At 35.4% G+C, this 57,555-nt stretch overlaps 2 protein-coding genes and 1 pseudogene across 13 annotated transcripts; 1 reads left to right on the top strand and 2 right to left on the bottom strand.

Annotated features, from left to right (window-relative positions):
* Positions 1-708: 708 nt before the first annotated feature.
* Positions 709-13,668, bottom strand: LOC147519960 (alpha-mannosidase-like). Of its 4 annotated transcripts, XM_086591470.1 has the most exons (29): positions 13,346-13,668; positions 13,160-13,243; positions 12,803-12,891; positions 12,321-12,495; positions 11,674-11,793; positions 11,503-11,595; positions 11,338-11,409; positions 11,133-11,246; positions 10,874-10,974; positions 10,697-10,790; positions 10,111-10,278; positions 9,919-10,008; positions 8,719-8,784; positions 8,575-8,631; positions 8,247-8,466; positions 7,322-7,458; positions 6,797-6,862; positions 6,633-6,692; positions 5,959-6,030; positions 4,579-4,626; positions 4,351-4,470; positions 3,684-3,749; positions 2,404-2,516; positions 2,206-2,290; positions 1,847-1,957; positions 1,666-1,761; positions 1,526-1,573; positions 1,312-1,380; positions 709-1,155 (listed from the first exon to the last, which is right to left on the bottom strand). In XM_086591470.1, the coding sequence occupies exons 1-29, from the start codon at positions 13,544-13,546 to the stop codon at positions 967-969; spliced, it is 3,024 nt and encodes a 1,007-aa protein (XP_086447596.1). In that variant the 5' UTR covers positions 13,547-13,668; the 3' UTR covers positions 709-966. The 4 variants fall into 4 exon arrangements, with proteins under 4 accessions (XP_086447596.1, XP_086447597.1, XP_086447598.1 ...); XM_086591471.1 differs by lacking the exon at positions 10,111-10,278 and having other exon boundaries at positions 13,346-13,665; XM_086591472.1 differs by lacking the exon at positions 13,346-13,668 and having other exon boundaries at positions 12,841-12,891; positions 13,160-13,229.
* Positions 13,669-18,083: 4,415 nt separating this feature from the next.
* Positions 18,084-29,471, bottom strand: LOC147519961 (alpha-mannosidase-like). 9 transcript variants are annotated; one of them, XR_015212385.1, is made up of 29 exons: positions 28,998-29,471; positions 28,852-28,935; positions 28,702-28,790; positions 28,444-28,618; positions 28,171-28,290; positions 28,014-28,097; positions 27,859-27,933; positions 27,632-27,745; positions 27,273-27,373; positions 27,095-27,188; positions 26,103-26,282; positions 25,944-26,033; positions 25,451-25,516; positions 25,311-25,367; positions 24,877-25,096; positions 24,360-24,496; positions 22,776-22,841; positions 22,633-22,692; positions 22,427-22,498; positions 22,143-22,190; positions 21,884-22,003; positions 20,959-21,024; positions 20,037-20,149; positions 19,852-19,936; positions 19,511-19,630; positions 19,335-19,430; positions 19,189-19,236; positions 18,445-18,513; positions 18,084-18,314 (listed from the first exon to the last, which is right to left on the bottom strand). XR_015212385.1 is itself a non-coding variant. In XM_086591480.1 (29 exons), exons 1-29 carry the CDS (start codon positions 29,205-29,207, stop codon positions 18,126-18,128), a joined length of 2,871 nt encoding a protein of 956 aa, XP_086447606.1. In that variant the 5' UTR covers positions 29,208-29,442; the 3' UTR covers positions 18,084-18,125. The 9 variants fall into 9 exon arrangements, 8 of the variants coding, with proteins under 8 accessions (XP_086447606.1, XP_086447601.1, XP_086447603.1 ...); XM_086591480.1 differs by having other exon boundaries at positions 19,520-19,630; positions 24,360-24,492; positions 25,041-25,096; positions 28,998-29,442; XM_086591475.1 differs by having other exon boundaries at positions 19,520-19,630; positions 28,998-29,426.
* A 2,240-nt stretch (positions 29,472-31,711) lies between these two features.
* LOC147519962 (protein FAR1-RELATED SEQUENCE 6 pseudogene) lies at positions 31,712-32,455 on the top strand (annotated as a pseudogene).
* The last annotated feature ends 25,100 nt before the right edge of the window (positions 32,456-57,555 follow it).

Here is a 57,555-nt window from a genome sequence, read left to right on the forward strand (position 1 = left end):
ATTTTGATTAACCCACTACTCTTTTGGTAACTGATTTAGTTCGTATTATTTAGTTGGGACTAATAAAAGAGGTCAAAATTGTAAAAGTAAGTATGAAATTTGAGTCAGATGTCAAATTTCAATTTTTATATAGGAAAAACAAAAAACAAGTTTGTTATTTCCTCTAAACTGACGAAATTTTCAGATGTGTACCTATACCCAATTTTCTGAATCTCAAACCCACAGCGAGAATGTCTCAAACCGCCGATAATCTCCTGTTACTTGTTAATTACCTCCAAATTAAAAAAATAATAATAATAAAAAAAATAAAAAATAAAAAATTACCTCCACTCTTCCTTTCAAATCCCTCATAATTTACACAACCCTAAACTTCTTAACAACTATTTTAAACATGGAAGTATCAAAGAAGCGGAATTTACACAACCCTAAACTTCTTAACAACTATTTTAAACATGGAAGTATCAAAGAAGCGGAAAATATGTTTGCAGAAATTCCAGAACCAAATATTGTTACTTGGTCAATCATGATATTTGGTTACGCAATGGGTATCCTAAAAAATCAGGAACTATGCTTGCAGGACTTGGTGTTCGGACAATCTGTTCATGATCTAACTATTAGGTTGGGATTGGTGTCTGATACTGTTAGTTGGAACTGCAAGAACTGCAATATTAATTATTAAACATAAATGCGAAATGCGGCAATGTCATGGATTCGGATAAACATGTAATGTCTTTGATTTGTGATAGTCGTTTAGTCAGTGGACTAAAAATACAACGATTATCAAAGGGAACGAGAAGATGAAGCCACCTAGCACAATGACTAAACCAAAGCACAGTCCGCCTGGTAACTAAGAGAAACTTTCAAACTAAAATACTACAACCATTTGAACTTTTTCTGTTGAAGTGAAACAACGCAGACTTATGAGAAGCGGAGGATGCACTGAAACAATTAGAACATGCTGCATTTCTAAAATTTCAACAGGAAAGTGCGAATTTCCATAGGACCAAGCTCAACAATGAGAGTAGAACTATCAACTGGGCCACCTCTAACGGGAACAGGCTGCTCTGCTCCTTCCCCTTCGATTTTCCATGTCATGTTCTTTATCTCTGACTTATGTTGGTTTGATGATAAGCTTGTTTCATTCACTTCGCTAATCTGCAGAATCAATCAGTCAGCCAAATTTAGCTCTCTCTCTCTCTCTCTCTCATAATTGCAAACACTACAATCCTAGGTAAACAAAATCAAAGCAATTGCAGAGTTCATAGTGTTGGCAGGCCATTTTGAATGACCACATTTAGCACGTTTACATACCGTGCTTCTGGCAAACATTTTCTTGAGTTCCACTTTGGCCATAGCTGAAAACTCGGCATCTTCACCAGCCTTCAGTTTCCGGGCCAAACAAAGGCAAAAGAAGCAATTAGAGAAATTAATATATCTTTCTAGAACATGCCACAAGAATTAATCTATTGATTTACTCTTTTTAACACTTTACAGAGGATACAGAAATACATGAGATGGGCTTTACCTCATAAAGATGTGCCAATCTAAGGAGAACAGAACCATCATCCAATTCCTGTATAACCAAATTCAGTATACAGTTAACAAAAAACATGTACAGATAACAGCTACACCACTTTCTCATCTTATATTCCTAAGACAATTCACCTCAAGAGTTATGAGAGCAACATTGGGCGGCAAACTGTAATAAGGATCCATTGTGGTTGCATTTGTCACATAAGAAGCTGTCCAATTGTCCATTTTCTATAAGATCAAATTTCCACTAAGCAGATTCAGTATAGAGATGGAAGAAATTATTTCACGATTTAACCACGTATTAAAGGTATACCTCATGAGCAAAAGCTAAAAGAAGGGGAGAATACACTTGTTGACCAGTCGTCCGTCGCCAGCGTGACCCATTGCCGAGCTGGTCAATGCTCATATAATAGTTGCCTCGAACCTCAAGATCAAAGATAGAGAAGAATGTCAAAAGTCAAAACAATATGCTAGTCCTGTGCCAAACTTGCACATGGCGCATTTCACTTCACGGAGTTTAAGCATCTTGGATCTAAACAAACAAATACTAAGTGCCAAAAGGATGCTAAGAATTAGAATACAAACAATAAGGCCCCATTGTTGGATAAACAATGTGTTCTAATTTTGTATGTTATACTATGTCACTCAAAATACACATATTTAGAAACTTACTGTAAGTCCTTCACAAGTATTCTCCACACAGACGCTCTCATCAAGGGGTTCGCCTACACCTTTAGAGTCATCAAATAATATGCGCCTTTGAATGAAAGGGAAAGTAAATTAAAATCAGTATGATCAAACAGAGTCACGATGAAGAACAGATCAGAAACTAGGAGAAATGAATGCTCGATAATAGAATGAAAGTTTTACCTATGAAGCATTATTTCTAATTCTCCGTCTTCAATGCTACCAGCCCCAGAGGCGCGATCGACCAAAACTGAGAACTCAGATTTCTTGTCTGATGCATATATTCCAAGGTTGAGCTGAAAATTAACAGTCAAAATTTGTAAGCATTAGTAGAAAAGTCTTTGAGTTTCATGTTTAAGGTTAGTTAACAAGTAAAGAATTTTGTAAGAATATCTCACACACCTCTATGTTTTTATATTTTTTACTCCAAGTTGTTTTTATCTAATAACCATAAACAGGATATGTTAATGTGTCAAACAACAAAGCAATGTTTATTTTGAGGAATCCTCTACTGACGATTCCTGCTTAAGCTAGAAGTCTATTCTCACTTTCCATATGCAGAGCTTACTATGTGGTTAGGAATTTAGAGCTTAGACTGACTCATAGGTTCACAGCAGATACTTGCAATTCTATTAGTGCAAAACTGAAGTAGACAAGAACACAATTGAGTGTAAACACTAATTACTTTCAGCACACAATTATCCCAACTGCTTTAGATTCATCATGAATGGAGTAATACAAAAGATGATTTAGTCTTACACCCAGGGTACTTGGTCAACCAAAGGTCTAGTCAGCTAAAAGAATACTATATAAGATGCATCTCTTAAAAGACCAGTCATGACCAGATATTCCTCATATCTCTTGGATATATTTCTCCCCTATTAAATGGCAGGAACCTCTCCAGTGCCTGTGCTCGAGACACCTAGTCAGTTAGAGATGTGTTTGTGCAACAGATCTTAAAGGGGATTGGTTATATAAACTCCACCTTAGACTCCAAATGAACTCCACTACTAAAAATGGACTTACAAGATGAATTGAGGGTTTTGGTGACAGTAGTCCTCCCATAATGGAGAACCTCCCCACAAAAAAATCAGCTCAATTGAATATGTTTAGCTTTGTCAAAATGTGTTTCGAAATTAAAAAAAAATCTGTGCCGTTGCATAAATTAATAACATTCTAAACAAATTTTGATAAGGGTAGACATCTTCAAATGAGCTGTTCTATTGATAAGATGATCTTTATTGTGGGGAGAACATCTCCACCAAAAATCAGCCTCTAATTCACTGTTTTTTTTATTTTTTATGGTGGAATTTATTTGGAGCTCATAAAGGTGGAGTTCATATAACCCTTCCCGATCATAAATTCCTCTGAAATGATATCCTTATAATGAGATATAGATACGTTTACAGATGTCTATAGCATTATCAACCCCAAACACAGCCTTCCTAATAAAATAGACTTACTGGATAATAGTTTCCTGCAACAGGTTGATTAACTGTAAGAGACCAATCTGCTCTGTAATCTCGGACCTATGAAATTCAAGCACATATAATTTACTCAGGATTAATTCAAAAACCAGGTGGTGTAAATCTACACAAAATAAACAATAGTAGCATAAGATTTTAAGCTCAATATTTTACGGGTGTGCATATTAGAAAAGAAGAGATGCAGCGGCAGTAACAGATCACACTAATCAGTTCCAAGTTTCCAACAATTTCAAGTTTTGTTTTCAACCATTTAGGGATGTTAATGATCTATAATTAGGGAAGCTTGCACAAGGTTTAGAGAGCCAAAAACAGAGAACACATTCTGATTCAAACCAGTTTGATGAAAGATCTGTATGTAAGACAGGCTGCATCTAGTGACAGTCACGAACATTAATTTGGATAGCTTCTAGATGAAGCCACATGCTGGAAAACACTAAATGTTGCGTAGAGCATGCCAGAAAGTCACAACTATTTTGTAATCATTGTTTAATCTCTTTTCCAATTTTCCTTCTATTATGTCCTACTTCTCTTTGTCATTAATACTTTTGAAACCATGACCGACACAGCTCATTCTGTGACCTCCGGAAAATCAGAAGACAAAAGAATATGCATATCCAATTTAGACCAATCAAGAAAAATGTACCCGCTTGAGAAAATCCCTCCCGTTAGAATCTGTATAAAATGTCTTCTCTGTTGCCATATTCGCCGTCATACGCGTAATGACCTCCTTTCCAATCCCATCCTCTGTAGGTATTGGGCCAACCTTCATTCCAGAATACAATAAATGAGATCATTAAACTGAATAGAACATTTTGTCTGTTTTGGATCATGGCTCATAGATATGGAAAGCTCAACAAGTAAAGGTACTCACAGTAAATTCAACTTCAGCATGTTCTTTGTCTTTGTAAAGTCTAGTCACCTGAACAATATTAACTAAAGTTGAGTATTATTTCCCAAGAAATGCTTACCAAAGATGAGTATCACTCCCAAGTCAAAGAAACTCATAAGATTTAATTGATAACTAGAACAAGTTAGAACTAGGTTAAGTGACACACTATGAATTACTAGGAAGCACGGATACCGATACGCGACACGGATACGCGGACACGGCATTTTTCAAAAATATAGGACACGGATACGTCATGGACACGTTTGAATAATATATATATATATAAATATTATATAATTGAGCATTTTTCACCAAATTCAAATTAAAATGGCAATTCTACTTCATAAAATGACCAATTCAAACACATTAAGCAACAACTTACATGTATAACTTGGATTCACTTCATCTTTCTTCTTTTGCATCTCTTCTTAACTTGGATTTTATTTCACTTGTTTTTTTTTTGTTGAAGTTCCAAAAAAATTTCTTGTATGTGTGAGATTACTGTCCCCCGCGTATCCCCCCGCATGTCGGAAATTAAAAAATTAATTATAAAATCGGATACTCCAAATCGCGTATCCGACACGTATCGGGGTGTATCCGTGTCGGACACGGATACTTCACCCTTAGGGACGTATCGGTGCTTCATAGATGAATTACGGCAGAAGAAATAATATACCTTTATATAGTAACAAGATATAAGGAAATTTACAACCCATGACATTATTTAGGTTGTGACAGAGGGTACTGTACCACTCTTTAACAGGTAGCACCATGGCAGCTTTTGATTGCTTTGAAAGAGACATCCTTTTGAAATGAAATTTACTTGTATAGCTTCATGGTAACTTTTTGGTTACTGACCTACTTTTATATAACTTTTGGTCGTAGCATTACCACGTTGCACTTGGCAAACAATGCAGAACGTCAAAAGGACAGGATTAAGCAAACTATTGGAGTGCGTGCTGGGATCAAAGGCAGAGAGAGCACAAAAAAGTTTATAAAGGTGTAAAACCCAAAACAAACTTAGTCAATATTTAGCTTACATAACTAATTTAAACTGTAGCCTTTAGTAACTGCCTAATTGGTGGTTTTTCCCAAAATATTACCCTAGGCTGTACCCCGAGGCCCCGAGTCATACAACCTTTGCATCCACACTTGGAAGAAACACATTTATGTAATTGCAAGCCATTGATCCCAACAAGGAAAAAATTGACAGATAGCCAATCAACCCAGAAAGGAAGTAAAAAAACAATAAAACATGTATGTCATGTGGGCCAAGGATGGATGACATCGTCTGGTGTGTGGACCTCACATCATATTTCTACAATTTGAAAGACCAAATCGATTTACAGTAAAAATATTCACCTGATATATCCATGAGCTGAATTGTTGATGAATCTCATCAACAAGTGGTCCACGCACAATCTTCAGGGGTACCTGTACTTAAGAAATTAACAAATCATATGTTATAAAAGATAGATAGAATATAATCACAGTAAATCTTGTTTTGCGCGGCATCATAAGTATAGGGAGCCGGTCAGTCATACCATCTTCCATAATCATTTTTCTTGGCAAGTGTGGTATTATTTTGTTCATCAATCTGGGGTTGTTTGGGTAGTTGCCCAGTCCATCAAGGAAATATTAGTATCTTGGGTTTTGATAATTCATTCCCCTGAGGATAGCAGGCTTTAAAATATTCTCTCTTTTGGAATTAGGTGGCGCCTCTGGTTGGAGAAGAACAGGAGATACTTTGAGGGCAGCTCGCTAGCTATGGAGAAGGTGGGATTATCTTGATCAAAGGGATAATTTTCCTTCGTTCAAAGCTCTGTGGAATGAAAGGGTACTAATTGGCAGCCTTTTCTTCAGATGGAATGTATTGTTCGGTAAGTGGTAGCTTGATCTAATGAGGCATATTTCTACATATTGTTGTTTCTTTCCCTTTTTTCTTGATAGGATCAATGATTCTACAATTTTCTCTTTGATCACAATATTATAATACTTCTCCCATCTTAACGATAAAAGATAGGCAAACAGCTCACCGATCTTGAAATAGGAACTGGAGGAGAACCATTAGGCCGGAATATATATGCACCCGAAGCCTACGAGAACGATCATATAGATATTAACATGCTAACAAATACATACGACATCGGTATAAACAAATATAATGCTCTCAGTAAACCTACACAAAGATTGTACGTACTTGTGAGTCCATGTCACCACTGCTTGAGCCATACCAAAGATAGCTTTGCTGGATTGGTATATCAACCTGATGTAAATCATTGCAAGATTATATCACCGTTTTGTAAAAAAAATTGCCAAAAGTTAAGGCATGTAAAACAAAATGAAATAGCTGCCATAAAATCTGTAAAAAGATTTTTATTTTATTTTTCCTGAAAGATAATATTGGGAATTCTGGATTCCAGCATCCGACCCACAATATATATTTGATACAGATTACGTGTATCCAAGACTTGGTGGCATGAATATACGATGACAATCACCCACTTTACTTGACATCACATCAGATGCAAATTGAGAGGGGAGAAAAGAAGATATACGAAAAGAGTCAAAAAACTTTACTGAAGTATTTAAAGAAAGAGGAGGAAAAGAGTTTCAGACATGCTAAGAATTTTCTCTATCAGTGCATGTTCTTGCATTTTTCAATTAGCAGCTGGTGTAGCTCAAATGCTCAACTTCTAAATTTGGTAGTGTGAAACCTACTCACCCCTGTCCTAATATTAACCATCCTTGTGAGTTGTCCAGACGTTGATGAGAAATGCATCTTCAAATCTCCTGGTCCAACTTCAATCGTCTCATTTTGTGAAGCAGCCTTTATAGAGTGAAATCCCATTCTCCTTCTTCCTACATTATTTAAAGTATAGCATCAGAGTTGCAATTACACAAAGTTGGATGCATGAACAAAGACAAGCCCACAAATGATCAGTGTTGTTTGTGTTTATATGGACAACATTTTCTTTGATTGAGGTTAAGGTGAAGCTTAGGGCATCTCCAATTGGGGGTGTAAAATTACACCTCCACATAGGCTCCACCTAGGTGCCATTAGGATTTAACAACTCTACTTACACACTAATTTATAGATTGCATATATCCACTCTATGGCTCCCAATGGAGAGATGTAAAAATATATAGATTTTAAACTCGGACGTCACTTGGAGTGACGTTTGAGTTTAACTTAAAGAGGGATGCCACTCCAAGTGACGTCCGAGTTTAAAAATTAGAAATCAACACATTAGAACTAAAAAGGGATGTCACTCAGAGTGACGTCCGGACATACTTTAAATTCGCATGTCACTTGGAGTGACACCCGATATTTTTAATAGCTTGTATCCAGGTGGGGAATTCCCCACTTGCTCTATTTGCTATTAGCTTATTAACTACGGTTTACAAGCCCCATTGGAAGGGGTTTTTTGAATTTAGGAGTGTAAACTTTACACTTTATACTGTTTACACCCCTCATTGGAGATGCTCTTATGCAGAGGCTTGACCAAATGGAGCTAAACCATATAAGGATCTCTCTCGTTAATCATTATTACCCAGAACTTAAGCATACTAATATATGACCTTTTCCATTTTTATTTTTATTTTTTTAAAACTTATTAAAAGGAGTAGATGATAATAATACTAATTACCTCTCCCACCAGCTTTAGAAATGAAATAAGTGTTCCATCCTAGAGGTGGCACAGATGCTTGAAATAAAAGCCAGTACTTGGGGGGCTGTCCCGTTGATTGCCCCAGGTAAGCCTTCGTATAAAAGCTTCTTAAATTACTTGTAGCATTATCCATGTCCAAATATTGTACCTCGACTAGGATGCCCTTTGAATCTTGTACCACAAGATTGCCGTCATTAACCTAATATAAAAAACACCATCAGGTTAACCCATAAATATTAAACAAGATAATAAAAATAAATAAAGCAAGAGGATATAAGAACTGCAATACAACAAAGTCTGTACTCACTGGAATCCTAATTATGTCAGTGCGGGTCCATCCAAGAGAATTGTATGCCACTACTACCTGAAAGGGCAAGAATTTCAGTAATTAGAAATTGAAATATGACACGCCAGAAGATGTGAAAATTGTAATAGCAATGGTAAGACATACCAAACTTTTCCCATCCAAGATCTCTTCCTCCGTTGGTGGGCAATAGCTGATATTAAGCAACTGACACTGTTAATGTAAATAAAACAAACCATGAAAAAAAAAACATTAGGCTTCAGTTGCAAACCCATTTCTTAGTCATTGGTGAACTTAAAGAAATTATCTGTAGCTGATAAAAAAAAAAAAACCATTTCAGCCCCCTTTTCCCTTATTTTTCCTTATTTTTTTTAATAAAACATCACATGTCGGTCGTCATGAACTCATGATCCACGACTGATGATACATGGAATTTTCTAAGAAACACCAAATGATGATAGATCATGTTGACACTTCAAACACATGTCATGCACAAATACAGGGCTTCGCACACATTCCTTTCACAGAAGTTTTTGGTGCACCTTCCTACAAGCTCGGGTGTTTGGAGCAAGAGCCTCTCAACATGGTATCAGAGTGGCTAGTTCCTAGGAGGCTGGAGGTTCAAGTCTGCTTAGCATTATCTTTAGAAAATATATATAAATAGCGAAGAAACTATTTAGCAGTACCGTAAGGAGGAGGAGAACTTGAGATTTCGAACTTAGGAGTCAGATATGCTTACAGACTGAAATAATATAAAGTACGTGGTTTATTCAGAACAGAGGTGTATTTATTACATGACATTATTCCTTTATGTAAACAAGGACTAAGCATTAAATGCCTACTTGATCAAGGGGAAATTATAACTCTTAACAATAATGACCATTTTTCCTTCAAATAATAGCAACGATGCATTACCTAACAGTTGTTTTAAGTTTCATTATCTTTTTAAGGTAATTTGATAACATGTGTTCTTCTGAAATCTTACACTTTGGGAAAGGGAAGCAGATGATTTCAAGCTTAATTAAGATTACTTTGATTGATAGTAACTAATGTTAGCATAAAACTAATGACTATTCTAAATGTTGTTCAGTTCCCAGTTGTTTAAAAATAATGGTAAAGCTCAGGTTCCCTTCAAATCATGATCCACACTAGGAGTGTTGAGACAATATCAAAATTATTTTACCCAACAAACAGGTGTTGATATGCCGACACACAAGGATGACAAACTGCATTTACATCATTCGAAGAATGACAAACCTAACTCAAACACTCTTTTTAGCAATAGTTACCCAGATGTCTTTATTAATACTAAAACAAACAAACTAAACACATGTGAGTACATCTTACCTGGCGAAATTTCACTGCAGGAGCTGCACACGGTTTGCTTGAACTTGAATTAATTAGGCATGAAAGAGCTAAGTCAACAATAGTTTCTGCCTTTTGGAAAAAGAACACAAATTAGGTACATTGAAAACTGGGGACAAATTTAGAAGAAGAAAAAAAATCAACTTGTTACATGATCAGGAGTAATATATCAACCTCAGAAGCCCCTCGAGCAAGACGTTTAGCATAGTCATTTGTTGTATGTTGTTTGGCAGTTCCAGTGACAGCATCATGGTGTTGTGCAATTCCTAAAGCATCTCCTAAACTAAAGGTGGTAGGACCAAAGGGCCTCCTTCCCACTAGAAACTCAAGTTGCCTTGCTGCCTAATTTAAACAATTTTACAATTCTTTCAGGTGTATTTTTGGTATAACTCATTTTAATCAGGATATAACAACCGAAAATGCTCATAATGGAACAAGAGGAACGAAGAAGCCATTCTCCATGCACACTTTCACATCTTGCGGTCCTGACCAGCCATGTGATGACATGATGTGTGAGGTACTAGGGACAAGAGTTGATCAATAGATTATGGCTTTTTTTTTAACCGTTTAGCAGATTCATCCGTCTGTCCACAGATCATAAGCAGAAGTTGACTGGCTCTAGCATAGCTTTGCCTAAAGGGGGGAGAGCCTTGATTATATTTACTATGTAGATGAGATGCAAGGAGAACAGCCACTTCATCCATACATGATTTCAGATATCAATATGATTATATTCAAGAAACTTATATACATGTCTTACCAAATAATATCCACTAAGCATACGGATATAACGCTTGAGAGCTGGGCGACTTGTGAAATAGCCGGTCCAATATGCATTTGCGCTGTCTGCATATCTGTACATAGTAAAAATTAGAAGAAGCGAACTTCTGCATCACACGGTAAGTCAGAAAAGAAACCGGTGAATGCTGGTACTCACGGAAAGTAGTCATCAGTTTTCAGAGGCCATGATTCATTTGCTGCATTTTTTGCATCAGTGTAGATTGATGGAGTAGAATACAACGCATTCACTCGACCGTCCTGCAGACTAAACTCAATCAAAATGTGGATTAAAGCTGATCACATCACTTTGATGTTAAACAACAGAGTCGAACAGAGGGAAGAAAAACGAACTCATGAAGCTGACCCTGCAGATGTAATAAACTAATAACACAGATACAGCAACGGTCATAAGATACCTTGTTAACATAGTGAATCAACTTGTCCATTTGCTTGAACCAAGATTCGGCATACTGGTACTTGAAATCATCACCCATGGTCCACATGATATGATTTGTGCGAGTAATGTTTGCCTGTTTATTAAGAGTAATAGCAGTAATAAGCCCATGAACTTAATGCCTAGTTTAGCTTAATAAAGGGAATCATTAGGAACTATAGTCTTACTTGAGTCATAGCAGCATCAAGGAAATCATTTACACGTTGTTCAACATTGTAGTCATAAAGAAGAGAGTTATCCTGCAATTCTAACATGTATAGCAATATTGTCAGACTGATGGTAATAAAGCAGCACCAAGAACCTAATTCAGATGCTTTCTTGAAAGTTTGCACCTGGACAGGTGAAGAATCAACTGAATCATCATTCACTTCAAAATGGAAGCCATTTGGAGGACTGTAATGACTGGGGAAAGCATTGGTAAATATCTGCACAGGGATCCAAACTCATCAGTAAAGATAAAGCATTTGAAAGAATGTGGGACGGGGAATGTTGAATTTTCTAACCTGAGAAGAGGATCCAAAAGTATCGGACCCACGCCATATAACTTCAAGAGATTTATCCACTTTACGTTTTTCTCGGTCCTGATAATCAATTCTTGCAAAATGCAGGGACTCGAAGCCAAGCTACACAAAGAAAAAATTTGTTGCAGCATCACTCCATAGTCCAGTAACAATACATGTAATGAAAAGATTTCATTTAGTAAGTTTGAGTGGACGGCCACAACATACTTCATTAAACAAATACCATGGGAAGTATACTTGTTTCAGCCAACAGCATAGTTTATATGCTGCTATGTTTTTCATGTAAAACAGCTTATCTACTAGAAACTTCGTAGTTAATAACTCAATACAATGTATATCTGATCGACATCTAACTGAATAAACTTTATGGGTTGTGTCTGACGCTTATAAACATATCACACAGAGACACACTTCTATGTCTTATTTCCAATAAAATCAAAATGAAAAAAAAGGCAAATCTTATAAATTTCATAATTTACTAGTATTGTGTTTTCTCAAAGATATAATAGAGGCATAGAGCCAGGAAAAAAAAAGGAACATACTGTGGTTGTTCACTCAAATCTCAAGACATGGTTAAGGGAATACCATGGCCCCCCTCTTTATAAAAGGTCACATAAAATATGCATCACCTCAGCACCAAGTAGGTAAGCTTGCACGGCAGAGTGTCCAAAGGGATCAATCTGCCATCCAGCACGAGGTACTTTGTTGAACTGCTGCTTTATCACGCGATGACCCAGTGTTGTTTGGTCAATCATATCTATGTAATGGGTTGCTGCTTCATCATGCATACACCATCCACCATTTCTGAGAAGCGATGAACAAATAAATGTTATGCCATCATAGTCTGAACCATAGTACACAGGCTTTCTCTTAATCGAACATGTCCGTAGACAGACATGTTCGTCGGAAGCTTAATAGTGTCTTCATAAGCTTATACAGTGTCGTCCATTAAACAAGTTAATAAGCCGTAAACTAAAAGGTTTTGGGACGACAGTGTATAAGCTTATGAAGACACTATATAAGCTTTCGACGAACATGTCCGTCAACAGACATGTCCGTTTAAGAGAAAGCCTGCCATAGTATAAGAATATCTAAGTCATAGGAAGCTTACACAAACTCTAATTGACCCGAATTTACAAGTTTCCTCACCACTTCTTGTGTTCCGACATTCTGCTCTGCCCACCATCTTTGGAAAAAAGCCTAGTAGATAGACTTCAATGTTAGCACATCTGTAACAATCCCGCATTTACACGAAACAAACTATACTACATTTCGTGTCAGGCACATCTTTTTGTTAATTAACTTCAATTATACTGTTAACAACTATTTCAATGTAAATAATTATGTAATACGAATAATAGTTCAGTACTCCATTGCCTAAAAACCGAATTCAAGTTCTAGTTATCAGCATCAAGAACCAGTAACATAAACAAGAATCAAATCAAAGAAAAGCATTACTTAAATTCACCTGTTCTACAAAAATAAACCTCCTATTAGGATCACGAACCAACGAATCCACCAAAGAATCCAATGTATTCCTAACACAAGCACCCTACACAGAAAACACAAAACCAAAATTAAAAAAATTCATGTAACAAATCTCCACAATGTACCTATTTTACCAACCGTGACAAAAGAGTTAAGTAATTAGAACCTGAATACTGTTATTAGATCCAACATAATACTGATCAACAGTTTTTAACCAACCAACATCATCATGTGAATGAGGAACTAAATGCACATTCAATTTCCCTTGTACAGTCCCAGCTGATGTATTATACTTGACAAAAGCAGCATCAACACCACAAACCACAACAAAAACAAACAGAAAAGCAAAAACTGCTGCTCTCCCCATGTTTGAAACCCAACCTTATCTCTAAACTGTTAAAGACTATTTATACTTGTAGTGTTTTTAATGAATGAATTAATTTAGTAATAAAGACAAATGTGTCTTGTTTTCTCCTTTCAATTCCATCTGCCGGCTTAAAATTAGATTTTATTACTAATGATTTTAGTGAAGTAGTAGTTTTAGTGAGAATCTCCATTAATGCCAAGTGTTGCGGTGGACCCACAGTTATCTTGCTTTATAAAAAGTGATTAGTAGTGGTGAACTGGTGATGCTGAGAAGACGGTTTGCTTTCATCGGATATTTATAAGATTGTACAACTGACAGCTAAGCAACCCATTTTAATTTTAAGCGTTGTGTGTACGCGACCACTGGATAATTACTTGATTGTTAATAATTGTGTGTACCGTGGGCCCGTGATTATATTATGGTCCACCCATGCACTGGCTTCACGTTTTTGTTCCTCCTTATTTCACCGTCAGTCTATCTATAATTAGGGGTCGACTTGGATCGGATAAAAGGTTTTTGGAAAAAATTTCAATTATTTTCGGATGGCAATATTCTTTTCAATTTTTTTTTTTCGGATGACAATTTTTTTTTTGAATTAGGAAAGTTTGGAATTTTTTTGAAAATTTCTTAATTCGTAAAATACGGAAGTAAATTGGAAATTTGAATTAGATAATCGGATTCTCTTGTAGGATAACCATTTTTTATCCAGTTAATACATTCATTTAGGGTGTGTTTGTTAACTGGCAAATGGGGGTGGCTAATTGTATTTTCCCATAGAAATACTATTTGCCGGTGTTTGGGTGTATTTAAGGGCCCAAACACTATTTGGAAAATTTTAAATTACCCCAAAGTTGAATTAATTTTCGTTATTTTCCATATAGTGGGAAAATATAAACAACTCTCCCTCTCAATCTCTCTTCTTTCACTGCCTTTCATCAACTCGCTCTCTTTTCAGTGTTCTCTTGTTCTCTCATCTCTTATCTCTTTTTTTCTTTCTCTCTCTCTTTCTCTCAAATGATATTTCAATCATTTTTTTCACTTTGTTTATTTTTTTGGTTTTCAAACTTCATTTATTTGCATTAACAGACACAAAATAAAGAAAACCAAAATACTCACGTTTCAAAATTAAAAAACTCAAAATTTAATACAATGGTGTGTGTGGTAGTGTGTGTACTGTGCAATTTGGTGTGGTGGGTGTGGTGGATGGTGGTGGTGTGATGTCTTCTCAAACAACTATAAAATAAAGTGAAAATGCAATGAACCATTCATTTTCATTTATTTCTCAGTTCCCACCAAAAATGAGATCACATGGGTATAAAATGTCATTATGCCTGTAAAAAAGATTCTATTTTCTAGTGTCAAGTTTCCCATCGTTTAGAAAAGATTCCGTGAAATATTCCACTGATCCCAAAATATCATTGGACCATTTGTCATTTGATCTCTACACCCTTCCTTTTGGAAAAGTCTGATTTCGTTATTCGAGTCTTCCTTTTTAACTTGGAAACCATTTAAACCATCTCCAGTGGATTCAGACCACATGAAATGAGTCACCAACATGTCTCTATTACCACGAAATGAATGTTCTTTGTTGGTTCATTAAAAAAAATCATACTTCTTTGGAAAAGGATCTCAATATCTTTTGCTCATTATTGAATAAAGGTAACTTCGTCTTCACCAAAAAATATTTATAATAAATTTGATTGGATTGCACTTCCTCATTTTCATTCTCATTGTTTTTTGATATTATTGCAGTCCCTCTTTAGTAAATTTATAGTGTGGATTGCATTATTTGTCACTGGCGGCTTGGCGCTTCTGCTAGTGTGCTGCAATTGTGTTTGTGTGTTGTGTGAGTGGTGTGAGTGTGTGTGATCGTGATTTGTGTCCATTTGCATGTCCATTTGCATGCCATATCTAATTAATAAGCATACAAGTCGAGTTAATATACATAAAACAATTCCTAGTTAAGAAAGTGCATCAAGATAATTAATAAAACAAAGATAATTGATACTCGATACACCATAAGATTCTCTGTATAAATCATGATCGTTTATTTAATTACATTTGAAGGCCAAATGTGGATTCAGACAACATACACACACTAAATCAGCACACACCACAGTAGCACACACACTACTCACGCATCACACACACTCACACCACTCACACAGCACACAAACACAATAAAATGCAGCACACTAGCAGCAGCGCCAAGCCGCCAATGACAAATAATTGCAATCCACACTATAAATTTACTAAAGAGGGACTGCAATACACACACAAATTACCTTAACACCAGTGCACCACATCAAATTGAGGCACCAGTGCAATCCACATCAAATTTATTATAAATATTTTTTTGGTGAAGACGAAGTTACCTTTATTCAATAATGAGCAAAAGATGGTGAGATCCTTTTCCAAAGAAGTATGATTTTGTTTTAATGAACCAACAAAGAACATTCATTTCGTGGTAATAGAGACATGTTGGTGACTCATTTCATGTGGTCTGAATCCACTGGAGATGGCCTTAAATGGTTTTCAAGAGCTAAAGAAGGAAGACTCGAATAACGAAATCAGACTTTTCCAAAAGGAAGGGTGTAGAGATCAAATGACAAATGGTCCAGTGCGTCTATTTAGTGTGGGTGGTAGTGGAATATTTCATTTATTTTCCCCCTTTTCTTTTCTAAAACGATAATTTCCAACTTGACACTAGATCATGCTAATCTCATTTCTTACACTCTGCGCTGGGCTTATGCATTACTTACTACCCATGTTGATCTCATTTTTCTTAGTGGGAAGTGAGAAATGAATGAAAATGAACACGGGAAAACAGTGATTGCTATATATACCTGTAACCTGTGCACACACACACTAAATCAGCACCACAGAACCAGCAACACCAGCACCAGCACAGCAACCCAGCAGCACCAGCAGTAGCACACCACCACCACTCCACCACACCACCTAATTGCACACACTACACACACTACCACACACACCATTTAGTAGTAAAGTTTTGAGTTTTGATTAGTATATACATACATAAAACGTGAGTATTTTGGTCTTCTTTATTTTGGTGTCTGTTAATGCAAATAAATAAAAGTGATGAAATGCCAAAAAAGAAACAGTGAAAAAATGTGAGACAGATAGATTGAAAGAAAGAGAGACCGAGAGTTTGAGAGAGAAAGAGAGATTGAGATAAAGAGAGAAGAGAAAAAAAGAGATAAGAGATGAGAGATGAGAGTGAGAGAGAATACCTGAAAAGAGAGTGAGTTGATGAGAGGCGGCAGTGAGAAAAAAGAAGAGAGATCGAGAGGGAGAGTTGTTTCTATTTTCCTACCATAGTGGAAAAATAACGGGTGACTAATTCAACTTTGGGGAGAGGTGTTTTCTATTTTCCCACTTCTAGTGGGATAATTTGATTTGCCGGCTAATTCCAAATAGTGTTTGTCAGGGCCCTTAAATACACCCAAACATTGGCAAATAGTTCTTCTAGTGGGAAAATACAATTAGCCTCCCCCATTTGCCAGTTAACAAACACACCCTTAGCAATCATTTTGAAATGTATTAATTCAGTAAACAAGTTAGACCTTTTAACACGTTCATTCAGCAAGTTTTTTATTTATATTAATGCATTAATTCAGTAAATAGTAAAATGGGAGAAATTGAAACATGTACTATAATGACAATATTGATATTTTGAAATTGTGTGAGAGACAATGTTCTATTTCTTTAGGGTTTTTATTTGTTTTGTAAACTTTAATTTAGTAACTATATGAAATAGATCACTATATGTTAAAAATTTATACATTAATCGGAAAATTGGATCGAATCGGATTTTGAAAACACATTCATTCCGATCTAATTATTTTTCAGAAAAATTAGATATCGAAATTTCAAATATCAAAACACAAATATCATGACCAAATTTGAAAAAATATCATATCGGAATTCGAAAAAATTGGATTTTCGGAAAAAAAAAAAAAAGGTTAGAGGTGCCTCTTTTTTCCGAAAATCTAATTTTTTATGAGGAACACCTCTATTATTGTTTCAACAGTTAATGGTTGCACCTACATTTTATAGCTATAGCCTTAATGTTGTATGTTGTCATTTATACAGGGTTGTCAATGGATTTCAATAACTCCATAACCGATCCGAACCAAATCGATAAAAAATAACTTGGGTTTTGATAATTTGATTTGCCTTTTACCGACTAAAAACCGGAACCGATAAGATATTAATTTGGTTTTGGATTTGCCTTTCAACGAACCAATATAAACCCAAACCGATAAAATGACATTTTAATAATATTTATAATTAATTTTGTATATGTTTATCAATTGCTTGACTGAAATTAATTGATTTAATTTTAGATTTAATTGATTTTATAGTTTTCGATTCGGTTTCGGTTGGTAATATATCTTATCGATTCAGTTTAGTTTTAGATTCTCAATTTTCTTATCGGTTCGGATTCAGATTTTCCAGAATCCAACCCAAACCGATCCATTAACAGCCCTAGTCCTATATACATCATGTCGGCAATAGCAAATCAGTGGGCTGATGAATTGCAAAAATTACATTTCTATAATTTCAACAAGAAAGTACGGATCTCCATTGGACCCAACTCAACAATAAAATTAGAGTTATCAACTGGGCCGCCCCTCAGGGGACCGGGTTCTTCTTTGCTCTCTCCTTCGACTTTCCATTCCATTTTCTTCATCTCTGACTTGTCTTGATTGGACGATAAACTTGTCTCTTTAACTTCAATAATCTGAGTTGGAGAAACAGTCAATTTTCACTTAGTATTCATATATTTACGCATAATGCTAACATCACAGTAAGACAATAAACTGGTACTTTCCGAATTCCAAGACATACTTAGAGAAACTGACTCAACGTACCATTCGTTTGCCAAACAGCTTCTTCAGTTCGACTTTGGCCATGGCCGAAAACTCCACATCTTCGCCAGCCTTGAATTTCATAGCACAAGGAAAAAAAAGAACCGTATTCACTTGGAGCTTTTCAACGTAACAAGTCTCATTCTATATTTGATTATGTATATACAGACACCTTTTTGATTATATATTTTTTAGTATATATACATTTTTTTTTTCTAAGTTAGCAATTTGAGTATATATATACTATAACAAGAAACTTTTAACTTTTTGACAAACCCCAAGCGCCAGTAATCTATCCTAAATTCCTAAATGAGACTGGTTCCTCTATAACCGGTCTCTGTACCACACACACATCTCGTATCTCGGTGCACACACACATCTCGTATCTCGGTGCACACACACATCTCGGAGCACACACACAGGTATCGGGGCAAACACACACATCTCGGATTTGGATCAACGGCGAGATAACACGGTTACAGAGATGATCTCTGTACCTGGTTGTAGAGATCTCGACTCCTTCCTAAATTAACAAAGCAGTTTTTTTAAAGTGTTGACCCGCATGAGGAATCAGTCACACCATTAGTACTCTATGTGACAATCTCACTGCGTACTTACATGATCACACTGTCCTTGGTATTAGACAGTGGTTGGTTTATGTTTGCATATAGATTTGGACAATTTCTAAAATCTAATCTTCAAGGAGGGAAGGTGGATGAATGGATAAACGAAACATTTTATTTTTACCTCGTAAAGATGTGCCAATCTAAGGAGAACATTTCCATCGTCCAACTCCTGCATCACCAAAGTCATTAATGTGGTTGATAGTTTGATACAAAAAATGTAAGAGTCCCATCAGTTTTCACTTTTTTGTAGTCTCAATGCAAGATTACCTGAAGAGTGATGAGAGCAACATTTGGAGGTAAACTGTAATTAGGATCCATTGCAGTTGCACTTGTTACATCAGAAGCAATCCAATTCTCCATTTTCTGTGAGATCAATTCGCCATCCAGAAGACTAGTAGGAGAAAAAAGTTGGTTTTCAAATAAACTAACCTAACTAAACTTACATGCTATACCTCATGTGTAAAAGCTAAGAGAAAGGGAGAATAAACTTGTTGACCAGTTGTGCGCCTCCAACGTGCCCCAGCCCCTAGTTCGTGAATGCTCATATAATAGTTGCCTCGAACCTCAACATCAAAGATTGAGAAGAAAGTAAAAACAGTCAGCTACATCATTTGTTTCTACTGATCTGTCTGAAACTCTTGACTCTTATAACAATTTTTTGGCCCAAGTGAACAAGCAATGCATCTACATTCCAACTTTGATCTATTTGATACATATGCTAAATTCTTCAGTAATTCTGCTATAAGTTCAAAGCTTACTAAGTTTAAGGGTAATATCAACATACCTTAAGTCCTTCACAAGTATTCTCTACACACACAGTCTCATCAAGGGATCCAACCACACCCCTGGAGTCATCATAGATCATGCGCCTTTTGCATGAAAAGAGAGGTAATCAATTAAACCTCTAACAAAAACGCATTAATAACTAAGAAAATCGGTGTTTGACAGTAGACTAGAGGATAAATGTACCTGTGAAGCATTAACTCTAGTTCTCCATCTTTAATGCTGGCACCTCCAGTGGCACGATCAACCAAAAGTGAGAACTCAAATTTCTTATCCGATGCAAATATTCCAAGGTTAAGCTGAAAATCCACACAAGAATCTCAGAACAATCAAGCCTGGAGAATCATAAATCTTCATTTCCAATAATCTATGGTGCTCATGCATTTTGCATATTTCTGTTACTACCTCATGGTCAGATAGCAAGACCAAGGTAAGAACTAAGAAGTTTTTACCTTTTTGGAGCATCATAAATTATGTTCATGTGTCAGTCCACTAAGGAATGCTGTTTGTTTCATAGAATCACTTTCTTTTTATATCTCGATAAAACGCAATTAAATTGACACAGTCCAAGAATTACATCAACAACTAGAGAATAGTCAGAAACTAGTCCTAGGACCAAGATAGCACCAATAATGACCCCCTTACACCCGAGACCTAACAGAACCCAACCCAAAAGAAAGAAAAGCAAATCCAGCAAGCAAAAGAAACTAAGCACAAGACCCGCGGGGGGGGGGGGTACCCAAAATGAAAAATAAGCAAAAACCAAGATTCCACCACCAGGCAGGAATCAGTGGCAAGCATCAAAACTCCATCAGAAACACGCACATGACACACGGCACACCCCTCCTTACAACCTGTTAACCCAGACTTCATCAATCCAATTTGTTAACATCCACCGACCTCACCGACCTCTGTGGTATTCACCAGAATAGCTAAAGCATTAAAAAATTAAAATATTCCTTGGGATTGTCTACTGGTAGGTCCAACCCACTATATATTACACCTAGTGGTTCAATGAGCCATGCATATGTAATATAACTTGTAATTTCCTAGTACTTATCTCATTTTAATATAACTAAGTAAACAGTTCTGTCAGAAGAAAACCTACGGGATAATAATTTCCCGCCACAGGTTCATTAACTGAAAGAGACCAGTCTTCTCTGTAATCTCGCACCTGAAAAGAACACGTCAAATAGTTTAGCTGAGAAAATGAAATGAAAGAACATGGAGACAGAACATATCCAAAAGAACAATGCTAGTTTTGGTTTTAACTATTAATAGTATGGTACACTTTTAAGTTTTTCAATTAGATGCCACTGTGATTGGCTGTAACCAGCATGAACCTCAGTCGCCACCTAAAAAACATACTGCAACAAGTACTCACAAAAAACTGAGAATCTAATGTCTTCCATTTTCTGCACTTGAGGCATGCCGTAGCAAGAGAGCAACTCAGCATTTACAATTGATATTGTCAAAAACTCTTGGCCATGTGTTTGTTTGTTTTTTACGCGTTAAAAGTATCATGGTTGGTACTCTGACCGCCTTCACTGATGTTACTAAATTTTCTGAGTACTGAGGCAGTAAGGTGTACTAGTCACACTACTCATTGTTCCATTCTCAATTTTGCACGAACAAATTTGCCTATATGTAACCATAGTTCAGGATTTCAGAGTTGGCGGATTCCGACAGCTCTAAATACCGGAATTCCAATAAAGTCCAAAGATTTCCAACCAAATTTCAAATCAATGAAATTCCAATCATATATAAATATTTTGATAAAAAATGAAATTATTGTCGGAATTTCAACATTCCATTCGAAATTGCAAACACCGCAAGTAACTGTAAGAATTATTCGATAGTGCAAAAGATGCTTCTAGGTAAGTTCAGTTTGTACTTCTTTATGATTTTCGTTTCTTAGTATAAGGATGAATGGTACAAAAACTAGGTTAGAAAAGATGAAGAAGAGTATTTAATAGTACACCATGCAATTATCCAGTTTTAAGGAATTTGGAAGAGAAGACCAATATGAATACCCGCTTTAGAAAATCCCTCCCATTAGAATCAGTGTAAAATGTATTCTCTGTGACCATATTTGCAGTCAATCTTGTAATGACTTCCTTTCCGATACCATCCTCCAATGGAACAGGTCCAATCTTCATTCAAATATTCAAACAAATAAGACAAACCTTTAACACACTTAGCAGCACACTGAACAAATTGGAAAAAAAAATGCACACTGAAGATATCTAAAATATCTTTTAATTTGGGATCCTAATCAGTGAAAAGACTCACGGTAAATTCAACCTCAGCATGCTCTTTGTCCTTGTAAAGTCTAATCACCTGGAAAATGTTCACCACAGAGGGTAAACCTTCTTGTATACAGATGATAAGCCAAATAAGTAGAAAGTGGATGATTTATTAATATATTCTTATCAAGTTCCACTAATGGTGTACTTTCTTTTTATGTAAGCAAATCACATTGAAATACAATACATTTCAGTAACGGCATCTAATTTCAATTGAATACAAGATATTCAGATTTTAAGAAGTAAAGGATAGTCTTGGTGAAGGTTAACCTGATAGATCCACGTGCTGAACTGTTGATGAACCTCATCAACAAGGGGTCCCTGTATGATCTTCAAAGGTACCTACAATTGAACAGAAACAGGAAAACAACAAGTCCAATAAAGGCAAAAGGCATGAAAAAATTGATGAAAATGCAAATTGTAGCATTTCCAGTAAACACATGTAATGATAGTTAAGTAATATAGATGCGTGTTACCAATCTTGAAACAGGCACAGGAGGGGCACCATTGGGCCGGAATATGTATGCACCAGAAGCCTACAAAAAACAAACATATAGAAATTAGCATGCCAACAAACAGTGAACTTAAACAAAATTATGCTGTCCAAAAGACTGCATACTTTAGAGTCCATGCCACCACTGCTCGAGCCATACCACAGATAGCTTTGCTGTATAGGTATATCAACCTGATGCAAACACCACCCAAAAATTTATCACTGGATTATGACTTCTTTACGAAACTGACATAAATATGAGAAATGGTGTGACTGATAAATATTTCTACTAACACACTGATTTGGTAAAAGGAAGTCACTGTAGTTTATACATCCTGTACCACTTCTCCAGACCTTCTCCAAAAATCTATCTTCAACATATCTTTACTTTTTTAACGATAGATTTGTCAAAATATCAAATCGTTCAAAAACATAATCAGGAGTCAGAAAATATTGTTATTGTAGATATCTATTGGACCAATCTGCATAGACGCAGTCTTGACTATCAAGCACCATCAGTTGTCTTTTTAGGCCTCATTTCTGCCCACCACCACCACCACCACCATCATCATCATGTCTTAATCCTATATGAATGGGACCAGCCACATGAATTATCTTTTCCAGCCTTTTCCATTGGAAGCCCTGTAGGGTTGATATTTATTTTTAACTTCTTAAAACTGTAACCTTCATCTGACATAAATTTTGATTGTTCTGATTCATTTTACATTAATTTTGCCTATAGACTAATCTTTTTCTTCATAATGGTGCAACGATAGTTCTTCTCGGTAATGTCCATGCATCAAGTCTACTTTCTCAATTTTCTCACTAATAGCCTAATACCACTCCTGATTATCGTACCTAGTCTACATTATGCGATTTCATGGAAATAGTAATTTGAGATTCCTTGTGATGGGGACTCTAGCAAATGATGACTCCTGCTCAATATTTTGGATGCTCTCTCAGGACCTCAAAGCTATCACTAAATCTGTTATGTAGGATCCTACTATGGCAACCTTTGAAGTTGTTAACAACCTTTGAAGTTGTTAAGGATCAAGCTTTTAGGAATATATGTAAAAGTGTTATATCATAGGGGTGGCGGTCTAACATGGGGCAAGCACATGCCTGAGAAAAGTAGGCTAAAGCTCAATAGTTGCTAAAACGTTTGATTTAGATTTTTCACTGCAGCATTGACAAACCTAAAATCTTGTCAAGTTAATTCAAGATGCCCAAAACTCCTTTACTGAAAAAGGTTACTTACGCTTCCCAAAAAATCCCTTCGCTATAATAATCATTGTTATTATGTATTGAGCTGCAATCTCTGATTGCTCTCAGGCCTAGAAGACACTTATTTGGTGAAGTTTCTAAGGATCTCAAGTTAAAAGGGAAATTTTAAAAATCCAATAGCTCCATTATAAATAGTTTATATTGAGCACCTACATATTAGACTTAGTTAAGAACGAATTAACCATGAAGAACAAAATAATACCTTGCGAAGGGTATGCATAGAGGAAACAAATAGATAACTGCAAATTAATACACAATGAGGCAATGAGCACAACTAGATAGAACTGTCATATACACAGTTGTGGTTTACTATTATTATTATGATCATTATTATATTATTATTATTATTAGTATTAGTATTCTTTAAAAAAAGAATAGCGAGAGATTGCTGAAATCCTAACTGTAGGTAAACTTGAAACTACTCACCCCCGCCTTAAGATTCCTCATCCGTTTCACCTGTCCAGATGTTGATGAAAAGTACATTTTCAGATCCCCTGGTCCAACCTCAACCGTCTCAGTTTGTGGAGCAGCCATCGCAGAGAGATATTGACTTTTGTATCTTCCTGATTTGTATTAGGGTACAGCATAAGAGATAAGACTATAAATCTGACCAAACAAAGATGATTGTAATTGTTGCTGGTACTTCAGTTTCATGAAGAACTTCCCCCTCTAAGCTAGATAAGTTAGAAATTAACAGTGCCCTGAGGTAACAGAGCCGAACTTAAGTGTCATACCCAACTTATTGAGTGAAGTGTCTCTCATATAAGCCGTCATGAATTTCCATTCACCAAAAGTGCTATAAGGTGCACATAAGATCTCTCTTGCCTATTATCCATGGTTCTAGTTCGCATAATTTCCTCAGACGGCATTTCAATCACTTCAGAAGCGGAAAAATATAACAAAAGAAAGAAGAGAGGGAAAATAGAAAGTTTACAACAGTTACCCCTCCTGCCACCTTTAGAAACAAAGTAAGTGCTCCAGCCAAGAGGTGGCACAGAAGCTTGAAATAAAAGCCAATATTTAGGGTCTTGTTTTGGTAATGTTCCAAGGTAAGCTTTGGTATAATAACTTCTTAGATCACTAGTAGCATTATCTATCCCCACATACTGGATCTGAATTTTCTGGCCCTTCGAATCATGTACCGCAAGGTTAGCGTCACTAACCTGATAGAAAAACTTCATTATAACAAAAAGGGTGGAAAATATTGTACAAAGTGGACCCAAGATGGAGGGAGAACATGACTACTTGAAATTTATTTTTCATTTATGAGTATAAGAGTAACCATAGTGAATGTCTAAAGATAAATAGAAAAAATAAAAAGATAACAGCAATATTGTAGACAATATAACCAACTTAAAAACAAAAGTATGTACTTACTGGAATCCTAACTATGTCAGTGCGGATCCATCCAAGAGAATTGTATACCACTACGACCTGCAAATGTAACAAGTTTGTAGTAGAGATCCTACATTCCAATCAGTCACCCTGAGTCAAAACTTAAGCAGTGGACGACATACCAAGCTCTTCCCTTCCGAGATTGCTTCCTCAGTTGGTGGGCAATAGGTAATATTCATCAAAAGACACTGTAAATATAAACAAAGAATGCCCGAGAACAATATCAGACCTTGGACAAATAACAAACAATAAAAAAAGAGATCCAACATTAATCAGAAACGTATAAATGTACACTTTCTAAGAATAAAAAACAACATTTGCTTCTACACATTACAAGAAGAAAAGATTGACGGCATGGACAAACTTTATCTTCCTATCCTTATCTCTCTCAGAAACATAAGAATAAGCGTATATAGAACTTGTGATGAGTTTTTTCTCTGACTTAAAAATATCAACATTATAAGTCACGATTCGTGAGTATCGCATAGAACTAGCTCACCAACAAAAGAAAACATATGATGAACTTCCTGAAGTTACGGTGATCGCACTTCAACAATGAGGGCAGCGCTTTATCTCGTAAACATTAGGACTAGAAGACATGCACAATCGTATTACCTGGCGGAATTTTGCTGCTGGAACTGCACAGTCTTTGTTTGAACTTGAATTAGTTAGACATGACAGAGCTGAGTTAATAACAGCTTCTGCCTACCAAAAGAAAACCATGAGTAAGTCCAAAGGGCGTGGGACGGGGAGGGGGGATGAAATGAAATTTACTTGACTATGAACCTCAGAAGCCCCTAGAGCAAGACGTTTCAAGTAATCATCTGTAGTATGTTGGGGTGAGGTGCCAGTGACAGCATCGTGATGTTGTGCAATTCCTAAAGCGTCTCCTAAACTAAAGGAGTGTGGACCAGAGGACCTCCTCCCCACTAGAAACTCAAATTGTCTTGCAGCCTAATTCGGACAAATAAATCCTTTCAGCTATATTGTTAGCACTTGCCTGAGGAAATAAAATATTTTTAAAAATAATAATAACAAATAAAATAAATAAATAAATAAATAAGAATAATAACTGGAGAATCCCATCCACCATATGGACATCCTGGGGGTGTGACCATCCATATTTGCTAAATCATATTCTAGATCAAAATTTGATCAGCATAACAAACATAGATTTCTGGAAAATGGGCTTCTTAAATATGGAGCATCCAACTCAAATCTGATTGGCAATGAGTGAGCTCAGAATCTTACATGTTATGATGTGTGTCGTTAATTGCCCGATGTGGAACTATGTATCTCAACACGTCCCCTCATGTGTGGCAAAACTTCAGCCAAACACGTAGAGGGGTTTAGTGGGTGATGTGGAGCATGTGGGTCATTGGGGCTATAGAGTATAAGGGGCATGCAAGCTGGATTGGGGCTAGGCAACAGTAGGCTTCCTGAGGCGCGAGTCTAGACAGCCTTGGGTGCTAGGTGCTAGGCGCTAGGGGTGAGCCTGGAGCCTAGCACAAATAATTTGGAGCATCCAACTCAAAACCAAGTGGCAGTGAATAGAGCAACCAAAGATTTTATATCTTATGATACAAGGCTATAAGGACCTAATGTGGGACTAGATGTTGTAACAAGAATCTTTTCTGAACCATTAAGCACAATTTTGTGACCATCCAAAAGCATGAATTAATAAAATAGTAATAGCTCCTTATTTTCATATAGCTCAATATATTTATTTATGAATGCTCCCAGAAAAAGGTATGTTTATGTCATACCAAATAGTACCCACTGAGCATACGGATATATCGCTTGAGTGCAGGGCGACTTGAAAAGTAACCAGTATAGTAAGAATGTGGATAATCTGCATACCTATACATATGAGATAGTAGGTGAAGAGAACTATCAGTTTCACAGGGCTACACCAAGAAATAAATGGATAATACTATTGCTCACGGAAAATAGTCATCAGTTTTCAATGGCCATCCTCCATTTGCTGCATTTTTTGCATCAGTGTAAATTGATGGAGTAGAATAAAGTGCATTCACACGACCATCCTGCCAAAAAAAATGCAATTTAAACCAAAATGCAATTTGAGTTAATTTGGATTATTTGATGTGTTATCCGAAAGAAGAACTACAAGAAGCGTGGATTAAAGGCGGAGTTTAATGGGGTTAATTATCGACAAAAACAAATTTTGAATGGGGAAGAAAAATCATATTGTCGACCTAGTAATTGGAATAACACATGCACTTTAATGAAGGTTCTGGTTTAAAAATGAAAAACAAAATAAATGGTGATCATCACGAGCATACCTTGTTCACATAGTGGATTAACTTGTCCATTTGCTTGAACCAAGATTCAGCGTACTGATACTGGAAATCATCACCCATGGTCCACATTATATGATTTGTACGAGTTACATTTTCCTGGTAAACATGAGTTGGTCATATGGTCATACATAATTTTCAGTTTCATCTCAAATTCAACTTGATACAGGTGGACATATACTTTTAGCTCTTATTTGTGTCGTTAGGCTTACTTGAGTCATAGCAGCATCAATGAAATCATATACGCGTTGCTCAACATTGTAATCATAGAGATGAGGACTATCCTGCTGATCTAACAAATAAGCAATACTTCCATAACAAATGGAAGCTATGTCTGAGAATGAGCTACAATGTTCAAAGTGGGTACCTGGATTGGTAAAGAGTCTTCAAACACTTCAAAGTGGAATTTATTGGGAGGACTGTAATGAATGGGAAATGTGTTGGCAAATATCTGCAGAACCCCCAAAGTCAGCAAGTAGAGTACATGAAAGAAAGCTGTGACAGCTAAAGTTGAACTTCCAAACCTGAGATGAAGAACCGAAAGTCTTAGACCCACGCCATATGACTTCGAGAGATTTATCCTCCTTTCGTTTTGCCCTGTCCTGGTAATCAATTCTTGCAAAATGGAGGGAATCGAAACCGAGCTACAGGAAAATTTGGTCAAAAATATATTCATTAACTGAGGAAAATGCAGGTATCAAGGATACTTCATTTTATGACGGAGACATGACAACACACTTCACCAAAATATTCTTCACTTCAAACATAAAAGAAGATGATTGTAAAAGCTGCATTACCTCAGCCCCTAGTAGATAAGCCTGAACAGCAGAGTGTCCAAAAGGATCAATCTGCCATCCAGCACGAGGAGTTTTGTTGAACTGTTGCTTTATCATGCGATGACCCAGAGTTGTTTGGTCAATCATATCTATGTAATGGGTTCCAGCTTCATCATGCATACACCAGCCACCATTTCTGCGCCAATAGAAGCAAAACAAGTATATTAATACAACAAATGGCCTCTCGTGGTTTCATTAAATTTCATACTATGCCCTTACACAAATTCTAACTGCCCCATATCTACAAGTTTCCTCACTTCATCCTGCGTTTCAACATTTTGCTCCGCCCACCATCGTTGGAAAAATGCCTAGTAACAAACTCCAATGTGATTCTTAGTTCAAAAGTTAAGTAATGTAGTTTCAATTTACCTGCTCGGAAAAAATAAACTTCCTATTAGAATCACGAAGCAATGAAGAAACCACCGAGTCAAGCACATTCCTGACACAAGCACCCTGCAAAACACAACAAATTATATATATAAACAAACACTAGAGTAAAAGTAAGCAAAAGTAACCTGTATGCTGTTATTAAGCCCAAGGTAATACTGATCAACAGTCTTTAACCAACCAACATCGTCATGCGAATGCGGAACTAAATGAACATTCAGTTTCCCTTCCACAATAACACTATCAGTGTTATACTTAGTGTAACTACTATCAACTAACTCGACACCAGTTATACACAAAAACACAAAGAAAGAAGCAACAGTCGTCAAACTTTCCATTATTCAACTCCCTAACGAATATATCTATCTGAGTTTAAATAACATTCATAATGGTGCATGCAGACAAACGAGTAACTTGGTGTTCTCCGTTCAAGTCCAAATCACCCAGCGCAAGACTGTTTTCACTTGAGTTTTGCAGAGAAGACGAACTAGACGGTTGGTTTGATATATGTAAGATTTAGGTAGATTAGGCTTTACGCAAGTGACAGCTGTCGACCCATTATATTTGACTCGACAACCCAGTGACTTGGAGATGCGTTATCAAAAGTGAGCGAACATTCTGGCCAAAGATTTGGTTAGTTTGTGTCTGTCCTCATTTTTATTCTTTTTGTCTCCCTTTCCCTGTCCATGTCTTCCTCCCCCCTCCACGCTTAAAAACTTGTTGTTCCGCTCACGTGCCACCATATGTATGTTCATTGAATCCTAGTACATTGGTTGTACGTAGCCACTCAATCACTAGGTGAGGTTTTACGCACCTTGTATTGTCACCCACTTAACCACCTTTTGGCCATGGGTGTGGGGTTTTATCTTAAAAAGCATCGGTACTAGTTAGTGAACTTCCCACTTTATCAACTTTATCAACCCTTGTTGAACTGGGACTATTTTTCTTTTCAATGATGAACTCCCTATGGGACTATTTCTCTTTTCGGTCCACACACCCTAACAAAACATATTCTCTTGTACGCAGTGTGAGGCTGTGAGCTTACTAGTCAATTACATTGGTCCTATGTTTTTTTCTTGTGACTTCACTCTTGTTGCGTAACATTCATAAACTCATATAATTGTAATTTTATTCATATCTTGTGAAGTTGCTGATCTATTATTAAGCACTTCTAGTTGAATAATGAGCAATCAATCTAGGTAAGATCCTCTGCATTTCTTTTTCTTTCTCATTCATTGATGATCACCACCCTCACTTTTTTCGATACTCACTATTAATAAGTATCATACAGAGTCAAAAGACTAAAGACAAAGTCAAAGGACTAAAGACATCCAGCTCAGCTTTATGTTGTAACCGTTGTTTCTGTCATATCTTACCCTAGTCAGCAATAGTTAGTTGAGTTGTGCCATGGGAACAACTACTAGTTGTTACCTAAGTGACAGACCAATGACAAATCTCCACGTGGATGTTGTAAAACTAGATACCAAGTTATTTAAAGAATGATGAAAAGGGGAAAAACATAAATTAAAGAAAAAGAAAAACGTGAATTATGGAAAAATAGAAAATAAAGGGGAATCGTAACAAACAAAATAAAAGCACAGGATTCTGCAGCACTTCCTGCTGTCCTTCGGCGTTCCTTATTCTTCCAACCATTTTCTTAATCAACTAAAACAGCGGCCTCACATCTTACTCTTCATTCCTTCTCTAAATAACCAAATTTCAAGATTTAGATATGGAAGATGCTAAAGGTGGAGATTGTGAAGTTCTGCATTCGATTTACTCTTGGCAGCAAGAACAATATAAGCAATGTGGAACTAAAACCAACACTTGGTATGAAATTTTCAAGGTTTGAAGATGCTAAAGACTTTTATAATCATCACACTATGCAAAAGGGGTACAAAAATCAAGATTTCGTATAACAATAAAAATACTAATCAAAGGCAATTCACACAGTTCTCGTGTTCTAAATAAGGATTTAAGGTTGAAAAGGAAGGAATTTTGTACAAAAGGCCAAACTCAAGGGTTGGTTGCAAAGCACATATGAAAGTAAAGTTGATGGATTCAGAGATATGGGAGGTGATTGGCTTTGACTTGGAACACAATCATGCATGTAGCCCTTCAAAAGCGTGAATATTTAGATCACACAAGCACATGGATAGTGGTATCAAGAAAAGATTATAATTGCATTGTGAATCGGGGATAAAGCTAACCAAATCATAGCATAACATTGTAGTTGATGTAGGAGGGCATCAAAATGTTACATGTGGGAAGAAAGAAGCAAGGAACTATGTTGACAAGTACAAGAGACTAAAACTAAAAGATGGAGACGCAAAAGCAATGCAAAAATACTTTACAAGAATGCAATAGAAAAATCGGAATTTCTTTTTCAGAGTAAATCATGATGATGATGGACGAGTACGAAATGTATTATGGGCTGATGCAAGGTCAAGAGCTGCTTATGGTTATTTTGGGGATGTAATAACGTTTGATACAACATACTTAACTAATCGGTACGATTTGAAGTTTGCTCCATTTGTTGGAGTGAACCATCATGGTAAGTCTGTGTTGTTTGGTTGTGGGTTACTTGCGGATGAGACAATTAAGACATTTGAGTAGGTGTTTAGGGCTTGGTTAGATGCAATGTATGGACACTTTCCTAATGCTATAATCACCGACCAAAGTAAGGCAATGCAGCAGCTATAGTCAATGTTTTCCCTAACGCTCGTCATCGTTTGGTGATAAGTTAGGAAGCCTAATTGAATACGAAGCAATTAAAGTGGCAATGAATAATGCAGTGTATGATTCTCTGATGATCAAGTAATTTGTAGACGCTTGGAATAAAATGATTGAACAACACAAACTTCAAGAAAATGTATGGTTGGATACGTTATACAAGCTGAGGAAACAATGGGTTCCAGTATATCTCAAGGATGTTTTTTTTGCAGGTATGTCTACCACTCAACGTAGTGAATTTATGAACGCATTTTTTGATGGTTATGTGCATGCAAAAACTTCTTTGAAGGAATTTGTGGATCAATATGAGGCAGCCTTGAGTGATAAATATGAGAAAGAGAGCCAAGTAGATTTTGTTTCATTCAACTCTACTCATTTTCTAAAGACAAGGTGTGTTTTTGAAAGACAAATGGCTAATGTCTACACTAGAGCGATGTTTCTAAAGTTTCAGGAGGAAGTTTATAGCATGCCTTCATGTTCGAAGTCGCAAGTTAGAGTGGATGAACAAATCACAACATTTGAAATTAAAGAACATGTTGTCAATAAGGATGGAAAACTGCATACTCCAAAGGCTTATGAAGTTCTTTTTATCAAGGCTAAAACTAATGTCTATTGTATCTGTCACCTATTTCAGCACAAAGGGATTTTATGTAGGCATGCTTTATATGTTCTTAATGAGTTTGTGGATGAGATTCCTTCTCACTATATACTCCCAAGGTGGAGAAAAGATTTCAAGCGTAAATATGTTGAAAGTTGTGAATCACTTAACTTTGAAGCTAGTAACCCAGTTCAACGATATGGTATTTTATATCCTTGTACAATTCAAATTCTTGAGAAAGGGGCATCATCATAATCAAAGTTCAAGACTATTTTGGGTGTGCTTAAGGCCGGATTTGAAGAGAAAGCTAGTAGATGAAAGTAATAACTCAAATAGTGTGGAGGATGAATTGGTTGGAACTCATCCAAATGAGTCGCTGAAAGTGTGCAACCAGGGTATGTGAAGTTCTTAAATCCACTTCAAGCAAAGTGAGTGGGATGACCGAAAGGTAGATTGTTATCGGAGTCGGAAAAAAAACTGGAAATCCACCAACAAAAAGGTACCTTCACTACCAATATTCTTCTTGCTTTACCTTTTCAGACTGTTATAAATAATTATACTTTTGTTATTTTGCAGTAAAATGTTCTTCCTACAGTACTATAGTTCCCAAGTCGAGCAACCACAAAGCAACCAACAAAAATATATCAAGTCATGACGGAATGTTATTTTCATCAGGTATTATTCATAAGAGAGAAAAAGAAGAATATCACATTGAAGAATATTTGAACGACAAACCAAAACGGTTCCATAAAACTGCAAAACGGTAAGCATGAGCAGTGTGCTAGCCTCTCTGGCACACTCATGTGACATAAGCTTTTTCATAATTTTCTTGACCAAAGGAATGTTATTTTAGTCATGTATTATTTCATAAGAGACAAAAAGAAGAATATCACATTGAAGAATAATTGAATGACAAACCAACAAATCTTTGTCAGTTTTGCAGTTTTGTTGAAGAGCTTTGGTTTGTCGTTCAACTAATTCTTCAATATGATATTCTTCTTTTTCTTTCTTATGAATAATACATGACTAAAATAACATTTCTTTTGTCAAGAAAATTATGAAAAAGCTTATGTCACATGAGTGTGCTAGAGAGGTCGGCACACTGCTTGTACTTACCGTTTTGTAGTTTTATTGAAGCGCTTTGGTTTGTCATTCAATTATTCTTCAAAGTGATATTCTTTTTTTCTCTCTTATGAATAATACCTTATTGAAATAACATTCCATTGGTCAAGAAAATGATGAAAAAACTTCTGTCACTTTAGTGTGCCAGAGAGGTTGGCACACTGCTTGTGCATAACATTTTGCAGTTTTGTTGAAGCTCTTTGGTTTCTCATTCAATTATTCTTCAATGTGATATTATTCTTTTTATTTCTTATGAATAATACCTACCTAAAATAACATTCCATTGGTCAAGAAAATGTTGAAAAAACTTATGTCACATTAGTGTGCCAGAGAAGCTGGCACACTGCTTGTGCATAACATTTTGTAGTTTTATTGAAGCACTTTGGTTTGTCGTTCAATTATTCTTCAATGTGATATTCTTTATTTTCTCTCTTTTGAATAATACCTGATGAAAATAACATTCCATTGGTCAAGAAAATGATGAAAAAACTTCTGTCACTTTAGTGTGCCAGAGAGGCTAACCAATGAAAATTATTTTCAAAGTTTTGTTGAAGCGCTTTGGTTTGTCGTTCAATTATTCTTCAATGTGATATTATTCTTTTTCTCACTTAGGAATAATACCTACCTAAAATAACATTTCATTGGTCAAGAAAATAATGAAAAAACTTATGTCACATTAGTGTGCCAGAAAGGCTGGCACACTGCTTGTGCATAACGTTTTGCAGTTTTGTTGAAGCGCTTTGGTTTGTCGTTCAATTATTATTCAATGTGGTATTTTTTTTTTTTTCCTCTCTTATGAATAATACATGGCTAAAATAACATTCCTTTGGTCACGAAAATTATGAAAAAGCTTATGTCACATGAGTGTGCCAAAAAGGCTGACATACTGCTTATGCTTACCGTTTTGCAGTTTTATGGAAGTGCTTTGGTTTGTCGTTCAAATATTCTTTAATGTGATATTCTTCTTTTTCTCTCTTATGAATAATACCTGATGAAAATAACATTCCATTGGTCAAGAAAATGATGAAAAATCTTATGTCACATTAGTGTGCTAGAGATTGGCACACTACTTGTGCATAACGTTTTGGAGTTTTGTTGAAGTACTTTGGTTTGTCGTTCAATTATTCTTCAATGTGATTTTCTTCTTTTTCTCTCTTATGAATAATACCTTGTTAAATTAACATTCCATTGGTCAAGAAAATGATGAAAAATCTTATGTCACATTAGTGTGGCAGAGAGGACGACACACTGCTTGTGCCTAACGTTTTGCAGTTTTGTTGAAGCGCTTTGGTTTGTCGTTGAATTATTCTTCAATGTGATATTCGTCTTTTTCTCTCTTATGAATAATACATGACTAAAATAACATTCCTTTGGTCAAGAAAATTATGAAAAAACTTATGTCACATGAGTGTGCCATAGAGGCTAACACACTGCTTATGCTTTCCGTTTTGCAGTTTTATGGAAGTGCTTTGGTTTGTCGTTCAATTATTCTTCAATGTGATATTCTTCTTTTTCTCTCTTATGAATAATACCTAATGAAAATAATATTCCATTGATCAAGAAAATGATGAAAAAGCTTCTGTCACTTTAGTGTGCCAGAAAGGCATGCACACTGCTTGTGCATAACATTTCGCAGTTTTGTTGAAACATTTTGGTTTCTCGTTCAATTATTCTTCAATATGACATTATTATTTTTCTCTCTTATGAATAGCACCTACCTAAAATAACATTCCATTGGTCAAGAAAATGATAAAAAAAACTTATGTCACATTAATGTGACAGAGAGGTTGACACACTGCTTGTGCATAACGTTTTGCAGTTTTGTTGAAGCGCTTTGGTTTGTCGTTCAATTATTTTTCAATGTGATATTCTTCTTTTTCTCTCTTATGAATAATATATGACTAAAATAACATTTCTTTGGTCAAGAAAATTATGAAAAAGCTTATGTCACATGAGTGTGCCAGAGAGGCCGACACTCTGCTTGTACTTACCGTTTTGTAGTTTTATTGAAGCGCTTTGGTTTGTCGTTTAATTATTCTTCAATGTGATATATCCACCATTCACGGTGATGATGTTTATATGTTTCTTGAGGAAGATTCATTAACTTATAAGGAAGTTGTTTGTATATGAGAAGTGTCCTTTTAAAGGATACAACTCCTCTAAACTGGACTCTTGATTTACACAAATCATTAAGAGAAGGTAGTTAATCTACCTATTGGGGGATCTATAGATTGAATTGAATCTTTAAGAAAAAACTAAATGCGATAGTTGTATTGCAAAATACAATGCTAATAATAATAGCTAAGGGGTTTCACTCATAAAAAATATTTATTCTATTTTGGAACCTTGCTCATGTAACTAGAATTTCTTCTTAAGAATTCTAAAGACTCTAGTTGTGAGGAACTACAATACCAAGTAGTACCAGGTGATGAGCTTAAGGTATACAATTTAGTTAAATATTTGTATGAGTTGATTCAAGCGCCTATAAATGACATGAGCAATTCAACAACATATTGGTGTCGTATGGATGTCAAAATATCATTGTTGATAAAGATGTGTACTTTCTTTAGAGTAAAGCAAGACATATGTGTTAATCTCTCTTTGTTTAGATGATTTAATATCATGAATGATAGCATTGAGAATGTGTATAATACAAAGAAATTCCTATTTGAAATACATAATAGACCGTCATTAGAAATGATAGTTTATTATATTGTTAAACTCATTTCTGTAACTGCTATATTCAGTTGTCAAGATGTTGACGTTTGAATATGGTTAGTTGAAGCTCACAGCGTACCTTAAACCAAATCGGCTGGATGGTATAGGGGAATTTAAGGCACTACATAATTGAATGATTGGTAAATATAGAAATTATAACTCATGTTGGTCTCATCATGTTGTTTTAGCACTTAGTAGAAATATTTTCATTACGTGATGATACTAAAAGGTTAGCAACCTCTTGGCAAATCTTCTCATTAGCTCTAAATAGCCTCCTGATGTGTATATGTTTTGCAACTGTCTCATTGCAATAGCTAAATCATAAAGAAATATGCAATGGGAAAAGAATACATATAAGTTTGAGATATAATATAATCAAGCAGCTGCTAGAGATTATGTTAGGTTGGACTTAGTTTGGCCACATGTCTGACCACACCACTTTTGGAGCCAAGTGGTTATACGTCAAGGGGGATGGGACTTATGCCCATATATAGGGAGACACTGACAGCAACCCTACCTATGTGATTGGAGATCCCATAAAGTAGGTTCAAAAGGAAAAACAAGTCACTTCGTCGTCTTACAGTACTATCGTCTTATTTTTATGAAATGTCCCACCCTATGGCGAGATGGTACTATAATATACTTTGTATAACTAGAATTGCAGTGAGTAAGAATGAGTTATTTAACTCTTATTGGATTCCATAGCCCATATTTTAATGAGATGGTGTATTTAAACTGCAGTGTACACCTGATGGAAATCCACCTACGTGAATGTAGAACTAGGTCGGCTCTTATGAGTATTCAGGCAAGTACTCTAGAGCATTCATGGAACACAAATAGCGCAGGGCCAAAAAGCACAACACCGCAGAACTGGCATATAATGAAAAAGCAATGTGGATGCATGTCATCTATTTCACTACAAGGGAAGTTGGTTCAAAGATTTTTTAACCTACCACTTTCATGTGAAAAAAGGCATGTTACTCTATGACTGGTTCAAGCCCAAAAGGCACCATTATCTTAGGCATTGCAATTTCTCTCTGGCATTTCGTAAACCCTTTCTTTTGTAATATCCTATTCCAAAATAGTGGGGGACTATAAGTATTTTGAAATAGTGAGAGATTGTTGGAATCTCTTTATTGTATTTCAATCTACTTAAAATTGAGTAAAGTGGAGGTGAAGAACATTGAATGTTCTCTCCACTTTTATATTTGGAAGATAGTCTTATATTGCCTAAATTTGTTTTGCTTTTGGAGCAAGTTTCGGATTTCTGTTTCCAGTAGGTTTCCTATTCTGTTTCTGGAAACCGACTGTGACTCTCTATATAACCATGACTGTGCGTCTAGATCAAATATATTGATCTCGCATAAAACCAAACTCTAGCTTCTCTTTCTCTTCTTACTGTCAGCCGCTAGAGAGAGTTATTATGTCATTCTAGAGAGAAGTCTGATTAGTGCAAAACCAGCCTTCTATAACCATTGAATCTTGTGAGGAGAAGATGCCATTGTAGCATTTTTGCACCAAAGATAAGGGGTGAAATCTTTTCTTAAAGACAGTCTTATCAACGCCTTGGTTGTTCACTGTTTGTCTACTGTTCTACTCTAGTTACTATTTTCATACAACTATTCTAACATGGTATATATCAACAATCAATTCTTATGAAGAAGCAATATACAAATCTTGGAGATAATCACGATGTCCTTCATGGCGTTGGTGATCACTGCTCTGTCTATAGCAGAGACACTTGCTCTGGCACCTGATATCCTGAAGGGATCACAAGCACATCAATTGATCGCTTTTCAATAACCTTGCAATAGTTGGTCCAAGTGGCTCTGGAAAGAGTGAGCGTTTGCATTAATAATGAGGTTTTATTTTGTAACCTTACCTCGGTTCCGTTGTGATTGATGGGGGTGTTATTAGATGCTTTAACTCGAGATCTTTCAGACTGAAGATCGGATCAGTCTCAATAAGGTATTTTCTAATACAGTTTACAAAATACTGGAAGGATGGTGTTTCAGAAATTGAGGTCATGAAGGCTGCCAAGGCAGCAAATGCGTCTGGTTTGAGAGGGGTACCATACTCTAGTCGGCAAGTGGGAAGTGCAGCTGTCAGGGGAATGCTTCTTTTAGATGAAGCTACCAGTACATTTGATACAGCCTCAGAAAAGACAGTTAAAGAGGCTGTTAAAATTAATGCACTTAGCATCTAGAATTCTCCATATTGTTCTACATATAGTAAGAACATATGAGAAATATCTAGTACTTGTAAATACTAGAAATATCTACTTGACTAGTTAGTAAGAAATATCTAGTGGACAACTCTAGAAACAAGTAGATAAGACTCAAGCAAGAAGTTACTAGACTCTTTTGCTAAAAGTCGGTGGTGTGAGCCTATAAACGACCATGCCCACTCTCACTTTTGTAATCAAGCCAATTAGCTTCAAGTATTCAATAAAACTCTACTTTGTTAAAATTCTCCTCTCTACCCATTCTCTTTCACATACTAACAGAGGCGCTAATGAAAGTCGAACAACTATCATCTTAAACCTTTGTCTTCTCAACAAATCCGTGTGGACGCGGATCTTATATTTTAATTTGCGGCATGGATGGGTGATATAGGAAATGGAAGTGTCTATATCTGGTCGTTGGATTGCATCGGAATAGTAAATATAAGAAAAGAAACTTAGTCCAACTCCAATATAATGCAAAGAAGCCTGCATTGTTTTAATCTTTCCAACATAATCAGAGAAACGAAGAAATATGTGAATTAGCAGAAACTCATTTCCAATATGAGTAAACCATAAGCATCTTTAAGAGGGCTCTCTATCTCAAAACCACTAAAGTGCTCTGTGCTGGGCTTTACTGGAAAATAATATGGTTGCTAAGCTTTGTCTATGGGCGCGGACATAATCCGTGAGCGGAGCGAACATTTTGGGAGAAGGGGAGTTATGCGGACAAAAACCAACTTGGTTGGTTTAAATGTCTTCAACACTTCATCTCTTTCCTTATGTTTTTCTTCTCTCTCTCTCCAAATTGTTCTCTCCCTCTCCGACACTCTAAATCTCCACTCCTCCTTCTCCATCTCCACTCCTCCATCTTCCTCTCCCACTCCGCTCACCCCCACTGCTTAGCAGTATACTAGTATTTGTTATTATGTGCCAGCAAGCTTAATTCCCACGTGATAATTTCTTCTAACCGTTTAGTCAAGTCACACGCAACCCTCGTGGACTGCTAGATTCCATGTGTCACATTAATCCGTGAGCGTGAGCGAACTCTTGAGATCACTATTCAACACTCTCACAAAAAATCACTTCATACGTGTCACTCTTCCATGTGTCTGTCCGTACCCCTAAATAATCTTTACTTTGTGTCTGAGTACCCCCTCTCTTCGCCTCCAATCTCTCCCAATCTCATCTCCAAATTGTTCTCACAATCTAAGAGTAATTTACACAATCTCAATCTCTCTCCTTCACTCTCCCTCTCCCTCTCCCTCTCCCTCCTTCCTTCTCACACAGCCTCAATCTCCCTCCTTCACTCTTCTTCTCCCTCTCCCTCTCCCTCTCACACAGCCTCAATCTCCCTCTTTCACTCTTCTTCTCCCTCTCCTCTCTCTCCCTCCTTCCTTCTCAACCAAATCCAACTCTCTCTCTCCCCACCACAAACTCATCTCTCCTTCTCTCTTCTCTATCTCCGCTCACGCCCCACTAGCGTGAGCGAACTCTTGAGATCACTATTCAACACTCTCACAAAAATCACTTCATACGTGTCACTCTTCCATGTGTCTGTCCGTACCCCTAAATAATCCTTACTTTGTGTCTGAGTACCCCCTCTCTTCTCTCATTTTCCTCTCTTCGCCTCCAATCTCTCCCAATCTCTTCTCCAAATTGTTCTCACAATCTAAGAGTAATTTACACAATCTCAATCTCTCTCCTTCACTCTCCCTCTCCCTCTCCCTCCTTCCTTCTCACACAGCCTCAATCTCCCTCTTTCACTCTTTCTTCTCCATCTCCCTCTCCCTCCTTCCTTCTCAACCAAATCCAACTCTCTCTCTCCCCACTACAAACTCATCTCTCATTCTCTCTTCTCTATCTCCGCTCACGCCCCCACTGCCTTGCAGTTATCCAATATTAATTAAAGATTTCTAATTCCATGTTGGCTTATGTCAAAGCCAAACGGTCACTGGATAAACTATTATAAAAACAACACTTGATATTTTTTACTTCCCCATTATTAGTATTAAATTATTAATAATGTTGTTGAAGTTGTTCTAGTGTTTTGGAAACATAATAAATAACGGTATAAATATTCTTTTCCAGTTACTTAGCATCTTTATTTTTTTAAATTCTTTCTACACAAAGATTTTTAACCTTTTTCGGTCCAGAAACAATGATTCACTGTGTTTTATTTCTTCAATTCCCAAAAAACAGTGATTGTGAATTCAATCAATATGTTTTTTCAAATGGTTTTGTTTTCAAACTTTGACAAGTTGTTATTTTACTACTAGTTAAATATTCAAGGTTGAATTATATGGTTTGGAAATCCGAGGTAACTTTTTCCTATATGTTTGAAGCTTTCAAGTTCTTGCTTGCGCCGTGAACAATAAAACACATGATTCATTATTTGTTTAGTTTGATATTATATGTTTCTTTTTCTCCATTGCTAATTAAATTGTAGTCAATTTCTATTTTTTTTTTTTTTGGTTGCTGAATTGATATGTTACGATTGTTATGCAACAACACCTGTCTTTTATACTGCTATACACAGTTAGCACGAGACAAGGATAGCACAAGCCACAAGACAATGATTTTGAAACAAAAAATCAAAAGTATTTTGTCTGATTGACAGTTTTTTGCTTCGTCAGTTTGTTTTAAAATTCATATTTTTTTTTGTCAAAATTTTACCTTCTCTTTTTTATGCTCTTGTGCTTCTTCTTAGAAAAACTATTTACCTGTATCCTTAATTCTTGCCAATATGGTTTTGAAATGACAATTTGGTGAAATTTGCTACTTCTTGAAAAAAGTAATACATCTTTTTTCAAACAGAAATTCTCAGATTTTATTTTAAAATAAAGAACATGTTATAAAAATTCATATTTTTCTTTTTGAAATTGAAAGAATATTTCATGAAGTACATCTTTTGAGAAAAGTATTTAACGTTTCGTGCCAAAAATTGTCATGTCCTTTTTTTGAGAATATATGAATATTGTTTTGGAACAAGACTTCATGGTGTTTTTTCTTCAATTTGATAAAACACACTTCTCTTTCTTCTTAAAAAGAAAATGTTTGGTTAGATGGTTCAACAAAGAAGCGCCTGAACATCCTTAGATATATACTAGCTACTGTGCACGTGGTACCCACGTGGGATCCATAAACTTTTTTTTTTTTTTTTTTAAACGTTAAATTACTATTTTGCCCCTAAAAAGTTTAAAAAAAATAATAAAATATGAAATTACCAAAATGCCCCTATGTCCATGCACATTCACTATTCACTATTCACTCGACTCCTCGTTTTTCTATATATTAAAGATTATAGCTATACTCTCTTGACTCTATTTTTCAAGGCTTAACAGAGTCTCTAACTTTTTGTAAATTCTAATACTAATTACGAAAAAAAAATGAATTCAAAATCCTTAGATATATATTATAGTTATACCTTCACCAATCAATCTATTTTTTGGAGCAGTCACAGAGATTCTAGTTTTTTCTAAACTCTATTACTAATTATGAAAAAGTATGATATAAATAAATAAACAATCTCATCTAGAGTTTCACAGAGTCTCCAACTTTTCCTAAACAATATAGCTAATTACGAAAAAAAAATACTAAATTGCAAAAATAATTATTTTCAACCAAAAATGATTTTCCTAAAAGCCTTACACCAAAAAGAATAGTTTCCACACTAATCTCAGGTGAAGTTTAACATAACAAAGTTTCTTTCTAGAAAATGATAATAAAACTATGAAAAACAAAAAAGGAAAAATGAATTGAGTTGCTTGAACATTTACTTTATGCATTTGTTAACCACACATGTGACTGGGAAAAAAAAAAAAAAAATTAGTCACAAAATAAGTAATAGTGTATACCCAAAACAATAAAATTGTATTGTATGCACTATATATATGGCCCTAACAAATAAAGTTGGATCAATTTGAGGTGTCATCCACTGTGGAATTTAGACATTTAGTCATAGTTAAGGATTTCAAAAACCATAGGCCACAATAATTACGACATATTCTAATTAAATTTATGAATTTTATAATTTCCAATTTTAGTGGAATAATCGGATTCAGTTAAAACGGACGTTGGCTTAAATAAATCATATAACTATTGATTTAGTTAAAGTGGACGTTGGGCTTAAATAAATTATATACCAAACCAAATCAAACCAAAACAAATTACATGTGGAAAATTAAATTATACAAAAAATAACATCACAAAATATATAATAGCAAATGAAAAAAAAAAAAAAAAAAATACCCTAATAAAGACAAATATTTTAAAATATATATAATACTGAAACTAATGTCAAAGATCAATTGACGAGAAACAGAAAACTAGATGCAAATGCATCGAACTAACTTCAAATAATATTTAACGGAAAATCGAAAATTGGATGCACATGCAAGCATTAAACTAACCTCAAAGAATAATTAACGGGAAATCAAAGTTGGATGCAAATACATCAAACGAACACCAAAAATAATTGTCGGTAAATCAGAAATTGGATGCAAATGCATTGAACTAACCCTCAAAGATTAAATTAACGAGAAATCGGAAACTTGATGCAACTGTATTGAACTAACCTAAAAAAAATAACTATAAATTGGAAACATGATGCAAATGTGTGAAACTAATCTTTAAAAATAATTAATAGGAAATCGAAAACTGGATGCAACTACACTAAGCTAATTTTAAAAAATAAATTGGATGCAAATGCTTTGAACTAACCTCAAGAAATAATTAACGAAAAATCGGAAATTGGATGCAAATTCATTGAACTAACCTCAAACAATAATTAACGGAAAATCAGAAACTATATGCAAATGCAACCTCATCGAATAATAAACGAGAAATCGGAAATTAGATGCAAATGTATTAAACTAATCTCATAAAATGATTAACTGGAAATCGGAAACTGGATGCAAATGCATTGAACTAAGCTCGAAGAATAATTAGCAGGAAATTGGAAATTAGATGCAAATGCATTAAAATGATTGCAAAGAATAATTAACAAGAAATCGAAAACTGGATGCAACTGCATTGAATTAAACTTAAAAAATAAACAACAGAAAATCAGAAAGTGGATGCAAATGCATTGAACTAACCTCAAAATATAGTTGTGTTATATATTGTGAGAATGTCTCGATAAGTATAGTTTTGTATTTAAAACAGTGTTTATCTTATCTTTTTTCGTATAATTGGGGACACCTTGCTATTCAAATAGCTTCAATATGAACTTCGTCTTATTAAACAATCTCACAAAACTTCAATCAAACTTCTATTATTAAACAACAAATGAAGTTGAAGGGTTTTATCAATGACGAGTTTTTTTTTTAATAGAGAGTACGTGGGGTTTTCACGTTATAAGAAATTTGGATGAGTGATCAATATAATATTTGTATATAATTGTTATGCATATATTTTTCAGAATAATTAATATGACAGGACCCGTTTGTAGATAATCTTTGAAGATCCCACATAGTGAGTCAGGTATATAATTTAAAGAATAATTAACGGGAAATTGAGAACTGGATAATCTTTGATGATCCCATATAGTATATCAAACATGATTTATTTTTATGTCATATTTGCAAGGACACTACAGATAGATAAGTAGAAAGTTGGTATTACACACCACATTGGATAATTAAAAGGAAATCAAAAATTATATTCAAATATATTGAACTGAGCTCAAAGAGTAATTAATGGGAAATCAGAAACTTTATGCAAATGCAATAAACTAAACTCAAAAAGTAATTAACTAGAAATCAAAATTGGATGCAACTACATTAAACTAACGTCAGAGAATAACTAATGGGAAATTAGAAATTGGATGCGAATTCTTGAAAAATATTTAATGGGAAATCGGAAACGATATGCAAAAATGCATCAAACAAACCTCAAACAATAATTAACGGTGAATCAGAAACTGGATGCAAATGCATTGAACTAACCTCAAAATATAATTAATAGGAAATAAAAAAACCAAATGCAACTGCATTGAACTAACCTCATAGAATAATTGACGGGAAATCAGAAACTATATGCAAATGCATTGAAATAATCTCAAAAAATAGTTAATGGGAATCAGAAACCAGATGAAATTGCATCGAACTAACCTCAAAACATAAATAATCATAAATCATAAACTAGATGCAGATGTCTTGAACTAATCTCAAAGAGTTATTAATGAGAAATCGGAAGCTGGATGCAAATGCAATGAACTAATCTAAAAACTAATTAACGAATATAGAAACATAAAAAAAAAAAAAAAATGGATGCAAATGCACTGAACTAACCTCAATGAATAATTAACGTGATATCATAAATTTGATGCAACTGCATTGAACAAACCTAAAAAAAAATTAATGGGAAATCGAAAACTTGCTGCAAATGCATTAAACAACTAACCTCAAATAACAATTAACGGGAAATCTGTAAAGTCCTGAATTATTATTAAGGGTATTTTTGTAAATTTCATAATAAATCTAGGGTCATTTATGTAAATTGGTCGTCGGGGTTATATTTCAAACGTACGTAACTTACTGAAACTTAACTCCGACTCCTAAGCCCCGTTAGATGAGCAAATCTTATCTGAAAATTTGACCAAAAAATGGCGGTTAAGCGGTTTTCTAGCGTCTTGAAAACACGAAGTTAACAGCTTATACACATGATTGGGTCGTCATTATAGCATGCGGTGAGATAGAATATAGAAGATTAAATTTAGCGGGATGAGCCGGAAAAAATAATTACGACGCGACGTCAAATTCGTTAGTGGTTAGGAGTCTAAGTAGGACGTTAAGTCTAATTAGAATATATTGGGCTTGGGCCTAAATATATCGGCCCAACTAGAGAAAAAAAAAACGAAATCGCGAAAACAGAAAATCGCATCTCTTCTTCCCCAATTCGCACCTCTTTAACCTAGGAGAGAGAAACTCTAAATCGCCCAAATCCAATCGATTCAAACCAACAATTTAAACACCCAAACCTTAGAAATCGTGAATTCGAGTGTGGAGATGCAAGAACTCTTGGAATTTCGTCGGATTGCAGAGAAAGGTGAGTGCGATTTCAGTCTCTATTAGATAATTAGCTTTACATTTTGATGGAATTGGATATATCGATTATAACCGATGGTATTATTAAATGTTGAAGGTCGTGATGCAAATGGAAGAAATCGGAGTGGAGTGAAACAGTGGTGGAGCCGAAAATTCTTGAGTCGTCCGGTTTTCGCTTGAAAGGTTAGTGAATTTAAGCCTACAAATCGATAGTGTAAACTTCGATTTTGAGTTAATTAGTGGTATTGGATGAAAATAATTGAATGGGGTGGTTGTTATGTCGACGGCCGGTATGGTGGAGACAAAGTGGAATTTTGGTGGAAGCGACAAGCTAGGAGCGATTTTGCTTGCTGACTCGGTAAGAATTGCTATATTCACTTTAATTTAAAGAAGTTATGTTAGTCTAAACTTGTTTAGGACTTGATTCAGTAATGCACGATTGATAAGGAACACGACAGTAATTGTAATTAGATTTGATTTGAACCGAGGAGGGTGGAATGGGTTGTAGTGGAAATTTGGACTTGGATTGGGATCTTATTACAAATAGAAATTTGTGTGGGATGGGAGGAGAGTGAATACGAAGCATCTAAAGGGGTTAAGTTACTAAGAAAATATATGTAAGAACTGAAATGGCAGTAGTGGCGATCGCCGAAATCTGTCGGTGTCTCAGAACGGTTTGTGGTGGCCCATATAGCATCTAGAACAAAACTTTTGGTAACTAGAAGGGGTAATGCGTTAATAATTACTTTAGTGGTTAATATAATCAATGAGTAATTATTTCTCTCGACTTATGTTGAAAGGAAATATTAATTGTCTTCTTCGGGTTCTAATAGATTTACGATTGGGCTTATATATGATTTTATAGGAGTTGGATTCGGTTAAGCGGGCTGGATTTAGTTAAGTGAGCTTGAGGAGAACGGAGCTTGCTAAGGTAGGAACCCACATACCAGTATATAGCCTGCTTATTTTCATGCATGATTTGAATTGTTTAACTAGGAAATAGATAGTTGTGTATCAACCATGCATGTATATATGATATTCATGTTTTGCATTGTATTTCCTCGCTATAAACTATATATATAGATAGCTTTCGTGAAATGGGTTTTCAGAAAATCGGGTAATTAATTGTTTTCTTTGTTAAAAGTGAAAACCGGTTTTGGGGAAAAGTTCATCTCTTGTCTCGATGGAAGATGAGAGAAATGGATTTTGTATTCTTGGGGAAAAGGATTTCCCGGTTGTTTGTAACTAGGTGGGAGGTTCGGATTGTTCCCGGGATGGTTGTGTTATTTACGATGATTAGCCGCTTAGGAATCATCGGTTGTTATTTACTATGATCGCCCGTTTAGGGAGTCATAGGTTGTTCTACTCGATTTCGGAAATCCGGGAACTCACACCTATATAATCAACAGTTTTTAAAAGAAAAACTAGATATGTAACTAGAGTATTTGAAAACAATCGGTAATAATCAAAGTATATATATATAGATATTACTATGTTTATCACGAGGGATTTAGAAAAGGAACCGTGAATTCTATAAAGAAGGAACCGTTGTCGCATTTCGAGACGGCGGCGGTTAAGCTCTAGGATTCCAACTGTGGTGTACACCTTTCGAGGTGGTGGGCCACCTTTAAAGGGATGCATCACCGGATGTAGTCCGGAATTCCTTTTCTACTTTTCTAGATAACCATGCTTGCGTGTCACTATTTGTATGGTGATTAGCTTGTGTGGGGTTACATGTTACCTCGATGAGGTTTAGACGCCGCGAGTGAGAGTTTAGTCCACTCCTCGGATGTGTCGTCGATCCCGAAAGCGTCTGCGGTCGTCGAACGGTTGACCACCGTAAGTTAGGTGACGTTCGCGTATGGGGTCGTGGGTCACAGGCCCACCCGAGCCCTAAAAGCTTTGGGGATTTTGTGTGTAATGCAACACAACAATGGCATTTCAGCTCCACGCCCGAAAAATCGGAAAACAACGGTGCATGGTTCACACCGGGGAAGTCTTGAACCGAGATTGCCCTCGGATTTGAAGTACCGTCGTAACCTCACCATTCTAATAGGATCAAATGCCACAATAGTTGTATGATGACTGTGAAAACTATATTTTGAATATTAAAGAAGCATGCCGATATGATTTATGCTAGCTAGTGATTTATTGTATAGTCACGATATTTGGATATTATTATAAAAACCTGCATGTTTTAAATGTTTTGTATAAGTAGTCTAGTATTGGTTATGTGCGTTTCTACTGGGCATAGTTGTTTGCTCATCCTACTTAACATTTCAGACGAGCCAGTGGCGGATGAGGTTTTCCCTAACCCTAGTGATGACGGTTATGGTGATTTGGGAGGATTTCCTGATGCTTGACGAGGACAGAGTCCAATTTATATTTTGGGCTGTATAGAGATCAGCTAGGTTATTCTTTTGCTGTATATAATGAGCATAGCTCTTTTCTTTTGGTTGTATAGTAAGAGGCTAGTTCCTTTGGTTGTATATATAGTGAGCTAGGCCATTTTGATGTAATAATTGATGTATTTAAGTATCAGTTACACTTACATGGTTGGTGGATGGGATGTGAGGTTGTTTAGAAGGTTGGTTTGTATATATATGGTTGTTGGAAGGTTGTAGTTTAGAATTTCCAGGTTATGACAGGTTTATGACAGGTTTTAGGGTTTACGAACGTCGATCAAACAAATGAAACTCTGCCGAAATTTCGGTAGAATCGGGATGGTGTCGGCCTCGAGATTCATTCCACGTCCTCGGGATGTGTGTTGGGTCTCGGGGCGTGACAAAATTGAAATTTGGATGCAACTGCATTGAACTAACCTCAAAGAATAATTAATGGAAAATCAGAAACTGGATGCAATCAGTAAAACTAAAATCATATATTAACTAACATGAGGAAATCGAAATTGGATGCAATATCCTTGATGAATATTTAACTAAAAATCGAAACCACTAGATGCAAATGCATTGAAATAATCTCAAAGAATAGCTAACTAGAAATCGGAAACCAGTGTAAATAGCATCGAACTACCTTTAAAGCATAAATAACCGTAAATTTGAAAAAAGATCTTGAAACTAACTTCAAAAAAATAATTAAAGGAAATCGAACCCCAAAGATGTATTAAACTAACCTCAAAGAAGTAATTAACGGAAATTGGAACCTTAATGCAAATGCAATTAACTAATCTTAAAGAGTAATTAACAAAAAAGCATTTAAAACTAGATGGAACTACACTGAATTAACCTTAATGAATAACTAACGAAAAATCGTAAAACTTGGTTACAAATGGATCCTTGAACTAACCTCAAATAATAATTAACGGAAAATCAGAAACTTGATACAACTACATTGAATTAACCTAAAAGAATAATTAATGGGAAATCAGAAACTAGATCCAACTACATTGAACTAACCTCAAAGAATAATTAACGTAAAATCAGAAACTTGATGCAAATACATTAAACTAACCTCAAAACATAGTTGTATTATATATAGGGAGAATATAATATCTCAACAAGTATAGTTTTGCATTTTAAGTAGTGTTTATTATAATTATTTTATTATGATTGGGAATGTCTTGCTATTTAAGTAGCTTCAATATCATCTTCGCCACATTGGACATTCTCACAAAATTTCAATCAAACTTCTATTATTAAACATAACAACAAAAATAAATCGATGAGTTTTACCAAGGTTTGGTGCTTTCTTTTGATAGAGAGTGGTGTAAGAAGTTTTAAACAAGTGATTAATATAATTTCCATATCTCATAGCTATGAATAGTTACTAATATTTTTTAGAATAATTTAATATAACGGCACCCGTTCATAGGACGGGTTCGAAAGCTAGTTGTTTAATAATAGAAGAACAACTTTTGGAATAAAAAGTAAGAACATTAGTGGGCACTTATTTTCTACAGGTATACATGTGTCTTATTTTATTTGAAAATGAACTCCGAAGGTCGATTTCCAGTTCATCCCTGCTTTTTATATTTCTTTAAATGAATGTGTATATCTTATATTTGGTTATATGATTATTATAGGTATTCGAATAAGAATCTTAAACTGGACAATTCATATGGATTCGATTGCGATTGCATGTTGGCACATTACTTTTCTAATTTAAAGACTTTGATATGTGATCGTGCAGAAAAACGTAGTGTTAATGAGGTTAGTAAGTTTTAGTCGAGTTCGATTGTTTATATGCAAACTTCTTTGGGTATGTGACGTTTTGTTTGTTTTCAGCTTAGGCATCCAGAGAGTTGTTTGCAATTTAAGTACGAACACTATCACTTAGGAGTTAGTATTGTGATAAGACTAAAGGATGTTTGTTGAAGTTGGATTTCTTATGGTCTATTGAGCCTGATGGATGCTTCTTTGGGCGTCGCAAGGTATTCTTTATATATATATTATAGCTCTACCCTCTTCAATTGAGGAAGCGTTTCTAGAGTGTCCACGTGTCAAGGCTAATTAAGAAAAAATAGAAAACAAAAATTTATCTTTATCCATATATATTATAATTATACCCTCACAAAGACTTCAGTTTTTTTTAAACTCTATTACTAAATATAAAAGCAGTTTTTTCTAAACTCTATTACTAAATATAAAAAAATATGATATAAATAAATAAACAATCCCATCTAGAGTTTTACATACTCTCTAACTTTTTCTAAACACTATAGCTAATTATGAAAAAACAATCACATCTAGAGTTTCACAAAATCTCCAACTTTTCATAAACAATATAGCTAATTACGAAAAAAAAAAGTAGTAAACAAAAAACTAAATTGCTAAAAACAATAATTTCCACCGAAAACGATTTTTCTAAAACCCTTTTGATTTGATACGCCATCCACTGTGTGATTTAGACATTTATTCATAGTTAAGGATTCAAAAAATCACAATTACGACCACAATAATTATGACATATTCCAATTCTTTATATATATATATATATTAATAGAGTTTAGAAAAAACTGGAGTCCCTGCGAGTGTTCCAAAAAATAGATTGGTGAGGGTGTAATATATATATATTACTACTTATAAAAAAGTAGGATATAAATAAGAAAACAATCTCATATAAAGTTTCATAGAGTCTCTAACTATTTTTAAACACTATAACTAATTACGAAAAAACAATTCCATCTAGAGTTTCACAAAAACAATCCCATCTAGAGTTTCATAGAGTCTGTAACTTTTCCCAAAAAATATAGCTAATTACGAAAAAAAAAAATATGAGACAAAAAGACTAAATTGTTAAAAACAATAGTTTCCACCGAAAATAATTTTCCTAAAACCCTTTCGATTTGATGCGTCATCCACAATGAGGTTTCAACATTTATTCATATTTAAGGATTCCAAAAATCACAATTCTGGTCACAATAATTACGACAGATTCCAATTAAATTTATAAATTTATAAATTTTCAACACTATATATATATCACAATTCTGGCCACAATATATATATAATTTTCAGTTAAAGTGGACGTTGGGCTTAAATAAATTATATACTAAACCAAAACAAATTACATGTGAAAAATTAAATTATACAAAAAATAACATCACAAAATATATAATAGAAAATAGAAAAAAAAAAAATAACGGCAAACCAATAATGACAAATATTTCAAAACATATATAATACTGAATGAAACTAATGTCAAAGAACAATTAATAGGGAACCGAAAACTAGATGCAAATGCATCGAACTAACCTCAAATAATATTTAACGGAAAATCGGAAACTAGATGCAAATGCAAGCATTAAACTAATCTTAAAAAATAATTAATAGAAAATCGGAATATGGATACAACTGCATTAAACTAACTTTAAAGAATAATTAATGGAAAATCAAAACTTGGATGCAAATACATCAAACTAATATAAAAAAAATAATTGTCGGGAAATCGGGAACTGGATGCTAATGCATTGAACTAACCTCAAAGAAAAATTAATTATAAATTGGAAACATGATGCAAATGCGTGGAACTAATCTTAAAGAATAATTAACGTAAAATCGGAAACCGGATGCAACTGCACTGAACTAATCTTAAAAAATAAACTAGATGCAAATGCATTGAACTAACCTCAAGAAATAATTAACGGGAAATTGGAAATTTGATGCAAATTCATTTAATTAACCTCAAACAATAATTAACGGAATATTGAAAACTAGATGCAAATGCAACCTTATCAAATAATAAACGAGAAATCGAAAACTATATACAAATGCATTAAACTAATCTCACAGAATAATTAACGGAAAATCAGAAACTGGATGCAAATGCATTGAGTTGACCTTAAAGAACAATTAATAGGGAATTGGAAATTGGATGCAAATGTATTTAACTAACTCCAAAGAATAATTAATGAGAATCAGAAATTGGATTCAACTGCATTGAACTAACCTCAAAATATAAATAACGGAAAATCAGAAACTGAATGCAAATGCATTGAAATAACCTCAAAATATAGTTGGATTATATGTTGTGAGAATATCTTGATAGGTATAGTTTCGTATTTAAAATGGTGTTTATCTTATCTCTTTCCGTATGACTGGTAACTCCTTACTATTCAAGTAGCTTCAATATATATGAACTTCGCCTTATTAGGCAATCTCACAAAACTTCAATCAAATTTATATTATTAAACAACAAAATGAAGTTGAAGGGTTTTATCAAAGGTGAGTTTTTTTTTAATGGAGAGTGAGGTTTTCACGTTATAAGAAATTTGGATGAGTGATCAATATAATATTAATATATAATAGTTATGCATATTTGCAAATATTTTTTAGAATAATTAATATAATAACACTCGTTCGTAGATAATCTTTGCAGATTCCACATAGTGAGTCATGCATAATTTAAAGTATAATTAATGAGAAATCGGGAACTGGATAATCTTTGATGATCCCACATAGTAAATCAAACATAATTTATTTTTTATGTCATGTTTGCAAGGACACTACAGATAGATCAGTAGAAGTTGGTATTACACACCACATTGGATAATTAAAAGAAAATCGAAAATTGGATTCAAATATATAACTGAACTCAAAGAGTAATTAACGGGAAATTGAAAACTTTATGCAAATACAATAAACTAAACTCAAAAAGTAATTAACTAAAAATCGAAACTGGATGCAATTACATTAAACTAACATCAGAGAATAACTAACGGAAAATTAGAAATTGGATGCAAATCCTTAAAAAATATTTAACGGAAAATCGTAAACGGTATGCAAATATATCAAACAAACTTCAAATAATAATTAATTGGAAACCAGAAACTGTATGCAAATGCATTGAACTAAACTCAAAAAATAATTAACATAAAATAAAAAATCGAATGCAACTGCATTGAACTAACCTCATAGAATAATTGGTGGGAAATCAGAAACTAAATGCAAATATGCATTAAAATAACCTCAAAGAATAGTTAACGGGAAATCAGAAACATGGTGTAATTGTATCGAACTAACCGCAAAGCATAAATAATCAGAAACTAGATGCAGATGTATTGAACTAACCATAAAGAATTATTAACGGAAAATTAGAAACTAGATGCAATTGCAATGAACTAATCTCAAATACTAATTAACAAAACATTGAAAAAGGGATGAAACTACACTGAACTAACCTAAATGAATAATTAACAGGAAATTATAAATTTGATCTAAATGCATTAAACTAACCTCAAAAAATAATTAACAGGAAATCAGAAACTTGATGCAAATGCATTGAATTAACCTAAAAAAACAATTAACATAAAATCGGAAATTGGATACAACTGTATTGAACTAACCTCAAAGAATAATTAACGGAAAATCATAAACTGGATGCAAATCGCATTAAACTAAAATTAGAGATTAACTAACGGGAAATCAGAAATTGGATGCAAATGCATTGAAATAACCTCAAAGAATAGTGAACTGGAAATCGGAAGCCGGATGTAATTGTATCGCACTGACCTCAAAGCATAAATAACTAGAAATTATAAACTATTGAACTAACCTATAAAAACAATTAACGGGAAATTAGAAATTGGATGCAGGTGTATTGAACAAATCACAAAGAGTAATTAATGAAACATCAAAAATTGGATGCAACTGTACTGAATTAACCTTAATGAATAACTAACGGAAAATTATAAAGTGGATGCAATTGCACTAAACTAACCTCAAATAATAATTAATGGGAAATCGGAAACTTGATACAATTGCATTGAACTAACCTCAAAGAATAATTAATGAGAAATTGGAAACTGAATGCAACGTACTACATTGAACTAACCTCAAAGAATAATTAATGGAAAATCAGAAACTTGATGCAAATGCATTAAACTAATAACCATAAAACATGTTTGTATTATATGTAGGGGGAATAAATGTCTCGACAAATATAGTTTTGCATTTTAAGTAGTGTTTATCATAATTTTTTTTATTATGATTAAGAATGTCATGCTATTCAAATAGCTTCAATATTATCTTCGTCACATTGGGCATTCTCACAAAACTTCAATCAAACTTCTATTATTAAACCTAACAATAAAAATAAGTTGATGAGTTTTATGAAGGTTTGGTGCTTTCTTTTTATAGAGAGTGGTGCAAGAAATTTGAATGACTGATTAATATAATTTTCATATCTCATAGCTATGCATAGTTGCTAATATTTTTTACAATAATTTAATATAACAACACCCGTTCGTAGGACGGGTTCGAAAGCTAGTGTTCCTCTTAAGACCTTGTAATTATTTATATATTTATTTTCTTCTTTATTTATTTGTGATCCGTTTTGTATTTTTTTTAAGTATTTTGTGTCTGGTTTTTGTGCTAAGTATGACAAGGGATATAGGGGGCCAAGTCAAACGGGGAGAGCTATATGGCGTTATGTGAATCTTGGCCAATATGCTAATGCTGAAATGTGGCAGTTCAATCTGGTTTATTGAATGTTATAATGGTGCTAATAAGACACTCATTGATGAGTGTAAGTACCCTCCGTTCTAAACTACAGAGCACGTGTTCATATGGCAGGACGTCTTACTTCAGCTCGTCCCACAATATCAGATCGTACCAATGACCCAGCATCCAGGTCGTCACCAACAGCAGTTACAACCATTCATGGAAAGATATCAACTAACACAATCTTGGAGCTCAATCAACGCCACAATCAAGGAAACATTAACTTTGTAACATCACATTAATGGCGAATCACCAAGATAACACACAAGGTGGATCTGCAATACATAACGGTTCAAACACACATTTATAAATAGAGATAGATGAACTACGTAAGGCTTTATTCAAGTTTACCCCGAGAAACTTGATTCGTATGCAACTCTTATCCCAAGAAGAGTGCAGCCATTTCCTATCCAACAAATCATCAGGTCGTAGTCCCAAAATAACCAACATCTATATTGGCGCCAGTCTACCGGTTCGTTTCCTTAAGAAAAGAATAACCACTCTTTTCTCAAGCCCACGAAGCTGGTCAGAAAAACCACAATGGAGCCCAACCTACAAGCATTGGCAGACCATATCAAGACACTCCAAGAAGCCTTCATCACTTTGCAATAAGAAAACCAGACAATGTGAGAGCAGGCCAACTCCAACACCAACAATGGCACCACAGAAGCCGGGGAGCACAACACTGTTGCAGCCCTAACCAACACCACCAATCAGCGTTTAGAAGACTTCACGCAAAAACTAGAGAAGTCAAGCTAAAGAGCCAGCGCGATCCAGATCGCTCAGAAGATGGTAAAGACGTACAAAGCATCACCATTCATCCAAGATATTCGAGACAAACAACCTCCTTCAGAGTTCATCCAACCAAAGTTTCCGTTGTACGACGGTACCTCCTGCCCAGGTGAGCATGTAACTCGCTTCAGCTAAATCCTAGCACTCTACAACCATCCTGACTATGACTACCTGAAGTGCAAACTTTTTCCAGCCAGTTTAAAGAACGGAGCAATAGACTGGTTTTACACACTCCCTCCAGATTCGATCAACAACTTCGACAGCCTTGCTGAGACGTTCGTAGTAGAGTTCGTCCACAACAAAAAGAAACGCGTCGACCTGGACTCCTTGTTTCAGCTCAAGCAAGCTCATGGCGAAACGATCCGAGCCTTCCTAGGACGTTTTAAGAAGGACCTCCTCTCGTTGGAGTCAGGACTCAGTGACGGTTTTGCAATTTCTGCGTTCACAAACGCCCTCTTGGACGACTCCGACCTAGCAGGGTCCCTCATGCACAACAAGCCGCGAACACCTCGGCCAACCTCAGATCACGAGTTGACAAATACATCAAGTACGAAGAGTGGATGACCAAGCGCAAAGGCAAAGAGGTCCTCGCAGTTAGCAACGAGCTAGACCCCAAGGAAAGCAAGCAATATTCAAACAACAACAACAATAGCAACAACAACAATAACAACAACAACAACAAGAGATCCAACGCCAGCAAACCCTCATACACAAAGAGGGAATTCTCCAACTTCTCCAGGACGTTAAGTTAAATCCTGAAGAAAATATATACAACACCATACTTCAAACCAAACATCAACAAGGTGATAGCCATACCAGAGCGTCCATACTGCCATTTCTACAAACTCCACCACCACGACACCAATGATTGCTGGAGCCTCAAGCACTACCTCCAAAACCTAGTGGAGGAAGGCAAATTAAAAGAGTTCTTGCCAGAAAGCAATCTGAGGCACAAGCTGGATGCCAAACGCTTCGAAGGTGGAGCCGCGAAGAATGAACGACACCAACAAATGTAAAACGTATGAACAAATCAACTCGACGATCTAAGTCTTGAGGTCGGTCAAGGCACAACAGGAGACAGCACTCCTCCGACCAAGATGAGGACAAAGTAATCAACATGATTACGCATTACACCTCAAACGCATTTAAACCCTCGTGCCTGGAGAAAGCGCAAAGAAGAGTGGGAGCAATCCAAGAAATATACCACCTCTCACACAAAGCCGAGATGATCAACCCTACCGACCCTAAGAGGACAACATCAATTTCATTCACAGAAGAGGATCTAGACAAGGTGTGCCTACCTCACAATGATGCCTTGGTAGTGCATGTCAAAATCAATGGTTTGACAGTCAAAAGAGTCTTCATCGATCTAGGGAGCTCATGCGACATATTGTTCTATCAAACATACAAGGACATGCACCTACCGGACTCGGTAATGATAGAGTCCAATGCACCGCTCTATAGGTTCAACGGAGATCGTACAGATGCCACCGGAGACGTAATCCTACCAGTCTCTATTGGTGAAAAAGAGGACATGGTCAAAATTTCAACACACTTCAGTGTGATCGATGTTAGGTCGTCCTACATTGCCATTCTAGGATGCCGTTGGATTCACAAAATCCAAGCAATTCCATCAACCCTACACCAGGTCCTACGATATCCTAGTCCCAGAGGCATCATGGAGCTCAGAAGCAACCAACTAGAAGCTCACCAATGCAATCAGGTCAGCACTACGACCTCACCTAAGCCTCAGGTCGTCGAAACCAAGGACGTCCCAAAAAGGCAGGATCCTCAAACATCCAGCCCTCCAGCAACGGCATCAGAAAAGCTCAAAGGAAAACAAGCTCAGATAGAACCATGAGAAAAAGTCAATTTGGGCAGAACTGATGACCCAAAATTTATTTATGTAGGGGCTGACTTAGACCCCAAGCTCAAGGAGCAACTTGTCAAATTTCTATCTCTCAATAAAGATGTTTTTGCTTGGTCGTATATCGATATGCCAGGAATCGACCCTCAAGTCGCTTGCCACAAGTTAAATATAGATCCAACCATCAAGCCTATCAAACAACGACCTAGGAAGCTAGCACTCAAGTTTCAAAAAGCCATCAGCGAACATATAGAAAAGCTCAAAAATGTTGGATTCATCAGAGAAGTCGAGTACCCGACCTGGCTTGCCAACATAGTAGCCGTTCCAAAGAAGAATGCTCAGGTACGACTTTGCATAGATTTCACCAATGTCAATAAACGCTGCCCAAAAGACAGCTTCCCCCTACCAAGAATTGACATACTGGTAGACCAAACTTGTGGCCATGAGCTTTTGTCATTCATGGACACATACAGTAGGTACAACCAAATACCACTTGCAGAAGAAGATCATAAAAAGACGTCCTTCATAACTTAGCAAGGTACGTTCTGCTATAACGTCCTACCTTTCGGCTTGAAGAACGCAAGAGCGACCTACCAAAGACTTGTCACCAAAATGTTCAAAGACTT

Source organism: Coptis chinensis, chromosome 2 (genome assembly GCF_015680905.1).
Source record: "Coptis chinensis isolate HL-2020 chromosome 2, ASM1568090v1, whole genome shotgun sequence".
NCBI lineage: Eukaryota > Viridiplantae > Streptophyta > Magnoliopsida > Ranunculales > Ranunculaceae > Coptis > Coptis chinensis.

Coding starts and splice junctions, on each gene's coding strand:
- LOC147519960 (XM_086591470.1), bottom strand. CDS start 13,546: ATGGGGAGAGCAGCAGTTTTTGCTTTTCTGTTTGTTTTTGTTGTGGTT. Junction 11,794..12,320: donor CTTACCTACTTGGTGCTGAG/GTGATGCATATT, acceptor TTCTTTGTGTAG/CTTGGCTTCGAGTCCCTGCA. Junction 1,156..1,311: donor AAATGTTTGCCAGAAGCACG/GTATGTAAACGT, acceptor TTGATTCTGCAG/ATTAGCGAAGTGAATGAAAC.
- LOC147519961 (XM_086591475.1), bottom strand. CDS start 29,207: ATGGAAAGTTTGACGACTGTTGCTTCTTTCTTTGTGTTTTTGTGTATA. Junction 24,497..24,876: donor TTCTAAAGGTGGCAGGAGGG/GTAACTGTTGTA, acceptor AATACAAATCAG/GAAGATACAAAAGTCAATAT. Junction 22,191..22,426: donor TCAGCACGTGGATCTATCAG/GTTAACCTTCAC, acceptor AACATTTTCCAG/GTGATTAGACTTTACAAGGA.